At 44.1% G+C, this 60948-nt stretch overlaps 1 protein-coding gene across 1 annotated transcript; it reads left to right on the top strand.

Annotated features, from left to right (window-relative positions):
• Nucleotides 1-20647: 20647 nt before the first annotated feature.
• Nucleotides 20648-24890, top strand: LOC125534246. Its single transcript, XM_048697515.1, has 3 exons — nucleotides 20648-21780; nucleotides 23788-24014; nucleotides 24094-24890. Exons 1-3 carry the CDS (start codon nucleotides 20976-20978, stop codon nucleotides 24472-24474), a joined length of 1413 nt encoding a protein of 470 aa, XP_048553472.1. The 5' UTR covers nucleotides 20648-20975; the 3' UTR covers nucleotides 24475-24890.
• Nucleotides 24891-60948: the final 36058 nt, after the last annotated feature.

The following is a 60948-nucleotide window of genomic DNA, read 5'->3' as shown; positions in this document are numbered from 1 at the left end:
TGGGGGCCTATCGGCCAGCAGTAGGCCGACTGGATCCAATCGGCCAGCAATATGCCAACTGGATCCAATCGGCCGGCAGTGGGCTGACTGGGGGCCTATCGGCCACCAGTAGGCCGACTGGATCCAATCGGCCAGCAATAGGCCAACTGGATCCAATCGGCCAGCAGTAGGCCAACTGGATAATATTTTTAAAAAATATAATTGCGGCGTAATATTTCTGAAATTTAATATAAAAATTGTATTATTTTAAAAAAATTAGCCCCCTTTTGCAGCCACGCTCCGCTCCTCAACACTGACTAAATTCCGTTGCTCGCCACTGGTCCCATGTGCCCTTGGTCTTGGTTCTTTTTTCCCGAATACGCACGAGCATGCGTATCATTCGTTGAAGAAGAAAAGGGGAGACTCCCCAAGTGTCATATGTACAAAGTTTATTTACATGCCGGATTTTCTGGCACTACCTTGGAAAGAAACTAAGGTCTACTAGGACTTAACGGCCCACCGGTCTAACTCCGCCTCAAGACCCTCTGTGCCCTTCTTGAGTAATCCGACCTTGGCCCATAGCCTTCCTTCGTCCATAATCCGCCGCTTCAATTGGGGAATCGATGGTAGCACGCCATTGAATACCACGTCATTTATGTGCTTCTGTAGCATTCACATAGTCAGTAGGCATTTGGCTCTTGTTGACTTCCCGTCCATAACGGTCGAGTCCTGCCTGGTGCACCACACACCTAAATCCTCATCTGCAAGCGGCTCAAAAGCCGGCCTATCCGTGATCCTCCCCAACCAGTGCCAAAATTGCTTGGCTGCAAAGCGGGCATGACTCCTGATGAGGCAGCCCTCGACGGGCAAGACGATCCGAAGTCCAGCATATGTTCTTGAAGGTTAGCCAGGCGAAAAAACGGCATTGAGAGTGGTGCCCACGATCCCCAAGTAAATGCCGCTGTCTGCGACACCTCGAGCCCCATAAATCGGGCCGCGTATGCCGAACAAGCTGAGAACTGACCATTCTTCTCCCAACTCAACCCAACCATGTTCACAGTCTGCCTTCTTGTAGGCGGTCCCCTTGTATCCGGCGGCCCTTTCCCTCCCGAGCCGCGATGATGGCTCATGCACAGAGGCGACGAAGCTACATTGCTAGAGGCAGTCACGAAGCCCCTCAAGGCGGGTACTTGCCGGCGCTGCTCCGGCCCCAGCGAACTTGGACCTGCTTCTCTCCGGTGTCCGTGGCTGTCGGTGTCCTCTGCCCGGTGGCTCCGGCCTTGAGAACCCAGCAGCCGCATTCCTTACAGCTCGCCTGGCTCCTCGACGTCCCGACGACTATGGCCACGACAACTCGGATCTGCGTTCCTCCAGTCCTAGCTTGCCGGCGTTGCTGTTCGCCGCCGCCCCACCCCCTCTTGGTTTACTTCACCGTCTGCCCAACCTTGTACACCTCAAAGCCTCCCCCTTTTGCCAGATCCAATGCTCGTGGATTCGGAGGAGGTGCCACCCGTCGACGGCAGGTGCAGCCCGCCAACCCCCTGAAAGGATCGATATGGTTGACTAGAGGGGGGGTGAATAGGCAACTAACAATTTTTAGCTTTTCTTTAACAATTTAAACTTTGCATCAAAGTAGGTTGTCTGGATATGCAACTAGGTGAGCAACCTATATGATGCAACAAGGATAGGAACACAAGCAAGCAAGAGATATGAAACAAATAAGCTTGTTCAAATAAAGGCACAAGATAACCAAGAGTGGAGACGGAAAAGACGAGGATGTGTTGCCGAAGTTCCTTCCCTTTGAGAGGAAGTACGTCTCCGTTGGAGTGGTGTGGAGGCACAATGCTCCCCAAGAAGCCACTAGGGCCACCGTATTCTCCTCACGCCCTCACACAATGCGAGATGCCGTGATTCCACTATTGGTGCCCTTGAAGGCGGCGGCCGAACCTTTACAAACAAGGTTGGGGCTCTCTCCACAACTTAATTGGAGGCTCCCAACAAAACCACGAAGCTTCACCATAATGGAATATGGCTCCGAGGTGACCTCAACCGTCTAGGGTGCTCAAACACCCAAGAGTAACAAAATCCACACAAGAAAGTATGGGGGGAGCAAATATCCTTTGGTGGAAGTGTAGATCTAGGTCTCCTCCTTCAATCCCTAGCAAATCAGCAAGTAGCAAGTTTGAGTGGCTAGAGAGAGAGATCGGGCAAGAGAGCTTGAAGTGCATTAATGGTGGAGTGAGAGAGGTCAAAAGGTAAGAGTGGTAGGTGGGAGAAGCTCCCTTATATAGCAACCCTAAATTCCAGCCATTACTGCATTTTTTGCACTGCAGCGGTACAACCGGTCCTCGTCCTGGTACAACCGGGACTCACGGTGTATCTGCAGAACCCTACCAAGCGGTACAACCAGACCTGCAGGCGGTAGTACTGGCTAAGAAAAATAACCGGACTAACCGCCTAGCCACCGCACAACCACCGCATCAAAACAGGAGCTTGACCGGTACTTGGGTGGTGCCTGGCCGGAACAACCGCATGGCCTTGAGCTCTTGGGTGGCTAAGTTTTGAGCGGAAGAATCGCTCGGACCACCGGTGGTACCGGTCATCGAGGAACGACCGGACCAACCGGGCCACTACCGCCCAAGAACCGCATCAAACCAGAAGCGCGAGCAGTACTTGAGCGGTGCATGGCTGGAACCACCGTCCTAGCTTTTGCAGAGCATGGTGGCGGTACCACCGCCCGGAGGTAGCGGTACAACCGCTCGAGCAAAGCTGATGAGCGACAAGACCCAGCGGTACAACCGCTCCAGAGAGCGGTACAACCGCTGGGCAGAAACAGTGAGCAGGAATAGATAAGGGAAGAGACAAGGAAAACTCTCTCTCTCTCACACCTGAGAAAGACAAAGGAGGGGTGATGAAGGTGTACGGGAAAAGATTCCCCCAGTTCTTTCTAATGAGGATTCCCTCTTGATAGTACGGGTTCCCTACGACCAAAGAGATAAAAAGCATAGGGGACACCGTCTTTGATCTTTTCCTACAAGAGAGAATAGCAATCCGATGTAGGCTTAAGCATCGAGAACCTGAAACATATAGCACACGATTAGACCACAAAGGGTTGTCATCATCATCCAAAACATAAAGAGGGAAATGCCCTTTCAATCTCCCCCTTTTTGGTGGATGATGACAACAACACGATTTGCAAGAGATAAGTCAGTGAAATCTAGACGGAACTCCCCCTGAATGTGTGCCCCAACAGGAACCAGCTGTTAGAAAGCATGGGCACACTTTCAGGACTAGACTCCCCCTAGATTTTATAGACTCACCACTCTGAGCACAAAAAGGAGAGACAATATAATACTTAGAGGTAAATAATAACGATAATGACCGAAGAACGGAAAGGTAAAAGGAGAACATAAGTCTCTCACACAGCAAGGAACCAACACTAAACACGAGAAAAAGAGAAAAACCCAAAGCCCAAGCAAATCCCCGAGACCTATAGAACCCTCTCCCCCTTTGGCATCAAGACACCAAAAAGGAAAAGAGCGAAGCTAGCGTCCCAAAGCTCAGGCGTCCTCCTCTGACTCCTCGGTCGCATCTGGATCCTCATCATCAGAGTCGTCGTCGTCGTGATCAGATTCTTCCATGGCATTGTCAGCTGCTGCAAACGAGGAGGATGGCTTGGGAGGGGCTTCATCATCAGTCCAGGTGCTATGGATAGAAATCCAACGCTCCTCTGGGGTGATGCTCTTCTCAGAGCCACTCTGAACCGGCATGTTGAGGTGCTTCATCATTGCAATTTGGCGACGCCGTGCAAGCTTCTCATTGACATGTGCCTCATACATCTTCTTCTGGATGTCAGCCTGGAGACAAAAGGTCTTCTTCACCTTGGCAGTAAGTTTGGCCACCCACGAAGGCTTGGCCCCTGGCTCCAGCTCAAAGTCCTCATCATTAGAAGTAGCATAGACATCCTTAGGAGCATTTTCAGGGAAGCGAGGCTCGGCATGATTCTTCTTCTTAAGGATCTTGACCTCATGAACAGTGAGGTTGTCTGGAGAAGTGAGGATCTCTCCAGGACGACGAACAGCCCACACAGAGTTCAGAAAGCACATGACAAACGGGGCAAAGATTGGGACTTTACGGTACATGACCATGTTGTACATCTCATGCCACATCCAATTTGACACATCAAACGTTGCCCCTGTCCCCACCATGGTCTTCATAGCAACCATCAAATCAACCAGATAGCCATGAAACTCATCTTGATTTCCCACCTTGGGCAAGAGCACATTGCGGAACACTCGGGGCATGATGTCATAGACCTTCTCCAAATCCTTGAATTCTCCAATAATCCCACAGCCCCGAATGTACAGAGGGGCAAGCTTCTCCTTAGCCATGGACTCAGGAAAATCATGAGGATGAATGCCACCCCTTCCTGCCAGACCGGTATCCTCGTACCCAATAGCATTGCAGAATGCCCTCCAGGGAACGTGAAACAATTCATCGCGACACATGAAGGTGAGAGTGCGTGCATCATCTTCCCCAAAATGAACCGTGGCATAGAACTGATGGATGAGTTGAACATCAAAGACATAGTTGACTGACATGAGCTTGACAAGATCAAACTCCTCGCAGAGAGCCAGCGCCTCACCAAAATACTCCATGTTGTTCCTCCAATGGTCAAGATCAATTGTCCACTGCTTGGCATATCTGTTCTTGTTGTTCTCAAAGAGTTCATGAACAATCCGCACTTGCATCTCATTCTGGAACTGAACGGTGGTCCAACGGGGAGCAATGGGAACCTCATACGGATTCTTTGATTGGAAGGTTTCCCAATCCTTGGCTTTCCAATGATGCAACGACATAACCACACGTTGCTTAGCAGCTGCAGACTTTTCACGGCGAGTGGGCTTGGTGGGAATCACAACTTCTTCTTCATCATCAGACACAACCGGGCGCAAGGTCCTTCGTGCCCTCTTCTTGGTCTTGCGAGGAGCAGAGCGAGAACTAGAGCCACCTGAACACACACACGAAAAGAACACACAAAAAACCCAACAAGGATGAGAGGATTGCACCCACTAGAAGAAAAGGAACAAGTTGCAACAACAGATAAGATAGAACAGTGCTTTGTGGTTGATATACTCCGGTTGTACCGGATCTTCCGCCGGTAGTACCACTCCAGCGGTTGTACCGCCCGTAGGGGCGGTAGAACCGCTGACAGTGGCACTACCAGGGAAGATAAATCTAACCGAGGCATACGAATCACACAAGTAATATTCCGAATTCTAAGTGCTGCAAACAAGACAGGAGGCTAACAAAGATCTCTTCTATACCAAAGTTCGAACACTAAACGCGGAACGTTAAGTAATGCCCTAGACAAGGAAGAACCCTAGAAAGAACTAGAAGTAAAGAACACGAGGCATTACCACCATCCATGGGAAGAGATCGGGAGGCCTCCACGGAGAGAATCCACGGAGAGCCAAGGATCCGAAGCGCGAGACGCACTCCGGGGCAGGGGTAGAGATGGCCGGCGGCTAGGGCAAAGAGAAGAGGAATGAGGACGAAGGGAAAAAGACAACCCTTCAGCCCCGTCGGGTATATATAGGCCCGTAGACACGCCCCGGTAGAACCGCTTAGGGGAGCGGTTGTACCGCTTGTCTGGTACAGACCGGTGGTTGGAGGCAATACTTCCGATGCCTGGGAGGCAGCGGTAGTACCGCTCGACGTCAACCGGTAGTACCGGACATAGGTTACCGTGGGTTTGAGCGGTGGAACCGCCCAAGCACTGAACGGAGACCCAACGGGACGACACAACCCGGTACCAGTGGTAGAACCGCCCGTGATACCGGTTGTACCGCCCGACCACCTATGCCCAAGCCAAGATCAAATGAGTGCAATCCGAAGGGAGGAGGAAGGGGCACAAAAACAGGAGAGAAGCAACACCCTAGGAGAACCCAACACAAAGAGCAAAGACAGAACGAGAGAAAACAACATGAGAACAACAAGGCTAACTCCAACCTCCCGAAGAGAGGACGGTGGCCGAGGCCACCTATGTTTGAGTCAATTGGTATGGCACCGCGAAGAATTATCCTTGGGTCCATGACCAAAACTTGTCTTTGAAGCACAAGTACCATCAAACATGGCTAATGTGAAAGACTTGATTGATTTATGCATAATGGGGGGAGGGAGAGTTCATTGAGAGAACATCACTCCCCCTATGTCCATGCCTACATCTAAATAGGACAACACATTGAGTAGGGTGGGGTGTGCAAGGGTTCAAGCAAAATTGCTCGAATCGATGATATTTAGCTCATGCCTTAACTCGTGATATCTTGCTTCATCCAAGGGCTTCGTGAAGATATCTGCAAGGTTATCATGAGTGTTGACATAGTTGAGCTCGATCTTTCCTCGCCTAATGTGATCCTGGATGAAGTGATACCGGATCTCAATATGCTTTGTCTTGAAGTGTTGCACCGGGTTGAGAGAGATCTTGATGGCACTTTCATTGTCACACCAAAGAGGCACTTTGTCACAAGTGACACCGTAATCCTTCAAAGTTTGCCTCATCCATAAGAGTTGTGCACAACAACTACCGGCCGCCACATACTCCGCTTCAGTGGATGAGAGAGACACACAACTTTGCTTTTTGGAAGACCAACTTACCAAAGAGCAACCAAGGAATTGGAACCCTCCGGAAGTGGACTTCCTATCCACTTTGTCTCCCGCCCAATCGGAATCCGAGTACCCTACAAGCTTGAAGTTTGATCCTCTTGGGTACCATAAGCCAAAGTTTGGGGTATGAGCCAAATATCGGAAGATTCGTTTGACCGCCACATAGTGACTTTCCTTAGGTGCGTCTTGAAATCGTGCACAAATTCCCACACTCAACATGATTTCCGGTCTAGATGCACAAAGGTAAAGCAAGGATCCAATCATGGAACGATATACCTTTTGATCCACCACTTTACCATTGGGATCTAAGTCAAGTTGGCACTTGGTGGGCATTGGAGTGGAAGCCGGCTTGACGTCACTTAGCTTGAATCTCTTGAGCATGTCTTGAGTGTATTTGGATTGATTGATGAAGGTTCCTTCTCTTCTTTACTTCACTTCGAACCCTAGAAAGAACTTCAACTCTCCCATGGAGGACATCTCGAACTTTGAGGTCATGAGAGCGGCAAATTCCTCATTGAAAGCTTTGTTAGGAGAACCAAAGATAATATCATCAACATATAATTGGCACACAAACAACTCCCCTTTGACCTTCTTAGTAAAAAGAGTGGGGTCGATTAGCCCAACTTCAAAACCACGGTCTTGTAACAACTCGGTAAGGTGGTCATACCACGCACGTGGGGCTTGTTTAAGGCCATAGAGTGCCTTATCGAGTTGATACACATGATCGGGAAAGTAGGGATCCTCGAACCCGGGGGGTTGCTTGACGTAAACCAATTCATTAATAGGACCATTAAGAAAGGCACTCTTCACATCCATTTGTTGTAACTTAAAGTTGTGATGAGAAGCATATGCAATCAACATGCGAATGGATTCAAGACGAGCAACGGGAGCAAAGGTTTCACCGTAGTCGATACCCTTGACTTGGGAGTAGCCTTGTGCTACTAGACGAGCCTTGTTGCGAATGATAATCCCATGGGCATCTTGCTTGTTCTTGAATATCCACTTGGTTCCTATGACATTGTGATTCCCGGTTGGTCTTGGCACCAATCTCCACACTTTGTTGCGCTCGAAGTTGTTGAGTTCTTCATGCATGGCATTGAGCCAATCCGGATCTTCTAGCGCCTCATAGACCTTGTGGGGTTCCACACAAGAGACAAACGCGTGATGCTCACAATAATTTGCTAATTGTCTACGAGTGCTTACCCCCTTTCTTAAGCTTCCAAGCACATTCGTCATGAGATGATCCTTGGTGGAGAGCTTGGAAGCAACCTTGGCGGCACGACGCTCTAATTCCTCCTCGGTGGTGAGTTGAGGAGCAGTTACTTGATCATCTTGAGCACTGTCATGAACTTGTTCTTGATCTTGAACTTGCTCGGGGGAGAGAACTTGACCTTGGGCATCACTTGGTGTGTCCACACCGTCTTGAGTATGATCTTGCCCTTGTTCTTGTTCATGAGGTTGAGGGCCTTCACTTTGTTCTTCGGAAGCATGTGGGCCTTGGGTTGGTGATGGCTCCACTTGAGTGGAGCATTGTCCTTCTCCTTTGGCCACAAGGGGTTCCTCAATGGGTAGGATAAAACCAACACCCATTCTTCTTATGGCTTGAGGAGGAATTTCATCACCTACATCACAAGTGCCACTTTGCTCCACTTGGGAGCCGTTATTCTCATCAAACTCCACGTTACACGTCTCCTCAATAAGTCCCGTGGATTTATTGAGGACACGGTAAGCATGAGAGTTTGTAGCATAACCAACAAATATGCCCTCATAAGCTCTAGCCTCAAATTTAGACAACCGAACACCTTTCTTGAGAATGAAACACTTACACCCGAATACCCGGAAGTACTTGAGGTTGGGCTTGTTACCGGTGAGTATCTCATATGGAGTCTTGTTCAAGCCCTTGCGGAGGTAGAGCCAATTGGATGCATGACACGCGGTGTTGATGGCTTCGGCCCAAAAGTTGTACGGAGACTTGAACTCCGCCATCATGGTCCTTGCCGCATCCATCAACGTCCGGTTTTTCCTCTCCGCAACACCGTTTTGTTGAGGGGTGTAGGGTGCGGAATATTGATGTTTGATTCCCTCATCACTAAGAAACTCATCCAAGGTGTAGTTCTTGAACTCGGTGCCATTGTCACTTCTTATTGTCAAGATCTTTGCATTGTGTTGATGTTGTGCTTCATTTGCAAAGTCAATGAGAGTTTGTTGGGTCTCGCTCTTCCTCTTGAAGAAATACACCCACGTGTACCTTGAGTAGTCATCCATAATCACCAAGCAATACTTCCTACCTCCAAGACTATCGAAGGATGGAGGCCCAAAGAGATCCATGTGAAGGAGCTCCAAAGGCCTCTTTGAATAAATGATAGTCGTGGGAGGGTGAGCCTTCTCATGTAGCTTTCCTTCGATATAGGCACTGCAAGCACGATCTTTAGCAAAACTAACATTCGTTAGTCCACGAACATGGTCCCCCTTGAGGAGACTTTGCAAAGATCTCATATTGACATGGGCTAAACGGCGATGCCAAAGCCATCCCACATCAACTTTAGCCATTAGGCACGTCGCGGTCTTAGTGGGTCGCTCCGAAAAGTTAATCACATATAGACCGTTCTCGACATGCCCAACAAAGGCTACTTTAAGAGTCTTGCTCCACAAGAGGGCCACGGTATCGATACCAAAGAAAGTGGCAAAGTCCATGATTGCAAGTTGACGAACGGAAAGTAAATTGTATGCAAGGGACTCCACAAGCATGACCTTCTCGATCGTGAGATCATGAGAGATGACCACCTTGCCAAGTCCCAATACCTTAGAAGATGAGGCGTCACCCCACTCGACATTGGTGGGCATAGATGGAACCTTGTGCACATCCACCACCAAGTCCTTGCTTTCGGTCATATGATTTGTAGCTCCGCTGTCGAGCAACCATGATCCACCACCGGAAGCAAACACCTACAAGAGATCAATGCTTGGTTTTATATACCCATTTTGTAATGGGTCCTTTAATGTTAGTAACAAGGGTCTTAGGAACCCAAATAGACCATTCAATGTACTCATGAAGAGAACCAACAAATTTGGCATAGACATGCCCATCACTAGCACGGCATAACACATAAGAAGGGTTAAAATCGCCGGCTTTGTTGGGAAGGGTGACATTTCCCTTCTTGACATTGTTCTTCTTCTTCTCCTCGGGGGCACTCTCTCCCTCCCTCACAAAGGTTTGCATGAGAGGAGGAGGTCGTTTGGTCTTGTCATTCTTCTTCTTGTTCTTGGAGTCGGGCACGTACCCAACCCCTTCCTTGGCCACAACTCCCTTTTGGTTGATCAAGAGATCGTTGAGGTTCTTCTTGCCTTGTATGCAAGTCGCAAGACCTCTCTCAAGTTGCTCCTTCAACTTAACATTTTCCTCAACAAGATGTATATGCTCACAACACGGGTTAGTAGCATTTGCATTATCAATTAAGACCATATGAGGAAAAGTTGCTTTCTCCTTAGTTAGCTTCACTTGGAGTTGATCATGAGACTCCTTGAGGCTAGCGTGAGTACCCTTCAAGGCCTTGTGGGCCTTGTCAAGTATATCAAACTCCTCTTTAAGTCTAGCAAGATCAACCCCGAGTTTGGCCTTCTCGGAATTTAGCACACGAGAAACAATGAGGACATGCTCATAATCTTTCTTTAACTTAGCATGATCAACGTTGTGTGACTCCTCAAGAGCCAAACGAAGACCACGCTCTTCCTCAAGAGCATTGGAAAGATCCGAAATCTCATCGGCATAGTCACGACTATGCCCTTCCATCTTAGAGATGGTGTCTTCGTGAGCCTCGATCATGTCATTGGCTTCACCAAGTTGTTCCAAGAGAGCAACAAAGTGCTTCTTGGATTTTCCCTTAAGTTTGCCCATAAAGGCCTCAAACTCGTTTGCCTCCACATTAGCTCCCTCAAGTTCACTAATGTTATCCGTCGGAGAAGGATGATTAATGATGGTAGTTTTGATATTGGGGGTTACCTTGTTGGTGGCTTTAGCCATGAGGCACTTGGCGGTGATGCTCTCATTGGGTGAGTCGAAGAGAGACACCCATGAAGTCGTCGCAATGGCAACGGAGGCCATGGCAACCGACTCATCATCTTCGTCATCATCATCATCCTCATTGTACTCTTCTTGTACAACCAATGCCTTGGGAGGAGTCTTCTTGGTGAAGTTGTTCTTGTTGGGGAATGACTTGGCCTTGTCCTTTCGGATGAGCTTGCCACCATTGTCTTCCCTCTTCTCATACGGGCATTCCGCAACAAAATGACTCACGTTGCCGCAATTGTAGCAAGTCCTTACACGTTGCTTGCCCCTCGTGCCACTCGAGTTGTTTTTGCTAAAGTTTGGCCTCGAGTTTTTCTTGCTCCAAAATTGCCTTGAAGCAAGTGCCATGTGTTCATGATATGCATACTTCGTATCTTCGGGGTTGCTCTCCTCTTCTTCTTCCTCTTCTTGTTCTTCAACGATGAGCTTGGCCTTCAATGCAAGATTAGGCTTGTTTGCCCGTTGAGAACGGAGCACCGCATTGTCGGCGGTCTTGTCCAAAATGTTCATGGCCACAAACTCATCCAACACTTCTCTTGAGGTCAAAGTGTGGAAGTCTGGTCTTTGACGAATGACGGAGGACATGGCCTTGTGATAGGGCTGTTGGAAATATGCCCTAGAGGCAATAATAAAAGCATTATTATTATATTTCCTTGTTCATGATAATTGTCTTTATTCATGCTATAATTGTGTTATCCGGAAATCGTAATACATGTGTGAATAACAGACACCAACATGTCCCTAGTGAGCCTCTAGTTGACTAGCTCGTTGATCAACAGATAGTCATGGTTTCCTGACTATGGACATTGGATGTCATTTATAACGAGATCACATCATTAGGAGAATGATGTGATGGACAAGACCCAATCCTAAACACAGCACAAGATCGTATAGTTCGTTTGCTAGAGTTTTCCAATGTCAAGTATCTTTTCCTTAGACCATGAGATCGTGTAACTCCCGGATACCGTAGGAGTGATTTGGGTATGCCAAACGTCACAACGTAACTGGGTGACTATAAAGGTAGACTACGGGTATCTCCGAAAGTGTCTGTTGGGTGACATGGATCAAGACTGGGATTTGTCACTCCGTATGACGGAGAGGTATCACTGGGCCCACTCGGTAATGCATCATCATAATGAGCTCAAAGTGACCAAGTGTCTGGTCACGGGATCATGCATTACAGTACGAGTAAAGTGACTTGCCGGTAACGAGATTGAACGAGGTATTGGGATACCGACGATCGAATCTCGGGCAAGTAACATATCGATTGACAAAGGGAATTGCATACGGGGTTGATTGAATCCTCGACATCGTGGTTCATCCGATGAAATCATCGTGGAGCATGTGGGAGCCAACATGGGTATCCAGATCTTGCTGTTGGTTATTGACCGGAGAGTCGTCTCGGTCATGTCTGCTTGTCTCCCGAACCCGTAGAGTCTACACACTTAAGGTTCGGTGACGCTAGGGTTGTGAAGATATGTATATGCAGAAACCCGAATGTTGTTCGGAGTCCCGGATGAGATCCCGGACGTCACGAGGAGTTCCGGAATGGTCCGGAGGTAAAGAATTATATATAGGAAATGCTGTTTCGGCCATCGGGACAAGTTTCGGGGTTATCGGTATTGTACCGGGACCACCGGAGGGGTCCCGGGGGCCCACCGGGTGGGGCCACCTGTCCCGAGGGGCCACATGGGCTGTAGGGGGTGCGCCTTGGCCTACATGGGCCAAGGGCACCAGCCCCACTAGGCCCATGCGCCTAGGGTTTCCATGGGGGAGGAGTCCAAGTGGTGGAAGGCACCTCTAGGTGCCTTGGGGGGGAGGGAATCCTCCCCTTGGCAGCCGCACCTAGGAGATTGGATCTCCTAGGCTGCGCACCACCCCCCTTGGCCCTCCTATATATAGTGGGGGAGAGGAGGGACTTGACACCCAGCCCCTGGCGCCTCCCTCTCTCCCCGTTACGTCTCCTTTTCGTTGTATAGGCGAAGCCCTGCTACTGTGACGCCCTGCATCCACCACCACGCCGTCGTGCTGCTGGATCTTCATCAACCTCTCCTTCTCCCTTGCTGGATCAAGAAGGAGGAGACGTCTCCCGTCCCGTACGTGTGTTGAACGCGGAGGTGCTGTCCGTTCGGCGCTGGTCATCGGTGATTTGGATCACGTCGAGTATGACTACATCATCACCGTTCTTTTGAACGCTTCCGTGCGCGATCTACAAAGGTATGTAGATGCATCCGATAGCTCGTTGCTAGTTGAACTCCTAGATGATCTTGGTGAAACGAGTAGGAAATTTTTTGTTTTCTGCAACGTTCCCCAACAAGGGCATCATTGCCTTGAGGAATTTTCGCTTGATCCAATTGTCATCCATGTCCTTGCTCCCGTGATCTCATAGTGAGACCGCGAGTTTGGTTACTCTCCGATAGAGCTCACGAGGTTCTTCATCTTCCTTCATTGCAAACTCATCGGCCTCATCTTGTACCACTTCATAGTTGGAGCGTTGAATGCTTGCGCTTCCCCGGTAGAGAGAGACGACACAATGCCATGCATCTTTGGCCAAGGCGAAGGGACGAAGATGAGGTAGGTCTTCGGGTGGAATTGCATCTTGAATGATGAAGAGAGCATTCTCATTGAATTGATTGTCCGTGGCTTCTCGAGGAGTGAAGTTGCTTGGATCATGTGGATAGAAACCTTCTTCAATGATTCTCCAAAGGTTAGTGTTCACATGATTTAAATGACGTTTTAAAGCGGTAAACCCAAGAATCAAAATCCTCATTTTTCACAATCTTAGGGGGAGGACCAGCATGATTCAAATGAGTGGAAGGAACCGGTCCACCATAAACAAGTGGTGGTTCCACATGGGCAAAGATGCCGGTGCCATTCTTACCACTAGAATAAGGAGCCTTTTCACTACTAGCTTCCCCCTTGTCGGGGATAGCATCCGTCACCTTGTTAGCGGGATCACCCACTTTCAACGGTGCGGTGGATAGTTTAAGCCCCTCAAGAAATTTAGTAAACATGCTTTCAACTTCGGTCGTCATGGAGGTTTTCAATGTCTCCAAGGCCACATTGAACTCCTCACGTGAGACCGAGGTTCCCCCATCGCCCGTAGATGAGATAGGATTCACACCGGAGTGTTCCTCCACACCGTCTACGGTATCAACCATACTCTTTGGACGGTAAAGTCCTTAATAAAGAGACGAGGCTCTGATACCAATTGAAAGGATCGATATGATTGACTAGAGGGGAGGGGGGGTGAATAGGTAACTAACAATTTTTAGCTTTTCTTTAACAATTTAAACTTTGCATCAAAGTAGGTTGTCTAGATATGCAACTAGGTGAGCAACCTATATGATGCAACAAGGATAGGAACACAAGCAAGCAAGAGATATGAAACAAATAAGCTTGCTCAAATAAAGGCACGAGATAACCAAGAGTGGAGACGGTGGAGACGAGGATGTGTTGCCGAAGTTCCTTCCCTTTGAGAGGAAGTACGTCTCCATTGGAGCGGTGTGGAGGCACAATGCTCCCCAAGAAGCCACTAGGGCCACCGTATTCTCCTCACGCCCTCACACAATGCGAGATGCCGTGATTCCACTATTGGTGCCCTTGAAGGTGGCGACCGAACCTTTACAAACAAGGTTGGGGCTCTCTCCACAACTTAATTGGAGGCTCCCAACAAAACCACGAAGCTTCACCACAATGGAATATGGCTCCGAGGTGACCTCAACCATCTAGGGTGCTCAAACACCCAAGAGTAACAAAATCCACACAAGAAAGTATGGGGGAAGCAAATATCCTTTGGTGGAAGTGTAGATCTAGGTCTCCTCCTTCAATCCCTAGCAAATCAACAAGTTTGAGTGGCTAGAGAGAGAGAGATAGGGCAAGAGAGCTTGAAGTGCATTAATGGTGGAGTGAGAGAGGTCAAAAGGTAAGAGTGGTAGGTGGGAGAAGCTCCCTTATATAGCAACCCTAAATTCCAGCCGTTACTGTGTTTTTTACACTGCAGCGGTACAACCGGTCCTCGTCCCGGTACAACTGGGACTCACGGTGTATATGCAGAACCCTATCAAGCGGTACAACCAGACCTGCAGGCGGTAGTACCGGCTAAGAAAAATAACCAGACTAACCGCCTAGCCACCGCACAACCACCGCATCAAAACAGGAGCTTGACCGGTACTTGGGCGGTGCCTGGCCGGAACAACCGCATGGCCTTGAGCTCTTGGGCGGCTAAGTTCTGAGCGGAAGAACCGCTCGGACCACCGGTGGTACCGGTCATCGAGGAACGACCGGACCAACCGGGTCACTACCGCCCAAGAACCGCATCAAACCAGAAGCGCGAGCGGTACTTGAGCGGTGCATGGCCGGAACCATCGTCCTAGCTTTTGCAGAGCATGTGGCGGTACCACCGCCCGAAGGCAGCGGTACAACCACTCGAGCAAAGCTGATGAGCGACAAGACCCAGCGGTACAACCGCTCCAGAGAGCGATACAACTGCTGGGCAGAAACAGTGAGCAGGAATAGATAAGGGAAGAGACAAGGAAAACTCTCTCTCTCTCTCACCTGAGAAAGACAAAGGAGGGGTGATGAAGGTGTACGTGAAAAGATTCCCCCAGTTCTTTCCAATGAGGATTCCCTCTTGATAGTACGGGTTCCCTACGACCAAAGAGATAAAAAGCATAGGGGACACCGTCTTCGATCTTTTCCTACAAGAGAGAATAGCAATCCGATGTAGGCTTAAGTATCGAGAACCTGAAACATATAGCACACGATTAGACCACAAAGGGTTGTCATCATCATCCAAAACATAAAGAGGGAAATGCCCTTTCACCCCCTTTCGACATGGTGGCTCCGATCAGCGTTGGCTTCCTCATCCTCTTTTCCAGATACGGCGGCTATGGGATTGCTCAGCCTCAGGCCAGGGAGAAATCCCTGCTCGGTTTGCCGATGCTGGCAACGGCGGCGTCTGCGGATGTCGTTTCCTCCTTGAAGGCGTTGTCAAGGCCCTTGGCTACGCTCCTCTTCGAGCTCAGGGGAAACCCTAGGTCTGGTTGCTGCGGACCAGATGGCGACGGCGTCTCGGTGTCGTATTCCTTCTTCAAGGCGCTATCTTGCTCGCTCGCGGTGTCCACGGTCTTGACTCCGGCGATGTTGGTGACCTTGTTGGTTCGAGTTTGCTGCTCTTTGTTTGGGTTTGGTAGGTCTGTGTTGTATCTTTTCTTCGGGCTAAGCATCCCTTGTCTTTTCTGCTTTGGGCACCATGTTCACGTCTGTTTGTGTTCGTGTCATGTGTTGTATCCCTATCTGTACTTATTCTACTCCTTCTATCAATGCAATGATACGCAAACTTTGCGTATTCACGAAAGAAAAACTCCACCCAACCACATCATTCACACCCTCTGTAATTTGCATCACTGTAACTCGCGACCAAAGACGAAGGAACTAGAGCAGCGCATCCGCTATGAGATCAGGGCCAATGTCGCCGCCGTCGGTTCTGGAGTTGGTTGGCCGGCCACCGCCGTCTTGCCTCGCGGGGAAGGAAGAATCGAGATTAGGCAAAGGATTGTGGATAAGTTGAGAAGAAGTTATACGGATGCTTTAAGATTCACACTGCCACGTGTCTTTTGATGGAATAGGTCTACAGATCGTTAGCGTGCGTCCAGGTCGTATATGATTTTTTTTCCGTGTGTATGCGTATCCATGTAGGATACCTATACCTAGTCGGTTTGTGTTAGGCCTAGCTTAGTATCGATCCTGTTGGCGCTAGTACGTTCCGCCGACAGAGCCGATCGCAAGTTAAAGCAAAGCCCAGGCCAACGTGGTATCGCTAATCAATCCACCTGCTAGCTTGTGTGCTTGGCTTGTTGAGGCTAGGCTATAGCTTGCACGTACGGGTTGCTCCGGGTGGATTTGTTCTGGCGTTCAAAAACCAACAAAACTAAAGCGGAGATGATCGGCCGCCACGCCGAAGAGGAGGAGGAGGAGGTGTCTGGGATGCCCCGAAAATCGCTTGACGAGTCGCGCATGGATCATCTCCAAGACGAGATGCAGAAATTGCTGCAATCTTCATCGACCAACGAAAGGGATGCAGTGAGATCCTGGCTCAAGTCTGAGCGCTGCCTGCGCGCGCTCTCCCAGCTACAGTCTATCTCCGCACGCATCGATGGTCTCCGGAGGTCGAACCCAGGCCTCGATCATGACCTGAAATTGATGCTGAGACCTTCCAAGCATGAATCGGACTCCGCGGAGGAGGAGCGGGAGTTCGCTGCCCACCGTAGCATGTGGGAATTGATCAACCCCAACAAGTTTGAGGAATTGAGTGAGTACATCTTCTTTTCTTGCTCTCGCTGCATGTGTTACTACTTGTGTAGTAGTACCAACTCTGCACTCAACTCTATGTCTATTAGTATTGGATTTGGCGGATTAGTCTTTTCTTCATGTCAAGTGCCTATGGCTACATGTTAATTACATTGATATAAATAATGAAATCAGATGTTTACCTTTTCAGTCTGCGTTAGATTCCTAACGCACTTGACTTGGCTTCATGCAGCATCACCGACTTCCATGCTCTTTACAAGCTGCACACCTAGACGCATGCCATGGTACGCTGTTAACCAGCTGAGCTTGCAAATCTACTCAATCAAGATTACAGAAATTACTGATCTCGAGTGGCCACTGGTGGTTTATGGAATTATTGCCGCCCGAGACACCGTGGACAGCTGCCGAAACCCTCTGTTCCTTTGTCCAAGGGATGAGTGGCAGTGCATCACCCAACAGGTATGCATGGTATAATGTTTGTTCTTCTTGTTGTTGCTTCGTTGATCAGTAAGTGACAAATGATAATGGTTGTAGGATCCCTTTTTGCGCTTGACTGGCCCAGCTCGTGCGATTTTGTGTGAAGACGCCGTTTCTTTTGAAATCCAACTAAAATTAAAGGGCAGAGCAGAGTCTGAAGATAGAGTATTCATCAGTGATATATTGTCTCATGATGCGAATGCTGGTGATCGGTTTTCTACCCTGAATGTAAGCAACCACTTTTGCAAGATGGAGCTTTGCGTTGAGCGATTTAAGGGGTCAGTCCAGGCAACTATCTTGGATGTTCATGTCGTTGAACATGGATCACCGCCTTTTCCACATGGCGGCCGAGTTGTCTGCTCCTCGCTGCCTCGTGGTGTACATGAAGTCAATTGGCCCTCATCTAGGCAAATTGTGTTGCTTGATTCAGTTGATGGGAGAAGGTTTATAGATGAGCATGGTTATATTGATCTGCAGAGAAATGTTGTTTCTGCTGAATTAAGAGGAGAATTGATTGTCTGTATCAAGGCCTACTCACCATGTGGTGACATATGCGGTGATGTTCATTTTACACCCAAGAAGTGCAATTTCAGTAAAGAGAGAATTGTCCTTGGGGACATGGAGGTCGAGGTTACAGTGGCTTGGTCTCTAATGGTTGACGATGATGTGACTATCCAGGCAAGTGGCCATGCATGTGGACCCATTTGGGATGTGCCCACCTCTACACCCCTCTCTGTTGAAAGAAATGGACTGGTCTGTTTATGCTTAGTCTTTGGTAGGATCTGTATTATGTTATGTTCAGAGAAATGAATGGATATGTCTAGTCTTTGGTATGATCTGTGTTATGTTATCTGAACCTCTGGTCTGCAACTAGTACGTTTTTCTGGAGACAAATAACTGCCCTGCTTATGCACATACGATTGTTATATCTTAACTGCTTTATTGTCCGTTGGAGTTGTCTGTTTGTTATTTCTGCCTATTAATGTTGCTAGAATTGATGCTGATTTGTCTCTGCCATTGTGTTCCAGTTGAAATAACTCTCACAAGACCCTTGTTATTCTACTCTATTGTATCATGAATAATTACATTCCTCGGCTGTTAGAGTTGTGTCGAATATTATCTATAAGGTAGGTTACAGTTCGACTTGTAGTTGTATTGTGTTTAGATAGGATATGGAGTCAGATCCAAGTAGGACACTTGTATCTTAGGCCTCTCATATATAGCGGGGTAGACACACGATATAACCTATGCCAACATAATAGCACAGGAACGCAGGGGAAACCGGCGGCATGTGCCGGCGTCCAGGGTGACCGGGTGCGGTATTGTAGCGGTGTCATGGGGAGGATCGCCCGTAGTCAGGCCCCGGAGATGTCGGTGAACCTCGTTAACAAATCTCGGTGTCGTACTCGTGTGATTGCATGGTTCTCGGATGATAACGGTATGTCTCGGATTTCTTCTAACATCGGCCACCTTGACATGCTTGTTGTTAATCAGTCATGCTACACACGTAATTCAGTTGTGTTAGACAAATTTTCTAGTGGTAATCCAGTCATCTAAACAGGCCACTTGGGCGGATCCATGGCGTGCTGCAAGGTTCCCGTGCTGCCGCCGAACGCGACTCGTCGCTGGTGCTTGGGTTGGATCTATGCATGACGTTGGGGTTGGGTTTGACAGGGAGTGCAAGAGAGCTCGTGTTGCAAAGCGCCAAGCACAACACGTGCATTGCTGCAAAGGCTGCCGCACCTGAAGGCTCACTGGGGAGAGATCGGACAGTTGTCCCGCGCTCCATCCAACAAGTGGTCGATCTTCTAGAATTATGGGTTCCTATAAAATAATGAAATTGAGAGTTATTGGTTAAATAAACACCCGTCCTCTCATTTGCTTGTAGTCCCTAGTTTCTTTTTTACTTCATGTATGAAGATTTGTTTGAAGTCAAACTACACAAACTTTGACCAAATTTATAGTTAAAAATATCAACATCTAGAATGCTATATTGTCAATGTTGATATTATTTCCTATATAAAGTTCGTCATACTTTATGAAGTTTGACTTCACACAAATTTTATATGCGGACACAAAAAACAAAGGAAGTACCATAGAATCCCTAACTCTAGCTAAAAAACCCGGATGTGATAACTGGCGAAAGGTCGCGAGGAGGTCCATCCCAGCGAACGCCTTCCCCACCATTGCACGTATCTTGGCGCAAGACTGATCAACTAGAGCCGTTCGCTGTTTCTCGGTTCCTAGCGAAAATTTTCTTTTTTGTTTCCTCCAGAAAGTGCAGGACCAAGGTGCGCGAGCATGGGTTCGAACTCGCGACCTCCTGCGTATGAGGCAGGGGCACTTACCCCTTGACTAAAGTTGCGGGTTGTTAACACCTGCGTTTAAACTATGAAAATTTGATTTTCTGACAGATAATTTTTGTTTTAAATTTGATTATTCATTTGAACTATTTTTTTTCCAAAAATAAGGTTTTTTTTTCATTTTTAAAAGAAAAAAAATCTGTTTTGAAAGAGGTTTTTTTTTCTAAACTTTCCATGTGCAATTTTTTATTATGGGTAGCCTGACTTTTTTTTAACCATGGCATTTTTTGTCTTCCAAAACATGAAACTTATTCATGGAAATTTTTGAATTGTTTTTTTTACATTCTCATGTGGCAATTTATTATTAATGTTATTATTAATAGCATGCATTTTTAATAATTAATAAAATGGAAATTATTATTATTATTATTAAGATAGAATGGAATTTTTATTATTAAGAGGAGGGACATTTTTTTTACAAAAAACTTATTCAGGCAATGGCCAATTTATTGGATTTATCTAAAAATTAATTTTGTAAAGTATTGCATGGTATTTTTTTTATAAAATAGAGCATGACAGTTGTAAACTACTCCCTCTTTAAAGAAATATAAGAGCGTTTAGATCACTACTTTATATTAGTTTACGGAGGAAGTATATTTTTCTTGTACGAGTTTTTTCACATTTTTTTGTTAATGGCATTTTTTTGTGGAAAAACTGCTATTTGGGCCTAGCCCATTTTTTTCATACACAATGGGCCAGGATCGACCCCTTGGCGGATCGACCCCAAGGGTCCCCAGAAAAAATCCCTAGCTGCCGAAGAAAAAGAGCGCAGCGGCGGTGAAGAGAAAGATGAGTGGTCGCCGCCCTTGTGTGATGGATCCACTAAGAACTGGCAACTGATCCGAGCTGGAGCCGATAGGATTCGTGGGTGTCATGGGGATCGGATCAGGGAAGCGCAATGGCATCTCCCTCAGGAAAGCTGAAGTTGCTCCTGCCAAAGGGCTCCTATCCGGACCCGGATAGCTGATCGTGGGGATGTTCAACTTCGACTAGGAATCAACCGTGAGGCGGATAGGAAAGACGGCCACAAGATTGCGGCCCTCCGCTGCAAAGTCGAGGTTGCTCCAGGATAAAGATCCAAGAGAAAGAAGTGTGCACGTTGCCCTTGTGCGATGGAGCCGGTAAGAAGCGGCGACGGATCCGGCGAGCTGATCGGGATCGGATCCGGGAAGCGGAAGGGGGTCGGATCCGGGAAACGCAAGGGCATCGTATCAGGGAAGCGCACGGGCATCTCCTCAGAAACGCTGAAGTTGCTCCTCGCAGAGGCGTTGAAAACCAGGGCAAAGAATCAGATATCGAGTCGGTTGAGGAATATCGACGACCAAGGCCAGCGGATCCAGGCGCTGCGGGAGTTTCAGGCGTGGATCATGCATCAGCATCCACAGTCGAGCATAGACGCGCCGATGCAGACCGAGAAGAGCGAGGGAATCGAAGATCTGGGCAAGCTGGTCGACACTCTCGCCGGAGAGATATCGAGTTCGATGGTGGTGGAATTTGCACTTCGAGAAAAAGAAAAGAAAGTGGAGCAGGAAGAGAAGCTCGTTTGCGCATTAGATTCGTGCTCCGAGGAGATCCGTGATCTGTGGGAAAACTTCCCAAGATACGAGCACGATCTCGCCCTTCTCTCCAAAGTGCAGTCAATCTCTGCAAGTATCGATATGCTTCGGAGACTGGAACCGGAGCTTGACATCAAACTGAGATCGATGGAGGTGAAGACTGAGGAGGAGGAGATCAGCAGGGATGATCTTGATTGCAAACTGGGATCGATGGAGCTGAAGGTTGATGAGGAGGAGTTGAGCAAGGATGAAGAAGCAAAATCCGAATCAATAGCAGCCGGGATGGTGGTCGAGGGATTGCAAGCCTACCGTAGCTGCTGGGAGTCGTTATGGCGCCCTGCGAGGAGTTTCGAGGACATGAGTAAGTAAACAACTACTTACACACATGCTTTTCGGTTTTCACCTTGATCGTCTTTACAGTTAGTTTGTTTTTCTACTTGCTCCAGCTGCACTTTTCACTATGCAAGCAAACCTAATTGCATCCACTCTATAACCTCTGAACCCTTCGTTCAGTAACTAGAGAATGTTTTCTTTCAAAATAACTAGAGAATGTTTGCATTGCAGATATATATAAGTACTTGATCTATATTCAATTGACTCGATCTAATAGAGAGTATATTATTTTTTCTACCTTTCAAAATTCATTATAACAAATAAATTGGCTACTGTAAACTCAACATATTTAGCCTTACAATAAATGAAATAAGACACGCATAGTGTCTTACACGTAGCAAAAAGATCCATGTACATACAGAAAAGTCTGAAGAGGGTTGACTGAAATAAGTTTATAGGGACACGACATATTTTGTTGTGCAAATTATTGTTGAGGTAGCAAAATTCGATTGAGCTGCACAGGTTTCCTGCATCACATCAAAACAGGCGCCACATTACTGGACCTTCACTGTGTTTGTTCATCTTCATCATCCATGAACTCCAAAAACCACACGCGGACAGGCCCTGCTGGGGCACTCCACACACACACTCCTCGGCCCGCCACCGAAACCCGTTATTGCGAACTTTAGGAACGTTTTGTCTAGCAAATGTTCATGGAAAATTACCTGTGAAACCATGATCTTCCTGAAGATCCAACTATTAGTTCATCCTTTTACAGCACCCTCACACATTACAGTAGGGGACTAAATTCAGTCATCAGTTCCTAGGCAGCCACCATCCAACAGGAACAAAGAGCAATGGAAGATAGACGACTACACAGAATGACATTTATAAAAAAACAAAAAGCAGAATTTCCTAAGACATCAGCCCTTGTGGACTGATGTACTCTGCAACAGTACATACAAACTAAAAAACACTTGATAAACGATGACAGTGAAGTTGTATGAGAGTGACTAATACAAAGACTAAAAGGACAAAAAAGAAGAAGAAGAGGGAAACAAACTACATGAACCAGGGTGCTTTCCTTATATCCATCCTGTGATAGGACCCCAAAAGATATAGATCATTCAGCTGAACCCCATATCAACCTATCAAAGCACATTGTATCCTCAATGTAGGCATACATCAGAGCGGATAAAGTAGAATTGCAACTGAATGTCAGCATATAATTTTGCATAACTGCAATAACATTGGCACAGCAGTTAAAAACATTGAGTTGATTGCTTCATTTGTGAACTTGAAGGAAAAAGAGAAGGCTCTCAATCGATTTAAGAGTTATTTTACGAAAATAAACAAAGGCCACTATACCAATCTGAGTGTATATTATGCACCATTCCGTTACATTGCGATACTTTCTTTATTATAAAGGAACAGAAAATCACAAACAAAAACAACCCTATGGTTGCCCACGCCTTGTTTTCTGAACATGTGGGTCCGAGTCTACTTGTTGTTCATGGATTATATAGCTTAAAGCGCCTGTTTCATTGTCTAACTATAGCTGAAACTTGAGAAGGTAAATAGTTTACATTTGGTAGCAGTAATCAAAGATTTTGAAATGTGTATTTTCCTAGCTGAAAAGTAATGTTGGCAAGAGAACTTGAAAATAGCATTGTAGATTGCAAAGCTACGCATCAGTGTACTTAAATAAGGGGATGCTATAGGACAAATGCCGGGAAGATTGTACTCGATACTTACACAGAATTTGTAGACTCACTAAAAGCTGTACCTTCCACATAGGCAACAGAAGTTTAATTAGTATTTATAAATTATATTAAGTATTATTCTTTCTTAAGCCTTATTCTACTTGCTCCCATTGCACTTTCACTATGCAAGCAACATAGTTCCATTCATTCTTTAACATTAGTTCTATAATTAGGGGAGGGATTTTCCTTTGTATGTAACCAAACTGGTACAGGGGACCTCATGCTCAGTTTGTAGTTGTTTAATTTCTAACTAACACTTCATTGGCATGCAGCGTTAGCGAGTTCCATGCTCTTTACTCACTGCACACCAGGCCGTATGCCAAGAAATGCCATCGTTGGGAGCACCTTGCAGATCTACTCAATTAAGGTTGCAGAAATACACGGCTTTGAGAGCCCCCTGAAGGTGTACGGTGTGGTTGCTGCCCGAGACACAGTGGACAGCAGTCGTAACCCAATCTTCCTTCGTCCAAGAAATGGCTGTCAAATCCTCAATCTGCAGGTATGTATGGTTATTCAACTATTTTTCTGGACATCTTTGTCGCTGTTGATTAGTTCATGACAACTGATGATGCTTGCAGGAGCCCTTTCTACACTTAACTGGCCCATGTCGTGCAATTGTGTCTATGAACCCTGTTGACATTGAGATAGAGCTGAAACTAAAGGGGGCAACCAAGTCCGAGGACAGGATATTGATCAGCAAAGTCTATCACTACAATGGTGAAAGGTTAGGTACATATCTCGTCGGCGACATGCATTGTGGGATAGAATTATGCTTTCAGCAACTTGAGCAGTCCATTCAGGCCACAATCTCGCGTGTTCGGATTGTTGAAAGGGACTCAGCGCCTTTTCCGCATGGTGGCCGAGTTGCGTGCTTCTCGCTACCTCACGAGCAATCCGAAGAAATTGTGCTGCTTGACACAAAAGGTGGAAATGCCAATGGGGAAACACCGTTGTTTTGAGCTGTCCAGAAAGGTTGTCTCTGTAGAATTAGAAGGGAAGCTCAAAGTTATGATTCAAGCATATGCACCATCTGGTGAAATCACCGGCGGTCATGTCCTCTTCACACCACAAAAGTGCGGCGCAACTAAAGGTATCTGTCATCTTGGTGAAACTGCGGTGGAGGTTACCGTTGCTTGGTCGCTCCTCCCCTCGCCGAAGGAGACCTTACCATGTCCATTGCCTGTAGACAGGATTTGTTAGGAGATGGCTATATTTTGAATGATTATGTGTGCACTTTGACTTGTGCATTTAATCTTTTGTGTGGAAAGTTGGTGCTTCGATGGTGTACTAATTATTTGTGAAAGCTAAGATATTGTATGCAAGCATCAATTTCTTCATCAGCTACACATTCATCTTGTCTTGTGTGAAAACAAACCAATTCGTGTGTGTGTGTGTGTGTGTGGAAACACGGAGTAGTATTATCATCATCGAGTCCTACCGTTTTCCTATTTATTCTCATCTCTGGCTCTGAGATACAATCTACACTCTACTAAGCTTCCTGATAGCCTCCACGATGAATTTCTTGATCACCTTGGCAGATGTATTTCTTGCATTTCGATGCAAATGCTGTGGATTCTGCTTAATTTTCTTCAATGGACGGCAACAAAGCAGAATTTAGTTCTGAGTCAAAGTAGCATAATTTTCTGAAACAACACTACACCAGTATGTACAGTGTGTTCTATGTACCCATGTTGATTTAAAAATAAGGATGTGGATAAAAACTTTTAGACAAAAAAAAAGATGTGGATAACGAGCTATGAGTTCATTTGGCTACGAGCCTCATTTGTGCCATTTAAATTCTTCATAATCCTTCCTATACAAAACTGATCCAAGCCTGTGGATGTGGAACACACGCATGTACGTACCTGCCCTATTGTCATCCCAACAGATATGAGACCACTGAACGAACATTCCCCCTCTTTTTTCTCGGCATGCTCTGACAAACACCGGAGAGTTAGTTGGTTGCCAAGTGGCAAACAGCTTGCATTCCGGAAGGAGCAAAATCCACATCGCAAGGCCCACTGCTGTGGATGTGGTGACGACGGACTAATTTGTCCTGTCGACAAAAGGTTGTGACCTTCCTTTGAAGAAAGGAGAGGATCTTTTGACAATTCATAGAACGGAAAATAGTTTTCTGGACGTTTATGTTAACTCTAGATTCGTGTTTTTTGACCTTTGGATTGCACGTGGCTGATCCTAGATTTCCATAGGTTGGTTAATCAAATAAGTGGTCCAAGGGATGCAAACTAATACACAGGAGAAAAGCAGAGGGTATCTTAGAAACAGATAAGCCCCTGGACTAAATTGCTAGTACTAGAATTTGCACATGGAACAAATTTCTGGGCGGCCGCTTGAGAGTCAATCTGGCTGACCTGAAAGCACCAGCTACCTGGACAAAACAGGGCACCAGTTGAAGTAACTAAGCCAGATGCTGCCCTCTTGGGTTAGAGGACTCCGCAAAAGTCGCAAATCCGCAAAATTCCGGCGAATATACGGGCTTTTCTGGTCAGCATAGAGCTCGTATACTCGCCCGGCCCGTAATTTGTTTTACCGCGGCCCACAAACCGCCCCCCCCCCCAAGCAGTATATCTACGGGTTCGCGGTGCATTTGCGGGTCGAAACCCTATCCCCCCGTCATCGCGTCTCTCCACAATTCCCCACTCCTCTCCTCACATTTCTCGCCGCCGGTGAGCCCCTTCCGCCTCCGGCCGCCATGTGAGGTCGCATGTGGAGCTCTGGCCACGGCTCCGGAAGCAGCTCCGGCGGGGGCGGCGACCCCGAGCGCGAGCGGCGTGTCCGCTCGGACGGTGCGGGGCAAGGAATTGGACAAACAGGGGCCTCTTGCCGCCGCCGAGCTTCCTCGTCCGCGAGACGGAGGAATACGACCGTCGGCACGGGCGTACACCCTCCTCGGCCGCGGGCTCATCCTCCGCCGCGAGTTCTTCCCATGCCACGAGCTCTTCCTCTTCCGGCGCGAGCCTTCTTCCCATGAAGAGAGAGTGGTCGGAGGAGCCGGAGGAGATCGAGGTCGTCGCCGTCAAGCAGGAGCCCGAGGAGATCGGGAGCCGCGATGTCATCAGACCCGAGGACTTCGCCGCCGATGTCGACGCGATCGCGGCCGCCATTGCCGAACGCAGCTTGCACGAGGAGGCGGAGCGCTGGCGCCACCACGAGGAGCTCGAAGACCTCGTGTTCCAGCAGGCGGTCGCGGCAAACCTTGCCGCCAAGGAGAAGGACGACGAGTAGAGGCACATCCGCGAGGAGCAGAAGGAGAAGTACATCGACCTCCGCAGCTCCGACGAGGAGGATTGAGCTCCTCCACCGTGTCGTCTATGGCCGCGAGCTCGGCGCCGTGAGATCCCCACCCCCTCTAGTACTAGTAGTGAATGTAGTATGTAGTATGAACTAGTGTTTGTAATGAATTAGTGTTTGATGATGTAGTATATGTAGTATGTGATGAACTACTACGGTTGCAATTTCTTTCGCGAAACTTTTTTTTTTCAGATTATGCAGTTTCATATACGGTTTTTGTTTGGCTACATACGTTTTCGACCCGCAAACGAGATCTTCGTCGAACTACAAACGCATTTTGTAGGGTCTGCTAGAGATGTTCTTATTTTGGTCACCAGGGCATCAGGCCAAGTTGGGGCAGCGGCCATGCCACCCGCAAGTGGGTGGACTCGTACACTGACCGGACCATGAAGTTTCTGCCCATTAGCGAAATATTCTCTCCGTCTAAAAATAAATACTTCTCCATCCGAAAATATTTATCAGACAAATGGATCCTTGATTTAGTGCTCTAGACTCGTGCGTTTTGACCTTTGGATAAGCCCTGAGATTGCACGTGGTTGATTCTGCATCGGTTAAAAATTGGTTCAGGTACATGAGATACAACCTACAAATAAGCAAGCGAAAGGCATCTTGGAAACAGACAATCCTCTTGGATCAAATGGTAGACATCACGAGTGGAACAAATTCCCGGCCGCTCGAGTCAATCTAGCTAACCAGAAAGCACCAACTACATGTGGACAAAACAGAGCATCAGATGCTGCCGTCTTGGGTTATTTTAGTCACCTGGGCATCAGGATCAGGCCAGATGCTGGGGCGGCGACGTACACTGACCGGACCATATAGGACTGAAAAAAAAGCTCGAATCTCGCGAGCTAAACGAGTAGCTCGTGACTCGGCTCGAATCGACTCGAACTCGAAGAATAACGAGTCGAGCTAAGTTTTAGTTTAAGATCGTTTATAGACCAAGTTAAACGAGCCAATCTCACGAGTAACTTGTTAGGCTCGGTATAAAAAATCAGCCACTCTCAATACAAAAAAAGATAAGCCACTCAGCACCCTACGTTCCAGACGCACAACACAAGGCCCAGCCATTGAAGACCCACCCGCCTAGGAGACTCATGCATTACAAGAAAATTACAATTGTTTAGTGATATATATGTTTAATATACACATAATCATTTTTTATCATTTTGAGGGTTTTATGTTCATATCTTTAACGAGCTTAACAAGCTAAACGAGCCAGTTCGTGAGTTATACGAGTCGAGTCAATCTTGGGTTTAAGCTCGTTATAGTAACGAGTCGAGTCGAGCTAGCTCGTTAACGAAACGAGCTCTAACGAGTCGAGCCGAGCTGGTTCGACTCGGCTCGAATTCCGAACCGAGCTGGTCCGACCATAAGATTTCCGTCCATTAGCCAAAAATGTTAATTTGCAGTGGCAAACCCCTGGGGATTGGCCAATCCCCTGACCTAACCATCAACCACCTGGCTGACTAGCCAGTGTCCGTTATGCGCCTGACCAGTCTGTTGCTTTACCTAGCTTCATTAATCTTCTCTCCTCGACCAAGTGGACAAACATAAGCAATATAAACATCTACTCCCTCCGCTTCCTAAATACAAGGTCTTTTTAGATATTTCAATATAGACTACATACAGAACAAAATAAGTAAATCTACGCTCTAAAATATGTCCATATACACATATATGTAGTTCATATTGAAATATTTAAAAAGACTTGTATTTTGAAACGAATGGAGTATATAATGTTGAACTATATTGCCCATCTCTTTTCATCAGTTCAGGTTGATGGGTAAACTGTTTAGGTGTACAAACTTGCAACCAAGAGGTTCAGGGTTCAAAACCTAATAAACGCCCGCTTCCACTGCCCACGTCTAAAGAAATATAGACGTGAGGGGAGTGTTGGAGTATAATGTCCGGCCCTCTCTTATAGTTCGGACTTTCGAATGAGTTGGCTGAATTTCTGCCGGAGCTGAGCTGCTTCCCATAAAAATACTAGAGTTCAGCCAAGTTCTTTTCCGTGCATTTTGAGCACCGTGCCTCCGTCCTGGTTCTAAAACAACAAATCGGCAGCCCGTACGTTCGTCACACGCCAACTTAACCGTACTAGTGGCCTAGTATACATCCATCATGCTGTCAACCCTCTTAGACCAGGGTCCAAATCTCTCGCCTAGCATCCTCATTAATCTAATACTACAAGCAAGAGATTTAGGCATTGATTGAAGGACATATCATCGCCCTGATGAGCAAAGCTTGAGCCGGACATTATACTCCAACACTCTCCCTCACGTCTATGCTTCTTTGGAGCTATATGACGTGGGCAACGGAAGCGGGGGCGGGCCACAATTATTTATTGCGTTTACTGAGTTTTGAACCCTGAACCTGTTGGTTGTAAGTTTATGCACCTAATCAGTTCATCCATCAGACCGATCTAATGGAAAAGACTAGACAACACATTATACGTCAACACTCCCCTCACGTGTGGCTCCCTCGGGCCTAAACGTAGACCAAAAGTGGGCTGCAATTCAATTGCGTCAGCCGGGTCTTGAACTCAAGATCTCATGACTCTGATACCATGTACAAGTGCATGCTCTAGCCAATGCAACCAAAAGACTGATCTGAGATAAAGGGCCGGACATTATACTCCAACATATACTCATATGCATGGCTGCAATCATCACAATAATTGTAAATTATCCAGCTTGCGGACGGCTTAAATATTAAATCTCTTTCATGTGTACCTGAAAGCGGTGGCGAAGCTTTGTAGAGAGCAACCTGAGCCATTGCCCCCAACCCATGAGAAAGTTAGCAAATATCCCCTAGTATTCAGCCCATATGTCGAGTTAAAATCAGCCTAAAAGCATGTTTCTTCCTCCAGCCCATTTGCCCCTCCATAAATTCAGCCCAAGCTCCGCCACTGCCGGAAAGGACCAGCTAGGAAGTAATCAAGAGAAAATTCCAACTAAATCGGGCCCAAATAGCCTAATTTTTTTGCGGGAGAGCCTAATTAAAATGATAATGCTAAAGATATCTCATATACGTATATAGGACACGTCTCCCTCTCCCTAAAAAAAAAATAGGACATGTCTCCGTGGGAAGTCCCAGTACTTAGCATTACTTCGAACTAACCAAGAGCTGGCCTCCATACTCTTATAGTACATTATATCCATTAATTAATTTTTTACAAGTAAAGCACTAGGTCATCTTCTAAAATGGAAGCTAGCAATGTAGCTGATTTAAGTTCCATACGCATATGATCTAGCAATCCATGTTTTTCTTTTGAATAGTTTGGATTGCTTATAGTACTCTTTAATCTCTTCTTAGGCTTGCTTAAGTCTGATGTGATACGATCCCATATTTATTTTTGATGATATGGTAGCTGACTAGGCGGGTCAACCGGTTAAAACTACTCCAACTCACCAAAAACTGGTTTGAGGAGAGGGCAGGGTTGAAACTTGACCGGTATTGATAGTTCAAGGTGGTAACTTAGACGGTTTCATAGTTTATGGTTGATTCTTAGACAAATGTGACAGTTCAGGGTTGAAATATGAACTTTTTTTCCATTTACTGGTCCACTCATTTCTAGCATGCATTTTCCTCTGGTTAATAGGTTTTTCATATCAATGATGTTTACTGCTAACCATGGCCTTGAAATTCTATAACCCACACTCCCCCCCCCACCAAAAAGAACACTATGAGGGCATCTCTATTTCGAGACCCTCATTTGTTTGATGGCATTTCAACCACATGTTCAAAAGCATCCCCTACATTAGTTTCTTTCTCTTTTACTTATTTGTACTCGACGCAAACTATATGCATACAACACATTCTAGCCTCGAGATAATATGGACATATATTCTACCACACCTAATTTATCAACATTTCAAAACTTAAAGTCATAATTCATTTTGAATTTGAAACACAAAGCATGGTAATTATCAAACACATGCTTCTTTTGGTTGGGTTTCTTGAGTAGCTTTTTGTAGGAAGAAGCTGAAACCCAGCCATACACATTTTTTGACCAGCTACAGAACCATGGTCCAAATTTGCTTCTAGTTATAGAGTCCATAAAGAAAGGTTATACAACCCATAGAGATCACCCAACGTAATACCGTACCAAAGTCATTGTTTTTCCAAGTGTCGGCTCTGGCCTTCCATTGTAACTACAACAAAATTGTCACATGAGCGCATGACACCAAACGAAGTGGTTTCCCCTTCTCCTTAATTCTGGTTCTCGCCCCGAGCTAGGAATCCACCCACACCTAGGGATATAGATCCACCACGCCACGGCCCAAGTTCACATGACGCAATCGTTCCTTGGCTGTTGGATGCATCCATCGCAGACGGTAACACTCGTCGTCTCTCCGCCGACCCTAACCGACCCACCTGACCATGTTGCCTTCTTGCGATTCCTAATCAGGCCGCCTCCCATCACCACTAACCGCACTGTCTGCCTCCTATGAGCAAGTGCCTCCACTTACATACCATACGCATCGATCACCACTAATAATAGCACTAGTAGACTCCTACATCTTCTTCTGACCATCCATGACCACACAGTTGTTACCGACCAAATTCAGCCATCCAATGCCACACCACCATTCCCGGTGAGTGCTGCCGCCGCATGAATGTCCTGGTCATGCCTAGATTATAGATTTTGGAGTTTTTCCTTGATGCAAATTGGAAGTGTGTATATGTTTTCTTCATAACTAGAAAGGACAATAGACTAGGGAAGGTTATAGTCTTTCAATTTATTTCAGTTTCATAAATTCCTTCTATAGGACTAGGTGTGTTTCGACTCACGATGTTGATTTAATAGATTTTTACTTCATCTTTCTTCTCACATGCACTATAGTGTAAATATAATATACTTAATGCATATGTACATGTGCACACTGACACATTAGCTATTTTTATTACGCACATAAATTTGCTTTAGAAAGATTTAGAACAAAAAAACTAGGAGTTCACATGGGATCTAATGTTGCTTTATCAAAACTGGTCTTTTCACCCAAAGCTTCATTTCATATCCGCTTGGCCATGCTCGAGCATGTTTTGCAATGGCTTAGTATTCATGCTACAATCAGAAATGTCTAGTCACAATTGAGGAACACAATATCAAAATTTGAAAGCTTGGAACACTCTACGTAGATGCCTAAAAGAACTACATTTTTTGGCTTTAGATTGCTTGTCGATGGCTATGGGATCCTAATGCTTATGAAGTTTAAAGAAAACATGTCAACAAATTAATTATCTAATCGTATCATGGTATAAAGTAAAAGTGAAATAAATAAACTGGCTAGAAAGCAAAGGGAATCTGAAGCTTCAGAGTCAGGCATATATGAAGATGAAGGTGAGGCCGGGGTACATAAAGAGGTTAAGGACATGCTCAAGAGATTATATGAGGAGATGGATGAGAAAGTGTATAAGATATGCATGGCTAGAGATTATATCTAATTGGGAGGATCTAGTTGTAGAACTGATGCGGTGTTGATCTAAACAAATGACTTCTTTGAATCCTGAAAGTGATCACTAAAAGGTGTCATCAAACCAAAATTTAGACAAGGTAGGAATCAAAAAGTGTGTTGTAAGACTCGGTGCATGTACATTGAACCCACAACTTGTAGAAGACTCTGAAAGTTCATACACTATCTTTCTCAATTTTTGGTAATCAAGCATTCATAATTCTTAATGGTTAGGTATTTGCATCTAGAAAAAAATGTGTTATGATAATAACATATATTGGTAATTTTTGTTTGTAATTACTTGGCTAATGAGACACTTCATAATTTTTTTGTATTATGATATTATGGCATATAGCTTCTAAGGGGTTGTTGTCTTGCCTGTTTACACGGGATTTGCAGAACACCTACTTTAATAGTATCCCTCTATTTATAAAATATCATAACTCAAAAATTGACCATGGATGTTTCTTGTTTTTTTTTCTGAAGCCCACCAGAATATTTATCCTTTTTAGCATTCATGCCAAATATGTACTATGTTGTAATATAGGAAAGGACAAAAATTTATATAATTTGTAGGAATAACCATTAACAAATTGTCTCACTGGTATAACATTAGAGCATGTATAATGGAGGTGCTTAAGAATTAAGAGGAGTGCTTACAGAGAGTAAAACCTTGAATTTTTGCCGCATCACATTCACCAGGTGTTTGTAGAGAGGGATCGTTGTTTCCTTTTGCTTGCGCTACTAGCAATTGTCATAAATGAAAATCACAAACACTGACCGAATCCCACGAGATCCGCCGGAGACAAACCTTCACATGCTACAAGAAAAAGACACTCTAAAGCATGTGGGTGTCCCATGATTATCCTCGACGTCTCTTGCACATGCCGGTGTATCATATGCTATATACCGAGATGAGATCAAGTCTACAAACATTAGTGGCAGAAACTTGCGCCTTCATATTTTCATGATTTCGAGCTTGGCGCCTGAGAATCAAGTTGACCAACATGTGCTCCCCGCTCTATTTTGAAAACAACAAATCGGTAGCCGTTCGTGACACGCATACCAGGTTAACCATCATCCAAATGTCTCATCAAAAATCCTCCTCAATCTAATCCTTCAAGTAAATGCTTTAGGCTTTGTTTTCTTGACACGTCAGCCATATAGTACTCAATGCGTGGCTCCAATAATTGCGACAACTATAAATTACCCAACTTCTGTTGATTAATTTAGCCCTCATTACAACACGACAACTAAGATATTTAAAAAAAATATCTCCTCACAGGAAAAGATAAGATATTAAATCGATAAGCCCCAACATCTAGCAATTAATACTAATCGCATGTACCTGAAAGGACCAACCAGGCCTTAAACAAGCGCAAATACCATCTAATCAAGGTCCAGATAGCCTTATTAAAAAGCTAAAGCTAGCTCTCTCATAGGACACGTCTCCCTTCAAAGTCCCAATACTTAGTAGTCCTTCGAACCCACCAAGGGCTGGCCTTCATGCTCTTATCACATTATATCCATTATTAATTTGTCCACATTATTAAAGTTTAGCAATTCGCCATGTTCTAAAATGGAAGCTAGTGATCAATCGAGGTGATAAAAGTTTCTCATGATTTAGCCAGCCTCTGAGTTGGCCGTCTTATGGTATATTTAAACTATATTTGAAACCATTTATATAATTGAAATCTTGATGAAAAGATCTTTCAAAAAGACCGTTATAGGATAAATTTTAGACTTGTTAATTTTGGTTGTTTTGCAAATTGATTAAAATTAAATTAATTTCACAAGTGATAACAAATGTATAAAAACATGTTTTAAATATTTTAAAAAAGTTTTCGGGTACTTCAAAATAATAATTTTAATTATTCAAAAGTGATTTTTATTAATGCACCAAAAATGTTTTCATATTTCAAAATTGTTTTTTGAACTGTTTCTAAAACATGTATCTCACATATTTCCATTAATGGTACTACAAAAATGATTTCTATTTCACTTTATTTTCAAATAATTTTTGCAACATATATCTCACTCATTACATTGCCTAGTTTAGTTTCACTTTTTTTTGACATATTTCACAGATCACATATTTCACTTTTTTGAAATATTTCTGAAACATGTATTCCACATATTTCACTTGTTTAACATACAACCCACTCATTTCTGTAGTTATTTTAGTTTTAATTTAATGATATATTTCACATATCACATATTTCACTTATTTGGAATATTCCTGGAACCTATATTTCACTTTTTCAAAAAAAAAATTGAAAGACATATCTTACTCATTTTAGTACATATTTCAATTTCACTTATTTTAAATACTTCGCAGATCACATATTTCACTTATTGGAAATATTTTCAGAAACATACACCTCAATAACTCCCCTGCATTTCAGTTTTTCCTATTTGAAATAGTTTGGAGATCACATATTTCACTTATTTGAAATATTTCACATATGAGAACTTTACCTATGTGAAATAAATGAAATATTCCGTATGTCCGGAAATACTTGTTGGGGAAATGGATGAAAATGGATGTATCTAGAAGTAAAATACGCCTAGATACATCCATATCTCTGATGAGTATTTCTGGAAAGAGGGAGTAAGTAACATATTTGAAATTCACTTCAAATCATATTTCACTTATTTCACATATCACAATATTCCCTTCACATATCATAACTGAAATATGTCAATGTTTCACTTTTTTATTTAATAGAAGCAGTGATCACAACATCAATTTTAGATCTTAACATGAATTTCAAAAATATAATTTATCGACCAAAATATTTCAGGAACTAAAATATGATAATAAGTAATATTGGACAATTGATTTAACTTAAATTGAAGTATTATTAGAACAATGAAAATAAAACTAGTCAAAATATACGCAAGATTGGTCATGTATTAAAAGTATTGTCGCCAGGAATTCAAATATATATACAAAATCAAAATTATACTAACAATTTGAAAGATAGCCATCATCTAAATCATTACAATGAAATAAAGATGCAAGAATTTTAGATAGGGAGAGAGAAGCTATAACTACGCATGTAACATACTATGTCTGCACACTCTCTTACCTTTATATTTTCTATGATAAAAGCTTACCAAAATACACATCTTGGGACCACTTTTACGGTATATGGGAGACTGTATTGTGTGTATAGTTTAGGGAAATAGACTGACAGATTTACCAAAAATATGTGCATGAATCTCCATGAATGGTACAAAGGTGAATCCTTAGCCTAACATACTTTTACCTTTTGATTTATTTTGTTATTAACTAGGCCGACTCCTCACATGCATGCCTTTTCCTTTGGTCAATAGTTGCTTCATGTTAGCTATCTTTACTTGCAACCATGGCCCTCAGATTCTACCCCCTGCCCCCCTGCTACCTCTTGAGCACTGCGTTGGATTTCCCCGAAGAGGAGAGGATGATGCAGGAAAGTAGCGTAAGTATTTCCCTCAGTTTTTGAGAACCAAGGTATCAATCCAGTAGGAGACTATGCTCGAGTCCCTTGTACCTACACAAAAACAATAGCTTAACGCAACCAACGCGCTTAGGGGTTGTCAATCCCTTCATGGTCACTTACGAAAGTGAGATCTGATAGAGATGATAAATAATATTTTTGGTATTTTTGGTATAGAGATGCAAAGTAAAAAGTAAAAGGCAAAGTAAAAGCAAAGCAATAATAAAGTGATGGAGATTGATATGATGAGAAAGAGACCCGGGGGCCATAGGTTTCACTAGTGGCTTCTCTCAAGAGCATAAGTATTCTACGGTGGGTGAACAAATTACTGTTGAGCAATTGACAGAATTGAGCATAGTTATGAGAATATCTAGGTATGATCATGTATATAGGCATCACGTCCGAGACAAGTAGACCGAAACGATTCTGCATCTACTACTATTACTCCACTCATCGACCGCTATCCATCATGCATCTAGAGTATGAAGTTAAAAACAAAGTAACGCCTTAAGCAAGATGACATGATGTAGAGGGATAGTTTCATGCAATATGATAAAAAACCCCATCTTGTTATCCTCGATGGCAACAATACAATACGTGCCTTGCTGCCCCTTCTGTCACTGGGAAAGGACACCGCAAGATCTAACCCAAAGCTAAGCACTTCTCCCATGGCAAGAACAACCAATCTAGTAGGCCAAACCAAACTGATAATTCGAAGAGACTTGCAAAGATAACCAATCATACATAAAAGAATTCAGAGAAGATTCAAATATTATTCATAGATAAACTGGATCATAAACCCACAATTCATCGGTCTCAACAAACACACCGCAAAAAGAAGATTACATCGAATAGATCTCCACAAGAGAGGGGGAGAACATTGTATTGGGATCCAAAAAGAGAGAAGAAGCCATCTAGCTACTAGCTATGGACCCGTAGGTCTGAAGTAAACTACTCACACTTCATCGGAGAGGCTTGGATGATGATGTAGAAGGACTCCGTGATCGATTCCCCTTCCGGCAGAGCTCCGCAACAGGCCCCAAGATGGGATCTCGTGGATACAAAAAGTTGCGACGGTGGAATTAGGTTTTTGGCTCCATATCTGATCGTTTGGGGGTACGTAGGTATATATAAGAGGAAGAAGTACGTCGGTGGAGCTTCGAGGGGCCCACGAGGCAGGGGGCGCGCCCTAGGGGGGGCGCCCCCCACCCTCGTGACCACCTCGTGGCTTTCTTGAGGGGGGGGGGGGGGGGGGTCTGAGTCTCCCGGGTCTTATTTGATGAGAGAATCACGTTTCCGAAGATTTTATTCCGTTTGGACTCCGTTTGATATTCTGTTTCTCCGAAACACTGAAATAGGCAAAAAAACAACAATTCTGGGTTGGGCCTCCGGTTAATAGGTTAGTCCCAAAATAATATAAAAGTGGAAAATAAAGCCCAATATAGTCCAAAACAGTAGATAATATAGCATGGAGCAATCAAAAATTATAGATACGTTGGAGACGTATCACCCCCCAAATACCTTTTTGTTGGAGAACCTCTCTATCTTGAAATGCTCATTTGTTTGGCCGACATTTCAACCCCAACTTTGAAATCATCCTCCGTATTGGTTTCTCTCTCTTTTATTCGTCCATACTCCATGCAAACTATATACATACAACACCTTTTGGCCCCAAAGTAATTTGAACATATATATTCTATCACATATAATTCAAAAACATTTAAAAACATCGAAAACCATAATATTTTTTATTTGAAACACCAAGCATGGTAGTCATGAAACATAAGCTCTTTTTTATTGTGTTTTTTGAGAAAATTTTCGTAGGAGAAAAATCAAAACCCAAACAAACACGTTTTCAAACCAGCTACGGGATGATGGTCCAAATTTGCTTCTAGTTATAAAGCCATAAAGACAAGTTATACAATCCATAGAGATCTCCCAAGGTAATTCCGTACCGAAGTCATTGCTTTTCAAGTGTTGGCTTTGGCCTCCCATCGAAACTACGACAAAATTGTCACATGAAAGAACTGTTGGGGAATGTAGTAATTTCAAAAAAATTCCTACGCACACGCAAGATCATGGTGATGCATAGAAACGAGAGGGGAGAGTGTTGTCCACGTACCCTCGTAGACCGAAAGCGGAAGCGTTAGCACAACACGGTTGATGTAGTCGTACATCTTCACGATCCGACCGATCAAGTATCGAACGCACGGCACCTCCGAGTTCAGCACACGTTCAGCCCGATGACGTCCCTCGAACTCCGATCCAGCCGAGTGTTGAGGGAGAGTTTCGTCAGCACGATGGCGTGGTGATGATGTTGACGTTCTACCAACGTAGGGCTTCGCCTAAGCACCGCTATAGTATTATCGAGGTGGACTATGGTGGAGGGGGGCACCGCACACGGCTAAGAGATCAATGATCAATTGTTGTGTATTTAGGGTGCCCCCTGCCCCCGTATATAAAGGAGCAAGGGAGGGTGCATCCGACCAAGGGAGAGGGCGCGCCGGGAGGAGTCCTACTCCCACCGGGAGTAGGACCCCCCCTTTCCTAGTTGGATTAGGACTTGGGAGGGGGAAGGAGTGGAGGAGAAGAAGGAAAGGGGGGGCGCCGCCCCCCTCTCCTTGTCCTATTCGGACTGGGGGGGGGAGGGGCGCGCGGCCCAGCCCTAGCCGCCTCTCCTGTCTTCCACCTAGGCCCACTAAGGCCCATTAGGTTCCCGGGGGTTCCGGTAACCTCCCGGTACTCCGGTAAAATCCCGATTTCACCCGGAACACTTCCGATATCCAAACATAGGCTTCCAATATATCAATCTTCATGTCTCGACCATTTCAAGACTCCTCGTCATGTCCGTGATCACATCCGGGACTCCAAAAAACCTTCGGTACATCAAAACATATAAACTCATAATATAACTGTCATCGAAACGTTAAGCGTGCGGACCCTACGGGTTCGAGAACTATGTGGACATGACCGATACACGTCTCCGGTCAATAACCAATAGCGGAACCTAGATGCTTATATTGGCTCCCACATATTCTACGAAGATCTTTATTGGTCAGACCGCATAACAACATACGTTGTTCCCTTTGTCATCGGTATGTTATTTTCCTGAGATTCGATCGTCGGTATCTCAATACCTAGTTCAATCTCGTTACCGGCAAGTCTCTTTACTTGTTCCGTAATACATCATCCCGCAAGTAACTCATTAGTTGCAATGCTTGCAAGGCTTAAGTGATGTGCATTATCGAGAGGGCCCAGAGATACCTCTCCGACAATCAGAGTGACAAATCCTAATCTTGAAATACGCCAACCCAACAAGTACCTTAGGAGACACCTGTAGAGCACCTTTATAATCATCCAGTTACGTTGTGAAGTTTGGTAGCACACAAAGTGTTCCTCCGGTAAACGGGAGTTGCATAATGTCATAGTTTTAGGAACATGTATAAGTCATGAAGAAAGCAATAGCAACATACTAAACGATCGTGTGCTAAGCTAACGGAATGGGTCATGTCAATCACATCATTCTCCTAATGAAGTGATCCCGTTAATCAAATGACAACTCATGTCTATGGTTAGGAAACATAACCATCTTTGATCAATGTGCTAGTCTAGTAGAGGCATACTAGTGACACTTGATACGTCCATTTTGCATCATGCTTTTGTATCGATATTTATTGCATTACGGGCTGTTATTTCACATTATGTCACAATACTTATGGCTATTCTCTCTTATTTTACAAGGTTTACATAAGGAGGGAGAATGCCGGCAGCTGGAATTCTGGGCTGGAAAAGGTGCAAATATTAGAGACCTATTCTGCACAACTCCAAAAGTCCTGAAACTCCACGGAATATCTTATAATAAATAATGAAAAATCCTCGCCAAAGATGAAGACCAGGGGCCCACACCCTGTCCACGAGGGTGGGGGCGCACCCCCTACCTCGTGGGCCCCCTGGTGGCTCTCCGATGACCATCTTCTGCTATATGAAGTCTTTCGTCGAGAAAAAAAGAAGAAGCAACCTTTCGGGACGAAACTCCGCCGCCACGAGGCGGAACCTTGGCGGAACCAATCTAGGGCTCCGGCAGAGCTGTTCTGCCAGGCAAACTTCCCCCCTGGAGGGGGAAATCATCGCCATCGTCATCACCAACGCTCCTCTCATCGGGAGAGGGCAATTTCCATCAACATCTTCACCAGCACCATCTCATCTTAAAACCCTAGTTCATCTCTTGTATCCAATTCTTGTCTCCAAGTCCGGGATTGGTGCTAGTAGGTTGCTAGTAGTGTTGATTACTCCTTGTAGTTGATGCTAGTTGGTTTATTTGGTGGAAGATCATATGTTCAGATCCTTTATGCATATTATTACCCCTCTAATTATGAACATGAATATGCTTTGTGAGTAGTTACGTTTGTTCCTGAGGACAAGGGAGAAGTCTTGCTATTAGTAGTCATGTGAATTTGGTATTCGTTCGATATTTTGATGAGATGTATGTTGTCTAGTCTCTAGTGGTGTTATGTGAACGTCGACTACATAACACTTCACCATTACTTGGGCCTAGAGGAAGGCATTGGGAAGTAATAAGTAGATGATGGGTTGCTAGAGTGACAGAAGCTTAAACCCTAGTTTATGCGTTGCTTCGTAAGGGGCTGATTTGGATCCATATGTTTCATGCTATGGTTAGGTTTACCTTAATACTTTTGCTGTAGTTGCGGATGCTTGCAATAGAGGTTAATCATAAGTGGGATGCTTGTTCAAGTAAGAACAACACCCAAGCACCGGTCCACCCACATATCAAATTATCAAAGTACCGAACGCGAATCATATGAACATGATGAAAACTAGCTTGACGATATTCCCATGTGTCCTCAGGAGCGCTTTTCCTTATATAAGAGTTTGTCCAGGCTTGTCCTTTGCTACAAAAGGGATTGGGTCACCTTGCTGCACTTTATTTACTTTTGTTACTTGTTGCTCGTTACAAATTATCTTATCACAAAACTATCTGTTACCACTTATTTCAGTACTTGCAGAGAATACCTTGCTGAAAACCGCTTATCATTTCCTTCTGCACCTCGTTGGGTTCGACACTCTTACTTATCGAAAGGACTACGATAGATCCCCTATACTTGTGGGTCATCAAGACTCTTTTCTGGCGCTGTTGCCGGGGAGTGAAGCGCCTTTGGTAGGTGGAATTTGGTAAGGAAAAATTTATATAGTGTGCTGAAATTTACTGTCACTTGTTACTATGGAAAGTAATCCTCTGAGGGGCTTGTTCGGGGTATCTTCACCCTGACCAGTAGAGCAAAGAGTTGCTCCTCAACCTACTGAACCTATTGAAAATGAAATTCCTTTTGAGTTTCCTTCGGGTATGATAGAAAAACTGCTAGCTAATCCTTCTACAGGAGATGGAACAAAGCATCCTGATGAACACCTAATATATGTGGATGAAGTTCGTGGATCATTTAAGCTTGCTGGTATACCCGATGATGTTGCTAAGAAGAAGGTCTTCCCTTTATCTTTGAAGGGAGACGCATTGACATGGTATAAGCTATGTGATGATACGAGATCATGGAACTATAGAAAATTGAAATTGGAATTTCATCAAAAGTATTACCCTATGCATCTTGTTCATCGTGATCGCAATAATATATATTTTTTGGCCTCGTGAAGGAGAAATCATCGCTCAAGCTTGGGGGGGGGGGCTTAAATCAATGTTATATTCATTCCCCAATCATGAGCTCCCAAGAGAAACAATTCTTCAAAAAATTTATGCTCGGCTTTCTGAAAATAATCGCACCATGCTCGATACTTCTTGTGCTGGCTCTTTTATGATGAAGACTATTGGATTTAGATGGGATTTATTGGATAGAATTAAACACAACTCTGAAGATTGGGATCTCGACGAAGGTAAGGAGTGAGGTATGACACCTAAGTTTGATTGTGTTAAATCTTTTATGGATACCGATATTTTCCGTAAGTTTAGCACTAAATATGGACTTGATTCTGAGATAGTAGCTTCTTTCTGTGAATCTTTTGCTACTTATGTTGATCTCCCCAAGGAGAAGTGGTTTAAATATCCTCCTCCCATAGAAGTAAAAGTAGCTGAACCTATTAAAGATGAAGAAAAGACTATCACTTATAATGATCCTATTGTTCCTAGTTCTTATGTTGAGAAACCACCTTTCCCTGTTCGAATAAAGGATCATGCTAAAGCTTCAACTGTGGTTCGTAAAAGCAATAATAGAACTTATACACCTCCCGAGCAAGTTAAAGTAGAACCTAATATTGCTATTGTTAAAGATCTCTTGTCTGATAATATTGATGGGCATGTTATTCAGTTCTGCGGTGAAACTGCTAGAATTGCTAAACCTGAAGCTAAAGATAAACATAGACCTGTGGTAGGCGTGCCTGTTATTTCTGTTAAAATAGGAGGTCATTGTTATCATGGCTTATGTGATATGGGTGCTAGTGCTAGTGTTATACCTTATGACTTGTATAAAGAAATCAAGCATGAAATTGCACCTGCTGAGTTAGAAGATATTGATGTCACAATTAAACTTGCCAATAGAGATACTATTTCAGCAGTGGGAATTGTTAGAGATGTTGAAGTCTTGTGTGGGAAAACTAAATATCCTATTGGTTTTCTTGTTCTTAGTTCCCCACAAGATAGCTTTTGTTCCATTATATTTGGTAGACCCTTCTTGAACACTGTTAATGCTAAGATAGACTGCGAAAAGAATGTTGTTACTATTGGCTTGGATGATATGATTCATGAGTTTAATTTCTCTAAATTTAGTAAACAACACCGTGAAGAAGAATTGCCTAGTAAGGATGAAATTATTGGTCTTGCTTCTATTGCCGTACCTCCTAGTGATCCTTTAGAACAATATTTGCTAGACCATGAGAATGATATGTTTATGAATGAAAGAAGGGAAATAGATGAAGTATTCTTTAAACAGGAACCTATTCTGAAACACAATTTGCTAGTTGAAATCCTAGGGGATCCCCCTCCACCTAAGGGTGATCCCGTGTTTGAGCTTAAACCATTTCCTGATAATCTTAAATATGCTTATCTTGATGAAAAGAAGATATATCCTGTTATTATTAGTGCTAACCTTTCAGAGCATGAAGAAGAAAGACTATTGAAAACTCTGAAGAAGCACCATGATGCTATTGGATATACTCTTGATGATCTTAAGGGCATTAGTCCCACTCTATGTCAACATAAAATAAATTTGGAAGCAGATGCCAAACCAGTTCGTGATCCTCAACGATGTCTCGATCCTAAAATGAAAGAAGTGGTAAGAAAAGAAATACTAAAGCTTCTGGAGGCAGGTATAATTTATCCCGTTGCTGATAGTCAGTGGGTAAGTCATGTTCATTGTGTCCCTAAGAATGGAGGTATTACTATTGTTCCTAATGATAAAGATGAATTGATTCCACAAAGAATTATTACAGGTTATAGGATGGTAATTGATTTCCGCAAATTAAATAAGGCTACTAAGAAAGATCATTACCCCTTACCTTTTATTGATCAAATGCTAGAAAGATTATGCAAACATACACACTATTGCTTTCTAGATAGTTATTCTGGTTTCTCTCAAATACCTGTGTCGGCTAGAGATCAATCAAAGACTACTTTTACATGCCCTTTTGGTACTTTTGCTTATAGACGTATGCCTTTTGGTTTATGTAATGCACCTGCTACCTTTCAAAGATGCATGATGGCTATATTCTCTGACTTTTGTGAAAAGATTTGTGAGGTTTTCATGGACGATTTTTCCGTCTATGGTTCCTCTTTTGATGATTGCTTAAGCAATCTTGATCGAGTTTTGCAGAGATGTGAAGAAACTAATCTTGTCTTGAATTGGGAAAAGTGCCACTTTATGGTTAATGAAGGTATTGTCTTGGAGCACAAAGTTTCTGAAAGAGGTATTGAAGTTGATAAAGCCAAGGTCGATGCTATTGAAAAGATGCCATGTCCCAAGGACATCAAAGGTATAAGAAGTTTCCTTGGTCACGCCGGATTTTATAGGAGGTTCATTAAGGACTTCTCAAAAATTTCTCGGCCTCTAACTAATTTATTGCAAAAAGATATACCATTTGTCTTTGATGATGATTGTGTAGAAGCATTTGAAATACTTAAGAAAGCATTAGTCTCTGCACCTATTGTTCAGCCACCTGATTGGAATTTACCCTTTGAAATTATGTGTGATGCTAGTGATTATGTTGTAGGTGCTGTTCTAGGGCAAAGAGTTGATAAGAAATTAAATGTTATTCATTATGCTAGTAAGACTCTAGACAATGCTCAAAGAAATTATGCTACTACCAAAAAAGAGCTTTTAGCAGTTGTATTTGCTTGTGACAAGTTCAGACCTTATATTGTTGATTCTAAAGTAACTATTCACACTGATCATGCTGCTATTAAATACCTTATGGAAAAGAAAGATGCTAAACCTAGACTTATTAGATGGGTTCTCTTGCTACAAGAATTTGATTTGCATATTGTTGATAGAAAGGGAGCTGAGAACCCCACCGCGGACAACTTATCTAGGTTAGAAAATGTTCTTGATGACCCACTACCTATTAATGATGACTTTCCTGATAAACAATTAAATTTTATAAGTACTTCTCGTAGTACTCCATGGTATGCTGATTATGCTAATTATATTGTTGCTAAGTTTATACCACCTAGCTTCACATACCAGCAAAAGAAAAAGTTCTTCTATGACTTGAGACATTACTTTTGGGATGACCCACATCTTTATAAAGAAGGAGTAGATGGTGTTATTAGACGTTGTGTACCTGAGCATGAACAGGAACAGATCCTACGCAAGTGTCATTTCGAGTCTTATGGAGGACACCACGCTGGAGATAGAACTGCACATAAGGTATTGCAATCTGGTTTTTATTGGCCTACTCTCTTCAAGGATGCCCGTAAGTTTGTCTTGTCTTGTGATGAATGTCAAAGAATTGGTAATATTAGTAGATGTCAAGAAATGCCTATGAATTATTCACTTGTTATTGAACCGTTTGATGTTTGGGGCTTTGATTATATGGGACCTTTTCTTGCCTCTAATGGATACACACATATTCTAGTTGCTGTTGATTACGTTACTAAGTGGGTAGAAGCTATTCCAACTAGTAGTGCTGATCATAACACTTGTATTAAAATGCTTAAGGAAGTTATTTTTCCGAGGTTTGGAGTCCCTAGATATTTAATGACTGATGGTGGTTCACACTTTATTCATGGTGCCTTCTGTAAAATGCTTGCTAAATATGATGTTAATCATAGAATTGCATCTCCTTATCACCCACAGTCTAGTGGTCAAGTAGAGTTGAGCAATAGAGAGCTCAAATTAATTTTGCAAAAGACTGTTAATAGGTCTAGAAAGAATTGGTCTAAGAAACTTGATGATGCATGGGCCTATTGAACTGCATACAAAAATCCTATGGGTATGTCTCCGTATAAAATGGTTTATGGAAAAGCATGTCATTTACCTCTCGAACTAGAACATAAGGCATATTGAGCTATTAAAGAGATCAACTGTGATTTTAAACTTGCCTTTGAGCAGAGGTTATTTGATATTAGCCCACTTGATGAATGGAGAACCAAATCTTATGAAAATGCCAAGTTGTTTAAAGAAAAAGTTAAAAGATGGCATGACAAAAGGATACAAAAGCGTGAGTTTAGTGTAGGTGATTATGTATTGCTATACAACTCTCGTTTAAGATTTTTTGCAGGAAAACTTCTCTCTAAATGGGAAGGCCCCTACGTTATCGAGGAGGTTTATCGTTCCGGTGCCATAAAAATCAACAACTTCGAAGGCACAAACCCGAAGGTGGTAAACGGTCAAAGAATTAAGCATTATATCTCAGGTAATCCCATAAACGTTAAAACCAATATTATTGAAACCGTAACCCCGGAGGAATACATAAGGGACACTTTCCGGAATGTTTCAGACTCCGAAATGGAATAGGTATATGGTACGGTAAGTAAACCGACTCCAAAAAATTTTTTAAGGCAATATTTCTCCATTTTGGAATATTTAGAAAAATAGAAAAATAAGTAGCAGCCCGGGAAGGACACGAGGGCCTCACGAGGGTGGTGGGCGCGCCCCCCTACCTCGTGAGCGCCTCGTGTGCCTTCCGGACTCCGTTTTCTTGCACGTTACGTATTTTGGTCGGTAAAAATTCATTATATATTCTCCCGGAGGTTTTGACTCCCGTATCATGCAAACCTCCTCTGTTCTTGTTTCGAGCTGTTTTCTGTCAGGGTTTTCCAGACTAGGCATCATGTCGTCTCCCTCCTCCAATAATGGTGACAACGATGCTTGGCTAATGAAGATAGATCTGAAGAGGGAAGAACCCACGAGGGTCAACAAGGATGAAAGGATTAAGAAGGCCACGGAGGATCAAGCTCCAGCAGCAAAAGACATCCTTCAACTCGATCATAACCTTCTTACCCCAACTGAGATCGAAGCTTTCAAGATGATTGAGTTAGCTCGTATACAAAACAAGTATCTCACACAAGAAAATATTTTGTTGAAGGAGCACATTGTCTCACTCAAGGGCATTATTCGCAAGCTGGAGGACCTCTTACGCTCGATGTGCGATTATCCGTCACCTCCACCGTCTCCTATCTTTACCTTTTTTCTTAGTTCGATCCTATTAGAAATATCTTGATCTAGTAGAATAAAGTTTATGGCATGATCTAGTTTTGAGTTTTGCTTTATGATCTCTCTATGTAATCGAGTCCGTGAGTTATATATAATAAATATTAGTGTTGAGTCAAGGGCTTGATTATTTTGCCATGATCTTGGGTGAATAAAAGAAAATATAAAAAGAATAAAAAGAAACAAAAGTTCATATTGATCTTATTGAGAGTAATGACTTCACATAGAAAGAGTATGATGATTAAAAGTTGTTGGGAATTGGCAAACATAGCTTTGGTCATTGTTGCAATTGATAGGAAGTAATAAGGAAAGAGAGGTTTTCACATATAGATATATTATCATTGACATCTTTTATGATTGAGAACACTCATTAAAATATGACATGCTAAAGAGTTGATGTTGGACAAGGAAGACAACGTAATGAGTTATGTCTTTCTTATATCTGAGATAAAGCATGTTGTCATGGTTCCTCTAACTTGTTGAGCTTGCCTTTCCCCCTCATGCTAGCCAAATTCTCAGCACTAAGTAGAAATACTACTTGTGCTTCCAAATATCCCTAAACCAGTTTTGCCATGAGAGTCCACCATATCTACCTATGGATTGAGTAAGATCCTTCAAGTAAGTTGTCATCGGTGCAAAGCAATAAAAATTGCTCTAAATATGTATGATTGATTGGTGTGGGAGAAATAAGCTTTATACGATCTTGTGATGTGGAAGTAATAAAAGTGATGGACTGCATAATAAAGGTTCATATCACAAGTGGCAATATAAAGTGACGTTCTTTCGCATTGAGATTTTATATATCCAACCATAAAAGCGCATGGCAACCTCTGCTTCCCTCTGCGAAGGGCCGATCCTTTACTATTATCTTCTACCTTATGCAAGAGTCATGGTGATCTTCACCTTTTCTTTTTCATTTTATCCTTTGGCAAGCTCAGCATGCTGGAAAGAACATGATATATATATATATATATCTAATTGGATGTAGGGGAGCATGAACCATTATTGTTGACATTACCCTTGAGGTAAAAGGTTGTGGGGCAAAACTATAAGCCCCTATCTTTCTTTGTGTCCGATTAAAACTCCGTAACCACAAGTATCGCGTGAGTGTTAGCAATTATGGGGGACTAAATGATAGTTGAGTATGTGGACTTGCTTTTTAGCTCTGACATAGACTCTTTCCGATGTTATGATAAATTGCAATTGCTTCAATGACTGAGATTATAGTTTGTTGGAGCCCAATAAGGTTTATGATTTATATATTTGCATTGTGAATAGATCATCACTTGAACATAAGTAATCATATGATGAAATCCATATAAGTTGCTGTTATGAGAATAATCATGATGCCTTCATGTCCGTATTTTATTTTTATCGACGCCTCTACCTCTAAACATTAGGACATATTTATTGTTATCGACTTTTCGCTTGAGGACAAGCGAGGTCTAAGCTTGGGGGAGTTGATACGTCCATTTTGCATCATGCTTTTATATCGATATTTATTGCATTATGCACTGTTATTTCACTTTATGTCACAATACTTATGGCTATTCTCTCTTATTTTACAAGGTTTACATAAAGAGGGAGAATGCCGACAGCTGGAATTCTGGGCTGGAAAAGGAGCAAATATTAGAGACCTATTCTGCGCAACTCCAAAAGTCCTGAAACTCCACGGAACGTCTTAAAATAAATAAAGAAAAATCCTCGCAAAAGATGAAGGCCAGGGGGCCCACACCCTTCTCACGAGGGTGGGGAGCGCGCCCCCCTAGGGCGCGCCCCCTACCTAGTGGGCCCCCTGGTGGCTCTCTGATGCCCATCTTCTCCTATATGATGTATTTCGATGAGAAAAAATTAAGAAGGAACTTTTCGGGACGAGACTCCACTACCACGAGGCGGAACCTTGGAGGATCCAATCTAGAGCTCCGGCAGAGCTGTTCTGCCGGGGATGCTTCCTTCCCGGAGGGGGAAATCATCACCATCGTCATCACCAACGCTCCTCTCATCGGGAGAGGGCAATCTCCATCAACATCTTCACCAGCACCGTCTCATCTCCAAACCCTAGTTCATCTCTTGTATCCAATTCTTGTCTCAAACTCCGGGATTGGTGCTAGTGGACATGACCGAGACACGTCTCTGGTCAATAACCAATAGCGGAACCTAGATGCTCATATTGGCTCCCACATATTCTACGAAGATCTTTATCGGTCAGACCGCATAACAACATACGTTGTTCCCTTTGTCATCGGTATGTTACTTGCCCGAGATTCGATCGTCGGTATCTCAATACCTAGTTCAATATCGTTACCGGCAAGTCTCTTTACTTGTTCCGTAATACATCATCCCGCAACTAACTCATTAGTTGCAATGCTTGCAAGGCTTAAGTGATGTGCATTACCGAGAGGGCCCAGAGATACCTCTCGGACAATCAGAGTGACAAATCCTAATCTCGAAATACGCCAACCCAACAAGTACCTTCGGAGACACCTGTAGAGCACCTTTATAATCATCCAGTTACGTTGTGACGTTTGGTAGCACACAAAGTGTTTCTCCGGTAAACGGGAGTTTCATAATCTCATAGTCATAGGAACATGTATAAGTCATGAAGAAAGCAATAGAAACATACTAAACGATCGTGTGCTAAGCTAACGGAATGGGTCATGTCAATCACATCATTCTCCTAATGATGTGATCCCGTTAATCAAATGACAACTCATGTCTATGGTTTGGAAACATAACCATTTTTGATCAATGAGCTAGTCTAGTAGAGGCATACTAGTGACACTCTGTTTGTCTATGTATTCACACATGTATTATGTTTCCGGTTAATACAATTCTAGCATGAATAATAAACATTTATCATGATATAAGGAAATAAATAATAACTTTATTATTGCCTCTAGGGCATATTTCTTTCAAGAACGACATTGACCAAAGTGATTTGTCCTTCTCCTTAATTTTTCCTTCCGACCTGAGCTTGGAATGCACCTGCACCTAGGGTTCCATAGTGGACTGCAGTTGTAACCCAATCTTCCTTCGTCCAAGAAATGGATCTCAAATCCTCAATCTGCATGTATGTATGGTTATTCAACTACTTTTCTTGACATCTTTGTCGTTGTTGATTAGTTGATGACAACTGATGATGCTTGCAGGATCCCTTTCTACAACTAACTGGCACATGTCGTGCAATTGTGTCTATTAACCCTGTTGACATTGAGATAGAGCTGAAACTAAAGGGCACAACCAAGTCCGATGATAGGATATTGATCAACAAAGTCTATCACTACAATGGTGAAAGGTCAGGTACGTATCTCATCGACGACATGCATTGCGGGATAGAATTACGCTTTCAGCAACTTAAGTAGTCTGGGACTCGATGCCTTTTCTGCATGGTGGGCGAGTTGCATGCTTCTCGCTGCCTCACGAGCAATTCGAGGAAATTGTGATGCTTGACACAAAAGGTGAAAAAATGCCAATGAGGAAACACCGTTGTATTGAGCTATCCAGAAAGGTTTTCTCTGTAGAATTAGAAGGGAGTCTCAAAGTTATGATTCAAGCATATGCACCATCTGGTGAAATCATCGGCGGTCATGCCGTCTTCACACCACAAAAGTGCGATGCAACTAAAGGTATCTCTATCTTAGTGAAACTACCGTGGAGGTTACCGTTGCTTGGTCCCTCCTTCCCTCGCCGAAAGAGACCTTACCTCATCCATTGCCTGTAGAAAGGATTTGTTAGGAGATGGCTATCTTATGAATGATTATGTGTGCACTTTGACTCTTGCATTTAGTCTTTTGTGTGGAAAGTTGGTGCTTCGATGGTGTACTAATTGTTTGTGAAACTTAAGATATTCTATGCAGGAAGCAACGTCTTCTTCAACTACACATTAGTATTTATACTTTCATAGCACACGTAAAACAAACGCGGTCTGAAATTGTTAGGGGAGTTAGTGACTGTATGTCTGTGGTACGTACGTGCTACCCTCACGGTCTTTGCCCAGAAGCTTCAACTCGACCACCCGGAGCTTGCCTTCATATTCGAGCTCGCAAAACGCCACACAGGAAGTACACTACGCTCGATGGCTCAATGCAAATCTCCCTGGAGCCCGTGTTGCCCACTGTCGTGTTTTACGTCGTCCTAGTAAGCCGGTTCTTCCGTCCCCGAGCTCTTCGGACGTTGCTGGTGTCACGCCGATGAGATGAGCCTTGCCATGGTCCGGGGTTCAAGTTGTGCAATATCGCCATGGTGCAGGTTGTCAGGTTCGCGTTGGGATGACCACACTAGTAGAGGAATGGCCTTTAGTCCCGGTTTACCTATCAGGACAAATAAATCGGGACTAAAGGCCTCCACCCTTTAGTCCTAGTTGGCCATGGTCCTGGACTAAATTTCTTCCATGTGGCCAGTAGCGCGTGCCAGGGGCCGGGGACCTTTAGTCCCGGTTGGTGACACCAACCGAGGCTAAAGGTTTAGGGGTTTATTGTTTATGGCTTATTTTTCCTTTTCATTTTGTGTTTTTCATTTAATTTTTTTTCTTTTCAGAAATAGTGTACGCTACTACATACTGTACATGCACTACTAGGGAAAACCTTATACACAGAACTTTAGCAGTAGCGCTCGTTAAAAAAGTATGCTAGTGCTAACTAGCAGTAGCACGTTGGCGAAAATCGCGCTACAGATACATATAGCAGTAGCGCGTTTAGCCATAAAAGCGTTACTACTAAAATTCTCACTGCTAAGCCGATAGGCTACACATAGTAGTAGCGATCTTATAGAAACAGCGCTACCGCTACTTGTTTTATAGCAGCGCGTTTACCAAGAAAGGCGCTATGGCTAACGAAAATTAAATTAAATGGAAAGCAAATAAAAAAGAGAAAGGAATAGCAGTAGCGTATGTTCAGAAACACACTATAGCTAACATAGCAGTAGCGTACTTCCTGGAACACGCTACTGCTACTTTTGACTTAACCGTGCAGTTCGTTCTCCCCCCACGGCCACTTTCCCCAAATCCCTACTCCTCCGCTGTCGCCGCTCTGCATCGCCGTCGGCCGCCGCGCGCTCTCCCGTCGCTCTCTGCACACCCTCAACGCCGCCCCTGACCCCGACCTCGGCGTCGCCCTCCGCCGCGTGCCCGAGGCCCCGACCCCGACCTCGACACCTCCTGCCCCGACCTCGCCGCAGGCACCCGAGGTGAGCACGCCTCCTTCCCCCCTTCCCTACCTCTGCCTAGCTAAATTTTCTAGGGTTCTTCAAATTTTAGATTGCATCAAATTAGTTAGGGTTCATCAAATTAGATAGTAATTAGGGCAGTAGTTCCTAGCTACTAATTAGTTAGTAAGAACTAGGGCAGTAGTGTTTAATAGAATTAGTAAGAAATTTAATAGAACTAGTTGAACTAGTTTTTTCAGTAAGAACTAGTTGAATTAATAGAACAAGTGTATTTTTAGTAATAAAATTAATATAACTAGTTGAGTAGTTTATTTTTAGTAAGAACTAGTTTATTTTTATTTATAGTAAATTTATTTTTAGTAAGAACTAGTTGAATTAATAGAACTAGTTGAACATGTCACATTTGTTGTTATTTTTTTAGTTAAAGCAATTATTCCCGCATCGATGTCGACGATGCCTATCCCGCATCCTCGTCGTCGACTCAGCGGAGGACACCTGCTTGACCAGATGGGCCATCTCCGGGACTGGGCCCTGCCGGGCTAGTACTGGGAGGCGCTACCTACCGGGGGGCGTAGCTTGGTGAGGAGCCAGCCCGTCGTTGACCTGAACCTTCTTTGGTGGCAGTCGCGTGGGCCAGTGACGGTGCAGAGGCTTGAGGACCCCGCGGAGGTGGTACGCCACCGTGTCAGCGAGGAGGACGCGCACGTCCGTCGCTACTTGTTTGCATTGGAGCATAGGTTTTCCAATACCTGGCAGGTTCTCCAGGGATCTCACTGGAGATATGATCCTGTGATGGTTCCTTCTCTTTGGGTGTCCATCGCCCCCGCCGATACCCGTCGTGCGCTAGTGTTTTAGTTGTATTAGTGATGTTATATGTATGATACTATTCGGGATGTATTAGTGATAATATTCGACGATGTACGGACACAAGACATGATTTACTTTTGCTTATTGAATGCATGCTAATTTGAATACTTATTTATTTTACGATTTTGTTTTGCTTATTGAATGCTCAAATTGGAGAAGTACTCCTATTTTGAATGCTCAAATTGGACCCCCACTATGCAAGGCGTATGCATCCGATTAGCTGATAGCTTATAGGGTTTTTGTTTTTGCAGAAATCTAGGAGCCCCTCCATCATCCCCGTTGTCGTCCCCGTCACCGACCCCTTCCGACCTCGAGGTGAGACCAGCCAAATATCCATATCAATATGAGTCCTATAAGATATTTTGAAATGTTTTTGCTCATGTTTTCAACCATTGAAATGCAATGACCATCAAGTTTGAATGCTCATATGATGATGCAATGACCATCAATGGTCATGTTAGCAGGTTACACCTCCGAGTGTGGCCTATGTTTTGCCGGAGTGTTGATTAATTTGCGTTTCGACAAATTTCAGGCGCTCGATATGTCCTTTTTTAGCAAAGGTCATGCTGGACTTTTTCGTTAATTTTGGCATGACTTAGTTTTTGTAGTACATATATTTAGTTGTACAAGTTTAATCTTTGAATTATGAACATAGAAAATGTCATACTCGGACGACGAAAGTCTCTCGGAGGAGTGCGGCTGGTGCAACGACGACCGAGGTCTGTGCGACAGGCCTCACCTGGACGAAAATCGGCGCTTCAGCATTAAGCTCCAGGAGACCTTTGATGTTGAAACGGTACGCAACGGCGACAAGTGTTTTTTCGTAATTAAGCACGACTTCAACTATTTCAACGTGTAATTTTCAATTCGACTAGCTTATCCCATGCTATGCAAGACACTATGTCTTGGATAGGATGGGTTTTGAAGACCATAAAAATTTCGAAACAAAGAGAATACACCTAAGGACCCATCATGATATGGATTTTGAAGTAAATCTGTACAATTCTCAGAGTGTAACCCATTTTGATTGCCAAAATTGGGAAGCACTTTGCAAGATGTATGGTTTTTATGAGGATATGATTGTCACCATGGATCTTGGTGATCCTGACATCGAGCAAAATAATATGGACATTTGGGTCCTTACTGATACGCTTCCGATTCTACCGCTATGTGAGTTTCTCAAACATAGTTATTAACTAATTTATATTGTTTATTTCAAAATAGTTGACAGCTTATTTTCATTTTTCAAACAATGTGCGGAAGATGGTAGACAAAACCCACTACACCGATGGTTCCGAATTAACTTATAAGGAGAAAAATCATCCGATCGCATTTTATACCGAACTTGAGAATTACAATGTCTATTATGGAACTCCTCCACATTATGGTTAATACGTGCCACTAGTGCACATGTTGAACCACGGTAACATCTATGGAGATGCCATGGTAAGATTTTTACTATTACGACATCTGTGCATCTTTTGCATACTTCTAAAACTGAACTACATTGCTAACTACGAAGTTATTACTATGTTTTTCAACAGAAAATCCCGAAGGATTGTGTGCCTCATCTGATGTATCAGAATGGTCGCCTTGATGTTTTGAACGTACGGCTAGGTCATCCTACGAATCTCACCTTTCATATCGGATTTCTAAAACTAGTGAAGATATGAAAAATCAAAGAATGGAAAAAATGTATGGATAGTTGTAAGGAGGTACTTGGAAGCAACATTGTGCGAAAGGCAAGAATTGGAGACATGATAATCTCCATTCTCCATAATGGAGAGTAAGGGGCTATCTTGTTTTATGCTATTTTACCTAAGAGAATATAGTAGGTCTTAAGAGAATGTAGTAGGTCCTATGAGGTATAATGTTTATTATGTGGTACAATGTGTTAGAGTTGATGATAAGGAGTAGTTATGATTATGACTAGTGACCAACTTGCTATGTGATGTCTCATTGATGAAAACGATGATCATGAGGAGGTGTTATATGACAATGATGTATTATGATGATAAGTTGTTAATGATATGATGATGATATTTATTATATCATTGGGTGAAAGAACCGCGGATTAGTTTCAAGTGGATGTCCATCCACTTGAAACTAGTCTATGGTTCTTTCACCCCTTGATGTAATAACTCATTATGATATAAAAACAATCTATAAATTGCTGCTGTATGAAAACTTGTATAAAGGCGTATGAATACAACATGAAATAAAATACGAAATAATAGTAGTAGCGCGGGCTGGTAGAAGCGCTACTGTTAACTACCAGTAGCACTGCTTGGGGAAAGGGCTACTACTAAGTCGATGTAGTAGTAGCGTGGGTTGACCCACGCTACTGCTAACCTTTAGCTGTAGCGCCGTACCAGTAGCGCTCCCACCCGCGCTACTAATAGGCCTAAAACTCGCGCTGCTGTTAGGCTTTTCCCTAATAGTGATGCCATGCATATATAATAGAATTTCTCGTACGAGCATGCATACACACACACACACAATTTGGTATGTACAATTTCTCCTACAATTTGCAAATCATTACATGCAGGCATTAGGTGAAATGGTATTCTTCGCCGGGATGTATGATGTGACGCCCCCGCTTCGATCGTACACTAATCATACACGCAAATGTGTACGATCAAGATCAGGGACTCACGGAAAGATATCAGAACACAACTCTACAAATAAAATAAGTCATACAAGCATCATATTACAAGCCAGGGGCCTTGAGGGCTCGAATACAAGAGCTCGATCATAGACGAGTCAGCAGAAGCAACAATATCTGAGTACAGACATAAGTTAAACAAGTTTGCCTTAAGAAGGCTAGCACAAACTGGGATACAGATCGAAAGAGGCGCAGGCCTCCTGCCTGGGATCCACCTAAACTACTCCTGGTCGTCGTCAGCGGGCTGCACGTAGTAGTAGGCACCTCCCGAGTAGTAGTAGTCGTCGTCGACGGAGGCGTCTGGCTCCTGGGCTCCAACGTCTGGTCGCAACAATCGAGTATAGAAAGGGGGAGCAAAGCAACCGTGAGTACTCATCCAAAGTATTCACAAGCAAGGAGCTACACTACATATGTATGCATTGGTATCAAATGGAAAAAGGCTATCTTATTTGGAATGAACTGCAGAATGCCGGAATAAGAGGGGGATAGCTAGTCCTATCGAAGACTACGCTTCTGGTAACCTTCATCTTGCAGCAGGAGAAGAGAGCAGATGGTAAGTTCACCAAGTAACATCGCATAGCATAATCCTAACCGATGATCCTCCCCTCGTCGCCCTGTGAGAGAGCGATCACCGGTTGTATCTGGCACTTGGAAGGGTGTGTTTTATTAAGTATCCAGTTCTAGTTGCCATAAGGTCAAGGTACAACTCCAAGTCGTCCTATTACCGAAGATCACGGCTATTCAAATAGATTAACTTCCCTGCAGGGGTGCACCACATAACCCAACACACTCGATCCCATTTGGCCGGACACACTTTCCTGGGTCATGCCCGGCCTCGGAAGATCAACACGTCGCAGCCCTATCTAGGCACAACAGAGAGGTCAGCACGCCGGTCTAAATCCTATGGCGCAGGGGTCTGGGCCCATCGCCCTTTGCACACCCGCACGTTGCGAACGCGGCCGGAAGCAGACCTAGCCTAGCAGGCGTTCCAGTCCAATCCGGCGCGCGCCGCTCAGTCGCTGACGTCACGAAGGCTTTGACTGATACCATGACGTCGAGTGCCCATAACTGTCCCCGCGTAGATGGTTTGTGCGTATAGGCCAGTAGCCAGACTCAGATCAAATACCAAGATCTCGTTAAACGTGTTATCTTGAAATAACCGCGAACGCCGACCAGGGCCAGGCCCACCTCTCTCCTAGGTGGTCTCAACCTACCCTGTCGCTTCGCCACAAAGATCCACTCAGAGGGCCGTCGGGGCAACCGTCCTTTCGGACCCAATCCGTGAATCACTCGCGGGTACTCCTACGAGCCGACCCGTCTTTGGTCACCACAAGTATCATATATTATGTATAGGTATATACCCGTGATCAACTCCCGAGTGATCACGGCCCGATAGTATAGCTTGGCAGACGGACAAGAATGTATGGCCATTGATGATAAACTAGCATCCTATACTAAGCATTAGGATTGCAGGTAAAGGTAACAACAGTAGTAGCAAGGACAGGCTATGCATCAGGATAGGATTAACAGAAAGCAGCAACATGCAACACTACTCTAATGCAAGCAGTATAGAGAGTAGAGTAGGCGATATCTGGTGATCAAGGGGGGGGGGGGCTTGCCTGGTTGCTCTGGCAAGAAGGGGTCGTCGTCGACGTAGTCGATCACAGGGGCAGCATCGTTCTCGGGGTCTATCGAAGAGAAGAGGGGGAAGAAATAGTAAATATAAAGCAAACAAGTGCATAATAGGACAGCAGGCAGAGCTAGGCGTGTTCTAACGCGGTACTACACGTAACCGGCGAAGGGGGAAACATCCAGGAATGTTTTCCCGATTCCGGACCTGTGTCAGATAGATGACCGGAGGGGGAAAGTTCCATGTTCAGATAGTTAGAGGCATCTGACAGGTAAGCGAACCGCGTGTTCGGATTCGTCTCGTCGTTCTGAGCAACTTTCATGTATAAAACTTTTTCATCCGCTACGGATTATTTTATATGATTATCCAAAGATCAAATGATTTTAGTAATTTCTAAAATATTATTAATTTCGAAATTTAAACAATGAAATACTAAGAGCACCCAGCTGTGGACTAGCCACAAAGGCTGACGGGTGGGCGTGGTCAACTGCTGACTCAGCAGTTGACTGGTCAAGATGTTGACTGGGTCCACCTGTCATTGACTAATATTTTGACAACTATGCTAAAAAGGTTTATTTAGCAAGGGGACCCACATGTCACACTCTAATTAGCATCTCAAGTTACCACCAATACCTAATTAGATTAATTAAACGGCCAGCCACATGTGGCAGTGGCAGTGGCACAACCAGCTATGCCCACGGCTGTGTTGCCATGGCCATCACGCACTTGGTTGTGCACACACACGCACAGCACATGGTTGTGCACACGGCCATGGCCAGCACGCACACGAGGTGCATGGGCAGCAGCGAGCATGCGCTGGCGCGGGCAACAGAGCAGCAGCGGTAGCGGCTAGGAACAACAGCATAGCAGTAGAAGACGAGACGCAGCAGGAGGCAAAGCAACAACGGCAGCAGCTATGCAGCGGCACCAGCAAGAGCAACTCCAGTTTAGAGCAGCAGCAGAGAACCGCAGCAGCAGTGGGCAGCAACAGAGCGGCGGCAGCAGCGGCGCAGTAGCAGGAGGCGGGCGACGGGAGCGCTAGGCGGCAACGGCGGCGGTTAGCGCGCAGGCTTACGGCGAGAGGCCAAGCGGGGCGCGTGTGGGTACTGGCGCGGGCAAGGGGTGGCGCCTGGGGTGGCCGAAGGGAGCAGCCGGACAAGGCGAGGCGCAGCCCGGGTCGCGCTCGCGCACAGAAGCAGAGCTTCAGGCGTGACCTCGGGAGGACTTGGGCGGCGGCTACGTCGACGGGAACTAGGGGGAAAGGCGGGGGATCGGCGCTTCTCACCGCGGGAGGGCTGATGGTGAGCTCGTACGGTGCCGGGGTGGACGAGAAGACGCGGATCGACGGCGAGGACGCGGCGGCCGCGGCGGAGAAAAACGATGAGGGCGACACCGGCGTTGCTCCCCGAGCTCGATCCAGTGCGGTAGGCGATGGAGGTGACCTTGGTGGAGCTCCAAAACACCAGGGGGCGGCTCGGGGTGGCCCCGTTCCGCGACAACGACGGTGGCGCGGCGACACATATGCTCAGGAGAGCTCGGGATCGAGAGGGAGACGCGAGGGGGAGAGGGTGAAGGGGGGGAATGAAGCTAGGGTTCACCAGTGGGTCGTGGGGGTCGCCTTATCCAACAGGGGGGCCATGGGATGGCCGGCACGCGACCATGGCGGCCGGATGCACGCCACGCCTCCCGTGCCTCCTGTAGCGAGGAAGGAGAAGGCCGGTGGTGGGCTGGCCCAGGTTACTGTAGCACTAGGCTTCTAATGCACAGTAAGCACTTAGCCTTTTTCCCTTTTTTATTTTGCCTTTTTTATATTTTAGCTACGGCCTTGCATTCTAATTTTTGCTTCCAATGAATTGAGTTTCATACAAAACTTGTCCCATAAATATTAGTCATCACATTGGAGAGGCCCACAAAGTGTTAAGCAGTTTGGAAAAACCTAAACGTTTATTTAATTTTGAAAAGGCTATTTTGGTTGTTATTGGACCACTTTATATTTCCTAGGAATTAACTGGTGAGTCAAATGAAGTTAGTTTTAACATGACAAAGATCAGGGGGGTTATACTAAAATGTGAACATTTTAGTATTATAGTTTGGAGAAACAATATTTTGACTTGTCTTTTAATTTGAATTTGAGGTCGGTTTGGCACAAAGTGATGATTAGAAAATTTTAATTATGATGACGTGGCACCATTAATAGGAGTTTACTTTAGCTTGACACCCGGGATGTTACATATGACCTGCTCAAGGAAAAATCCTGCAATTTTCTTTTGAAGTGCTCGTATGCGGTCCTTTGGTAGGATCCTATCCCGCATCTCCACCATCTTTAATTAAAGAAGGAGATCAATATGAAAATATTAGTTGTGTGTATATATATTAGATCATGATAAAAAAATTATGAATAGTGTTTACGTACCCAAAGATGTCTTGCATCTCTGCTTTTTCGGTCATAAAGTGAATATTCTCGCAAACGTAGTATGCACATAAGTTATTCTCCCTTTCCCGCCTCATGCACTTTACGAGAATAGAATTCAATCAAATAATAATCAAGCATGATAATTGTATTGAAACTAGAATTAAAGAGATGCACGGACGTAGCTAGTACTACTTAAATACCTTGGACCGTCGCGAGTTCAGCTTTGGTTTCCATTCACCGACAACCTATTTGATGATCTTTCTCCAAATCCTGCCCGGCAAAGAAACTGAATAAATGAGTTATTAATTACTTGATATCAGGAAATGAACTAAAGAGGCCGATATAGTGCGATAATGATTGAAATTACTTGTCGAGCATCAAAAACAGGCTGGAGTATTCTTTAGGGTCTTTACCTAGTGAGTCTAGTGCTTCAACAGTTTCCTCGTCAATTCTAATAATTAGCAGGATCCAGTGAAAACTTCGCACATGTTTGTATAAGCGGTCATACATAACTCATCAGCTACATTAACATCGAGTAAGCAAAATAGAATTTGTAGTACAAGACGGTAACACTCATTTGAAGTTGTAAGGAAATAGTATTTCTGGTCTGGTATTTGGTTCCTTCAAAAACATTAGCAAGTTATTCTCTATGTCTTCTTTGTGTTTTTTTAACATAGCTTCATTAACGGTATTTGGGTCAATGAACCCAATGCCATATACCCCATCCCTCTTCATTTAAAAAAATCATTCTGCATAATACCACACAAAAGAATATAATGAGGATAATTACAAGCAATGAACGAGCTGAGCTAGAGACTTAAATTATAGAAAGAAATCACTTATAGACAATAGCAACTGACGATAGATTTTTCGAACGCGTCTTGATTGAATAACTGAAAATTTTCTGAAAACTCAATCGACACCATCGTTTCCATGGAAGTAATGCTCTGGCTTGACTTTCACCATGAGGCCCTCTCGCTCGGCCTTAACCAGGCCGGGCCTATTGCTCCGGACAAAAGGTCTGTTTTCTACTGGTGAGATCACTGGCACTTTCTACTGGTGAGATCACTTTCACCATGAGGCTCCACGGAGTAGTAGTTCTATTTTTTGTGTGTGGAAACACGGAGTAGTACTATAATCATGGAGTGTAATCTACACTCTGCTAAGCTACCTGATAACCTCCACGGATGAATTTCTTGATCACCTTGGTAGATAGATTTCTTGCATTTCGACGCAAATGTTGTGGATTCTGCTTATTTTTCTTCAATGGACGGCAACAAGCCAGAATTTAGTTTGATTCGGAGTAGCTTAACTTTTTGAAATAACAGTGCAGCAGTATGTAGACTGTGTTGTATGTACCAATGTTGATCTGAAAATAAGGATGTGGATGAAACAAAGTTATACTGGAAAAAAGATGTGGACAACGGGCTATGAGTTCATTTGGCTACGAGCCTCATCTGTGCCATTTAAATTCGTCATAATCCTTCTTAGATAAAGCTGATCCAAGCCTGTGGATGTGGAACACAACGCCTGTACCTGCTCGTTTTCATTGGTCATCCTGACAGATAGGAGATCACTGAACGAACATTCCTCTTTTTTCTCAGCATGCGCTGCAAAGAGACAAACAACGGAAGAGTCAGTTGGTTGCCGAGTGGCGAACAGTTTGCATTCGGGAAGGAGCAAAATCCACATCGCAAGGCCCACTGCTGGAGCCTTTTGACAATTCACAGAACAGAAAATAGCTTTCTTGACGTTTCTGTTAACTCTAGATT

This window comes from Triticum urartu, chromosome 2 (genome assembly GCF_003073215.2).
Source record: "Triticum urartu cultivar G1812 chromosome 2, Tu2.1, whole genome shotgun sequence".
In the NCBI taxonomy this organism is placed as follows: domain Eukaryota; kingdom Viridiplantae; phylum Streptophyta; class Magnoliopsida; order Poales; family Poaceae; genus Triticum; species Triticum urartu.
The sequence above is the reverse complement of the archived record's forward strand: the minus strand, read 5'-3'. Positions and strand labels throughout refer to the sequence as shown.

Excerpts from the sequence above, each read along its gene's own strand:
- LOC125534246 (XM_048697515.1), top strand. The coding sequence starts at position 20,976 with ATGGAGCCGGTAAGAAGCGGCGACGGATCCGGCGAGCTGATCGGGATC. Across the intron at positions 21,781-23,787 it reads GAGGAGTTTCGAGGACATGA|CGTTAGCGAGTTCCATGCTC; the intron begins GTAAGTAAACAA and ends ATTGGCATGCAG. Across the intron at positions 24,015-24,093 it reads GTCAAATCCTCAATCTGCAG|GAGCCCTTTCTACACTTAAC; the intron begins GTATGTATGGTT and ends TGATGCTTGCAG.